This window comes from Ruditapes philippinarum, unplaced genomic scaffold (assembly GCF_026571515.1).
Source record: "Ruditapes philippinarum isolate M1 unplaced genomic scaffold, ASM2657151v2 ctg1650_1_1_1_1, whole genome shotgun sequence".
Lineage (NCBI taxonomy): Eukaryota > Metazoa > Mollusca > Bivalvia > Venerida > Veneridae > Ruditapes > Ruditapes philippinarum.
The window spans coordinates 34,523-95,470 of record NW_026852389.1 but is presented as its reverse complement, the minus strand read 5'-3'; the positions used below and the strand labels follow the sequence as shown (position 1 = coordinate 95,470).

The 60,948-nt window shown below is 32.3% G+C and overlaps 1 protein-coding gene across 1 annotated transcript; it reads right to left on the bottom strand.

Moving 5' to 3' along the window:
- Nucleotides 1–5,165: 5,165 nt before the first annotated feature.
- On the bottom strand, nucleotides 5,166–51,229 carry LOC132758703 (neuroglian-like). The gene is made up of 17 exons (XM_060750402.1): nucleotides 51,135–51,229; nucleotides 31,881–31,937; nucleotides 31,378–31,486; nucleotides 30,816–31,035; nucleotides 24,586–24,736; nucleotides 23,848–23,976; nucleotides 23,395–23,497; nucleotides 22,423–22,610; nucleotides 21,802–21,936; nucleotides 19,122–19,298; nucleotides 17,646–17,827; nucleotides 16,807–16,900; nucleotides 14,468–14,755; nucleotides 13,165–13,346; nucleotides 12,332–12,425; nucleotides 9,980–10,267; nucleotides 5,166–8,129 (listed from the first exon to the last, which is right to left on the bottom strand). Exons 2-17 carry the CDS (start codon nucleotides 31,930–31,932, stop codon nucleotides 8,032–8,034), a joined length of 2,490 nt encoding a protein of 829 aa, XP_060606385.1. The 5' UTR covers nucleotides 31,933–31,937; nucleotides 51,135–51,229; the 3' UTR covers nucleotides 5,166–8,031.
- Nucleotides 51,230–60,948: the final 9,719 nt, after the last annotated feature.

Genomic DNA, 60,948 nt, shown 5'->3' with positions numbered 1-60,948 from the left:
GCTATGTATGATGAACTGCTTAAGGAAAATCCTAACTGTCGAAATTGTAGTTCAGCAAAATTAGAAGCCGAAAGAGGTAACACAGACAGTGAAGATGGCGGAGGCTACGAATACCATGAATATTACTCAATCGGTGGTGACTTGGCAGACGGCAGTGACAGTGATTTTGGGGATTATTGAAACCGTCTTCTGTATTAATGACAAAATAATTACGATGACAAGTCATGACTGAGATTTACAAATAGAAACAGTTCATAAAATTTAAAGATAGTGAATATAGTAAACTATAATAACACTAAATGTCATATATGGACTTGTCAATGGACAAAACTATTCATCATTTTAGAGAAAAACATTATGCCTGCTTATTTTGGTGTCAGATGATTTTACATGTGGTATCTGATTGGAAAAAAATATATGATATCGAAAAGATTACTGCAGTAATAAAAAAATAAATTTGCATAAGATATAAATGCATTATATTATATTTTGACCATGGTAGTGCATAGTGTATTGTATTAGCAATGCCATTTTAACATATTTATATCTGTTATCTTCTATTTTCGTTGAAAAGAGCGTGGACTTAGTTACTTTCATGCGGAAATGCGTTTGAATACCAGGTTAAATACTTGTTTAACGTCATTTTTATATCTTTTGATGTTATACCTCTGTTCAGAAAGAATTGTCTTAAACCGCTATGTTAATTTTGTCCTTTACATCACACCTATGTTGTCAATTATTACTGTTCCTTATAGTGAATTTATAAAATAGGTCATATCATAATTCTCTTTGGACAATGGCTCACATTATAGTACCTAACAGCTACATGTATGTCTGAGAAGGATATTACACAATTAGACCTACAGACTTGTGTTTAAGTTAAACTAATGCAGATGCTAAAAATGTAACCTGATTCAGAATTTTCTGAATTTGATAAAGTAGTAAAATAAGACCATCATGGCAGAGCAATATACACCCAAATATATTTTTTTCAGTAATTAAAATAGGGAAGAGCACCAATGAAGAAACTTGTCAGAAAAATATTTTATCTTAAACATCAGTATAATATTATATGACCTACAAGGTAGGGACAATTATTTTTTAGGTGCATGATTCACAAACGTTTTATAGAGGTCTACTAAGCAATGCTAAAGGCCAAACTTAGAGGCATAATATCTAAGCTCTGGGCTTTGAAGTGTCCTACAAAAAGACTTAATGTGTTTGTATATATAAATTTAAAAGAATCAAGTGCCCCCGGGGCGGCCCATTGTTTTTTTTTACTCCAAAGGGAATAATTGATATTAGTTTTGCAGAGATCCATAAGGTAATGCTAATTGCTAGATATTTTAGCATGCAACACCCGAGATGGGCCATTAATCAACCCAGGGAGCATGATTAAAATTATTATCGGTTTAACGAAGGTCAATGAGGAAACGCTACATGTCAAAAATCTAAGCGCATGGCATAGTACTTACACGCGATAAGAATAACAAAAAAATATCCTATAAAAGCCTTTTTGATTATGTGACACCGAGGGTTGGATCAATATTGACCCACGGGGCATACTTTATTTAGTATATTAAATTTATAGAGGTCAACAAGACAATGCTTCATGAAAAATTTTCAAACTCTAGGCATTGTAGTTTTATAAGATAAGACTAAAATGTGTTTTCTCATACAAGGCAATATCAACAAAGTGATGGCCGGAACATAGATTATACCTGTTTTGTAGAGGCCAACAAGGCAATGCTACATGTCAAATACCTTAGCTCTATGCAATGTAGTTTCACAAATAAAGTCTTAAATGTATTATTTATTTACAAAATGAGAACAAATATTAAAAAGGCAAGGCGACAAACACAGCATGCAACCCATTTACAACACAGCTATCCAGCAGGGCACCCGGTAGGCACCGAACCAAAAACAGGAGGTGGCATAAGGGCAATGAAAGGAGGGGAGGGGCATGTATAAGAACTAACAGTTCCGACATGGAAATCAAACGGCAATGGAGAGTAAGGAAACGGTGGGGTTGGGGGCATAAAATGGGACATGTGGGGAGAGAAAAAGAAAAACTCTCCGTTAACGACAATTTAACAAGACAAGATATCATAAAACGTGTAAACATTCACAACACGCAACAAACAAAACATAAAACATACATATGAAGCAACATAGAGGGCTACCGCCTTGGGCGATCAGTACTTATAAAACCACTGAAGAGATTTAACTGGTATAAGGCACCCCAAACCTCACTTTAGCCCAAATATGTTCCCGTATGAAATTCAATTGCCATGGGTAGACGAAATAAATAAAGACAACTGATCATGAAAATATACAAAAAATGTACAGCCCAATGACCTTAACAAAAGTAATCGCATTTAAGAAAGGCAGAGCAACAACAAAATCACCTACAAGGCCCCGACGAAGTAAAACAGAAAACTAAAATTAGAACAATTCAGTCCAAAAGGCTTAACGAGCGGACAATTGTAGAGTCTTCCACTTGGTCTGTCAGATGCAATCGGAAAAGGAAAACGTAGCACCCAACTGTGACAGGATTGAACACCAAGCCTATGGTATGTCTTACAATAATTGGGTCATATCCTCTTTTAATAAAACGTTTGATAATTTTAGTGAAGACAGCAGAAAAATTACTATGACCAATAACCCTACGCAATTAATAAACAATATCTCCTTATTTATCAGGCTTGCCAATATCTTGTCGTAAAATTTGATTTACAATTAAAATTAAAATTTAGAATAAAATCTGAGTTACGATGGCAGAACTTTGTAAATATTTACGCAATTTGTGGTAGCGATAGCTTTGTTAAAGACGTTTTCCAGTAATAAATTGATTGCTTTCATTACAGTCACCAACACGTCTACTTATCTGATTATCTGAGAAATATGTACCCCATGTGATGTTGCATGAGGTTAATCTTCATCTAAATGCCATTAAAATCATCTCTTTTCTCATAGATTTTAATAACTATAGTGTTGAAAATGCTAGAACTGTTTAAAACAAAAAAAAAGTTGTGATGTCTGAAAAGATTATTTATCACTTTAAATTCACTTGGATATATTTTCGTAACCATTTGATCAAGTGAGTTATTTATGATAGTTCTTTGACAGGTTCCGGTTTTGCTGTCTGCATACAAATTACCAAATTGTTGGTTTACACAGAATTTATGTACCTGCTAATAGATATTTTATTCGACTTCCAACCTAACAATTGTCAGGAAATATTTTTTTCTAGTACAAATACTGCTTGATTGAATCTGATTAGTTTCACCAGTTCCGAAGCAAGTTTACCAGTTCCAGTGCACATATTTGTAATATTAAATACGAAGAAATTGACTGACTATTTTGTGAGGTATTATTAAACTAGTCAGTACCCTGCAAAATGTCAGTCATATTCATTATTTTAGTTTTCATTCGGGGTATTGTAAACTTTAATGCACCACACTACTTTGCGTGAGATGAAGCAGAATTTTAATTGCATTTGCATTAGACTTTTATCATTATTCTTAAAAACAGGAATCGTGTATCATAAATGTCCAAGATAAAAGTAAGTTCTTGTTTTGCATTAATACTTGAATAATATTCATTTTTGTTCAATAACTGATAAATACTTTTAATAGATAGATTCTAATCTGTTTTAGTTTTATCCATAAAATTGATATATTGACAAACATCTTTAGTTTAAATAATATCTGTCAGCACTGGCATAGACATAGATATATATTGTCATTTTTTTATCTATACTCTGGATTTTATTTTATCACTCAGTTTTCAGAAATTAAATGTATACTCATTACACTACACGTACATGTACTTGCTATAAAATAATAACATTATAGCGTATTTTAGCGACTTTTCCTCTATATATTATAGTGGCCTACAGTAACCGGATTTTATATGAATTATTATAATTAAACTTTAAAATATGTTTACCTCAAATATGTTTTTTACATATACTAGTTCGTACATTTAGATATCAAAGAACATTTTATTTCTGATGAGAAACACGGACACTTTTTCATTTGGGTACATTCTGATAGTAATCCCGTCATAAAAAAATACGTGCTTCGGAACTGGTCAAAACCTGGTTTAAACAGGTGTTAATATCTTTATGTTTATTATTTTTATCAAATATTTTTTGATTAAATTTTAGGGCAAATAACAACTTTTCCATCGATATATAAAATGTGTCTCTTTCTTTCAGTTCACATTTAACATGTACCGATATACCAATAAACAATAATACTGCCGATATGAATTCAGCATTTTTGCCTCATGTAGAGTCAATAATCGGACAAAAAATATTAGAAGCCGAAAATGAATAATGACTAATTATTTATTTTTTAGTGTCAATTAACAACAAAACAAGTGAATATTTTATTTTCTATATTTATTGTCGTTAACGTGAATAGCTCGCTTGATTGTTCGGAACTGGTCAATGCGACAGAACCGGTCAAACAACTGTATATCATCCAAGTAGCGGGAAATGTTATTAAAATTAAAACGACACTTTAAAACTATATAAACTATAATAAAATAACATCTTGCACAACAAACAAACACATTTTCTTTGTTATTTTATGCTTAAAAACCATTTTTAATGAAATTTCCTCAATACTAATTGGAATATCAAAATCTGTTTTCCCCACTGGAAGCCCTCAATTTCAGACCACTGTTTTAATTATTTAAAAAAGAATCCATTTCTTATAAGTTTTTTTTTATATAAATCACGTATAGTATAAAAGTAGTTTGGTATACTTGCGACAGATTTTAAGTTCATATAAAAAACAAGAAAATTCTTGCCGAATTAGTTTAAGTAATAGCTTTACATGACTTACACGGGAGAGGAACTGTTACATGAAGGATGGAGTCGGGAGTTCGTGTGATAACTGTCACTGAGTCCCGGTAAACGTTACGGATTTCATCGGAAAACTTTGGTATAATGTTGGTTTTGAGTGTATTTCATTCCAAGTGTTATTTTTTCTTACCTCCTTTTCTTATTTTGTTTTTCCTTCTTTTTTTCTTTTTATAACATTTTTTGCTAACGCAGATTTCGTAGAACATTGAGGTATTGGATAAAATACGCTTTGGATTCAATTCTCAAGCATGGCTCCTTCATGTATACATTATTCCTGACAATATAGAGAAGATTAAGTAACTATGCCAAAGGTCTGCAGTGCATGGTTTGCCGCAAAATATGAAGTAGTATGCACTACCTATATCTAACTTAAATAAGGTGGGGGTCATCTTCATGTATTCAACGGATATTTAAATTTCTAAAATGTGTAAATTTTTGCAATAGAGACGTAGAAAATTGCCTGACAATGATATCACAATACAAATTAAGTTTTTAATAAAATATTTGAGTCGTCTTAAGATTCATGCCGGTGATCGACTATGTTTCTTTCTTCATTAAATCCACTTTAACTTCACATGTCTTAAAGTGCTCTCCTGAGTGCGGAAAATTATTACATACATCTTTACTTATCAAACAGTTAAGTTAAACTTAAGATTGGATGTCATATGGTCAGTCTAACTTAAACTGAGTGAGCAGGATTTGCTTTTAAATACTTAACAAGATGTACGAAAGTAATACCGGAAAAATTTACGTTGTCATTTTTACAGTAAAACGAACATTTTTCTATCACTGTTTGATGGGCATCCCCCTAGTAATGCTTATTGGAGGAAATTCTGCTATTTATGTCCAAGAGTGATAATTTGGTTTTAACGGTACATGGGAAGGTCCATTAAAAGGGTAAGTCTGCATATTATCTGAGATTGGAAGTATCAACAACTATAATAATTCTAAGAAGTACCATTGGCGCAGGTGGTAAATCAACGTCATTGTTACTTTTAATGATTTGAACTCAAAGGTTCGAACCCTACGCTCTGCAATGTTATTATGTTGAAGTCGTTATTGTTATTTCCACTTTTTTATTTACTTTATCTTTGTTTGAATATAGTTTTGTTTTTCTAAATTTCTTTCTTTCCTTCCTTCTTTCATTTTAAAAATCAAGTTAGTTTGAAAACACTGCGATTACGAAATATTAATAATATTTATAATTTTAATATATATAAGTCAATATAAGCACACTTTATTTCATTATATTTATTTTACATTTCCAATAAGAAAAATATATTTAAAATCACTCAGATATAATTGTAAATAACATGATTCAAACATGTAAATGAATTAATACAACACTGACACGGACACTCTGCCTACTGAGCTTACCAGGCACATGAAAAATGACGTTTTAGATTGTCTTTTATGTATTAGGCTTCTGTCTGCCTTACCTATTTTTCACATTGTTATTAATCTTCGTTATGTAAACAAAGGCTTAAGTTATCAGTATTGCTGCAATTAATATCAAAAATATATAGTCGAACTTCATTCACTCGAACCCGGGCGTGTGCAAATTTTTTCGAGAGATCGTTAGTTAATTGGAGCCAATAAAGATATGCCCGTCTATTTATGCAAAAGATAACTATATATTCCTATCTTCACAAGAAACAAGTCATTGCAGCAAAATCAGCGTAAAATGTGAAGGGAAACGTAAGCCATAAAACTATAATTGACGAACAGCGATATACAAACGAACGAATGTCATTAAAATATCTCTTGAACTATATACATTCAAAACCAACATTATATATCAATATTGTTGTGCTAAGAATGAGCGTAATACATTTCATGATTTACACCCTTATTTAATAAAAAGGCTAAAACGTGTTATAAAAATTATCATAAGAACTCTAGGACATCGTCTGAGTTATCACAAGAACTCGAGGACATTTGAAGAATGGGGCATAAATTTGTTACCCAAGGCTTTATGTTTACAACTTTCTATTTTAATTAGATAATGATGTTTGGCAAGGAAGAAGATCACAAATGAACAGATCAATATGTACGAATGAACAAATAAGTTGGAATTTTTCTAAATATACTAGATTTTAAACAAGAGTCAATGACAAATAGACAATTATGTTTTTTTCTGACACATTATACACTATGCATGTTAGGCTTTATTACTAAAGATTATAGTAGCACCTCAATATATTTTTAAAGATGAATATTGCAATTTTTGAAAAGTGTTTCTGTGGTTTATACAAACGTTTTGCGACGGAATCCATAACGTTTTCCTGGAACTCTGTGATAGTTCTCACACGAACTCCTGACAAGTTCCTCTCCCGTGACTTTCCACTTTCATTTGATAGTAGAGACTTCACCCATTTATGTGGAGCTAAGTGACAAATCCTACAATGTCAATCATGTTAAAGCCACCTCTTTCAAAAGTGTGTATCAATAATATATCTTTTTCAATTTCCTTTTTGTTTTATTGTCCCAAAAGTACGTATTTAAAAATAATTGAGTTTTTTTTCTGTATTTCTTCTGGAAAGTACAATGATTGCATTAAATAGGTAAATTTTGGAATCAATATTGATTTTGTGACTCCGAGTTGTCCATAAACAGTCAGTTTCTTTTCGTCCCTGAATTAATTAAGCTTTTACCTTTTTGAATTTTCAATTTCCAATTTAATTGTTCTCAATGTTTTCTATTTGTGCCAAAGTAGATGCCTCAAACTTTTATTTTTCCATCCATTTTATGTCAGTTAAGTTTAAATTCCCATCCTAATTGAACGCCTTTGTCTTGTGCATATCTAATTCTAGACCAGAATGTTTTCCGAAAGTTTCAATAGTTTATAATTTATTTTGTACATCTTCTGTGCTTTTAAAGAGCATTGTGGTATCGTAGGCTAGTTGTGTCGTTAAAGCTTAAAAGTTTAATTGTTGGTTTTTATTGGGATTTTGTTTATGGTTTATGAACGTTTATGTCGTTATTCGTATCTCAAGCCTTTTAAAATCTAAAAACAGAATGTTTCCATGAATGTTATACATGTATATTTTCCACAATAGTCAATAACGTCCGATATTTGAGGTATATTATTACCAATAAAACAATTATTTATGAAACCTTGTTGATCGCTGACTATAATGTTCTAAAGTACAATATCACTGCAGTATGAACTGCAGTACCAGTACCAGTAATGCAGCTCTGGTTAAGGAGAGGTTAGCTGTAAAAGCTTCTGTATTAGATGTGTCAGTAGTACCTGAAATTACACAGATGCAAGACATTCAGTTCAGTGGAAGGTGTACAAATCGACAGTAAAGTAGATGAATTTCATGTCGAAAGTGAATCGCAACCAAAATACTAGTACAAAAGAATAATTACATGCAAATCCTTTCAACTAAACATGTCCATGAATAAATATATCAAATCAACACCAATGTTGAAGTATGCACAAACTTAAGTCTCATGGCCATCCAGAAACACAGTTGACCAAGAGACTCATCAGAATATCCAGTGCTTTATATTGGGATCTTTCAATTAAAATTGTATTTATACTATTGCAATTGTGAAAAAATGCTATGCCACCGCATTAATACAACACTAAATAGCAGGAACAAAAGTAGATTTTTTTTTATTTCTATACTACTGACATTTGCCATAATGTAGGAGTGTCTAGTGAATTGGGGGTCAAGGTCATATTCAAGCATTTCAAATGAAAGAAAATGTGCAGGTGTGTCTAATGGCCATAGTATATTAATTATTCCACAAGAGGGCCATAATTGCCCTTATATCGCTCACCCTATTAAATGGGCTGTGTGACCTAGTTTTTGACCACAGATGACCCATCTTGGAACTTTACAAAGAAATCAACAAACTAACCTTTCTACGACGACCAATATTCTGGATATCTGGATCACAACAGTAGCCTCTAAAGTGTAAACAAGGTTTTACCATATCAGGGCTGTGTGACCTAGTTTCTGAACACATTTGACCCATATTCAAATTTAACCTGGATTTCATCATAAAAACCTTTCTGATCAATTTTCAGTATATTTGGACTGGAACAGTAGCCCCTATAGTGCTTACAAGGTTTCCAATAACGCTATGTGGCCTAGTTTTTTACCCCAGGTAACCCATATTCGCACTTGACATAGAAATCATCGTAACAACTTTACTGACCGATTTCTAGGAAATTTGGTTCAAAATAGTAGCCTCTGGAAAGTTAGCAAGGGTTTTCCATATCTGGGCTGTATGATATAGGTTTTGACCCCAGTTTTATCAAAACAACCTTCATGACCAATTTACCGGATCACAATATTCAGATCACAGCAGTAGCCTTTAATATGTCAACAAGGTTTTTCTGTATTTTGGTTGTGACCTAGTTTTTGACCCCAGGTGACCAATATTCGAACTTTATCTCAAAACAACATTTCTGATTAATTTCAAGGATATTGAAACAAAAGCCACTAAAGTAACTCATCTATGCAATTACCTCGACAAGCATCCTGACAAATCCAAATTTAAAATCTGTATGTCACAACACAAGAAAGCAGGTCAAATGATATCAATTATATCAAAATAGGCCAATTAATACCAAAAATTCAATTCAGGATCAGAAATTACACCCCTTGACCAAATTTTAAGTATGTACATCAAAAAATTTGGGAGTAGGTCAAACGATATCATTAATATTAAAACTAGGTCAGTTGATATCAAGAAAGTAAGTCAAATGGTTTAAAAATATCAATAACAGCTCAACTGATATCAAAATTCAATTACGCACGTAAAACCGATACCAGGTTCAAAATAAATTAATTATGTCAATTAATATATAAAAGAAAAATTAAAATAAATCTCAACAAACGGTTTCATATCAGGACACTTGATACTGGTTATTCAGTTAAAAAGTGATTAAGATCTCTTGAAAAATGAAGGAGGTGTGCACGTCATAATTGTCCAGCCGCCTGCCTTCCAATATTCACCAATCAAACAACCAGAGATTTATCTTGGAAGTCTACATCAAACATTGTAAGTCATGGAGTAACTACTAAAATTATTGCAGAAGTTAACAGAATAAAGAGATCAACCAGAATTACATCAAGCACTAACCTTTAACAGTCAATATTGCATATGCCCTATCTTCATCCAAGCCATTTGTTATAATACATGTATATACTCCAGAATCTCGCACAATTGTTCCAGAAATTGTCAATGAATTATCCTGAAAGTTTTGTGTCATTCTTTGTTCGTTAGCTGACACACGTTTATCGTCCTTCTCCCAGTACACCTCCATGTGTGCAGCCTCGTCAAAATCTGTAGATCCTGAACACGTAAACTTAGCGTCGTATCCTGCTATAACTTCAAGATCTAGCGGATACTGCTCAATTCTCGTCTTTCCTTAAATAAACAATTCTACAAATGAAATATGTATATACTAGAATAAAACAAAATAATGCTAGACGTGCTTGCATATACCAGAACAAGGGTAATAAAACTGAAAACCTTAAAATAAACAAGAAAGGAATTGACAATAAACTTTCAGGAGCATCCCATGACTAAACAAAACATTCAACCATCAAATATTAAACTTTTTTGTCAAATAATAAAACAATATCTTAACTATAACTCTATTCCCTTTTCTTTTTGGCAAAAAAAGATAAATATCTTATGTCAGCTATCTTTTGCATAAATCCTGCTTATTAATCTAAGTACAATGAAACAACTGGTTACTAGAACTAATCAATTTCATAAAATAACAAGAGCACCGCTAGGCGGAGCATTATATTACCAAAAGTCTTGTTTTTTAGTAAGGATGAAGCACTTGTAAGACATTACATAAATTAAATAAAGTATGACCTCCTCCAAATAGCAATCCTCCTATAAAGTTTGAATATTGTGGGCCGAATAGAACTTAAGTTATGCTCTGGAAACTGTTTTCATTTTTGAGGTAATAGCGACCTTGAACTTTGAACTTATGACCCCAAAATCAATAGGGGTCTTCTACCGAATATGGATAATCATCATATGCTGTTTGAACATTAAGTTATGTTCTGGAAACTGTTTTCAGTTTTCAAGTAATAGTGACCTTGACCTTTGACCTTGTGACTCCAAAATCAATAGGGATCTTCCAACCAATATGGACAATCATCCTATGAAGTTTGAATAATGTAGGCCAAATGGAACTTAAATTATGCCCCAGAAATTGTTTTCAGTTTTAAAGTAATAGTGACCTTGACCTTTGACCTTGTGACCCCAAAATCAATAGTGGTCTTCTACCCAATATGGACAATAATCCTATGAAGTTTGAATATTGTGGGACAAATATACCTTAAGTTATGCACCGGAAATTGTTTTAGTTTTTAGGTAATAGTGACCTTGACCTTTGACCTTGTGACCGCAAAATCAATGGGGTCTTCTACCCAATATGGACAATCATTCTATGAAGTTTGAATATTATGAGCCACATAGAACTTAAGTTATGCTCCGGAAACTGTTTTCAGTTTTAAAGTAATAATGACCTTAACCTTTGATCTTGAGACCCCAAAATCAATAGAAGTCTTCTACCTAACATGGGCAATCATCTAATGAAGTTTAAACACTGTGGGCAAAACGGGACTTTAGTTATGCTCCGGAAACTGTTTTCAGTTTTAAGGTGATAGTGACCATGACCTTTGACCTTGTGACCCCAAAATCAATAGGGGTCTTCTACCTTAAATGGACAATCATCTTATGAAGTTTAAAAACTGTAGGCAAAATGGAACTTAAGTTATGCTCCGAGAACTGTTTCAGTTTTAAGGTGATAATCAACTTGACCTTTGACCCTGTGACCAAAAATCAATAGGGGTCTTCTACCTAATATTGACAATCATCCTATGAAGTTTGAACACTGTGGGTCAAACGGAACTTAAGTAATGCCCCGGAAACTGTTTTCAGTTTTAAGGTGATAGTGACCTTGACCTTTGACCTTGTGAACCCAAAATTAATAGGGGTCTTCTACCTAATATGGACAACCATCCTATGGTGTTTGAATATTGTGGGCCAAACGGAACTTAAGTTATGCTCCGTAAACCAAATTGCTAACAGACGGACGGACAGACGGACGTTCTCACAGGACAGTAATTATGTGGCTACTCTGTTGTTCTCTCTATTGTTCTTTTTAGCCACACAAAAGAAAATAGCCACATAAAAGCATTACGGAATGAATGACATCAAACAGAAAGAACAATTACCTATTGTCCCTCTAGCCACATAATTACTCTCCTGTGAGTGCGGACGGAAGGACGGATGGATAGACAGACGGACGGACGGATGGCAGGGAGTATAACATAATATGCCCGAAATTCTTTCGAGCATATAATAATTTTTTTTTCTAAATTTTATTATTTTCTCTGCATTCCATAAACTTCATATATTGCTGTAGGTATAGATATTAGGGGTATTAAGTTATTATTGTAAACTTACGTCTAATTTGAGTTTTACATGTTGATGATGTCACCTCACCGTAGATATTCTTTGCTCTACATCTATAGTCACCTGCATCAGCCATTACCACTTTCTGTAAAACATACAAAAATCTATTTTCAACAGAACAGATTTCAGTCATTGACACACTGTATGTTTGTTTGTTTGATTGGGATTTACATCACACTGACGCAGTAAAGGTCATGTGGCAATGTTCCAGCTTTACTGGTGGAGGATGACCTGAACGGAGCCACTGACGTTCTATAAGTTAAGCTGGATAGCTTCCTCACATGAAAGAATCCAAAGTACATGTCGGCATTTGAACCCACACTGTATGTTAATCTCTACTGAAGGAACATAAATCAAATCAACTTCCTTATAACGGACCATATATTGTCAGCATAACTATTTGAACATAGACAGTCATGCTGCAATCTTTAAATACAAGACAATGATTAAGGATCAGGTACAGTAAATTTAAATTTGAAACAGCATGTGATTTCACTTAGAAATATCTAACCCTTCCTCTGCTCAACCGATAAATGATTAAGCCTTTGCCAGCTGTATACAGCAAGGCCTACCTGCACAACCTTGCAGTATGACTGGTGACTGATCAACAACAAATATTCATCTTGATATCCCCAAAATTGTTAATAGACATTTCCAAAATTGAATCTGGACAGGTCCAAAAAAGTATCTTTCAGCTAATTAGATAAATAAAATTTGTATGATCATTGTAGACACAATAACTGGCATAAGAAACATTTAGAAAATACTATAATATATAATTGTTAAAGTAAAGCTACTAACTTATTTGGTATAACAATAAATACCTGAATATGTAGATTCCCGTTAGGCATAATTTGAAACCGTCCACCTGTAATAAGACTCTGATCTCTGTACCAGGTGACTGTAGGGTCAGGTTTACCTGTCACCAGGCAGTCTAGTGTAACAGATTTACTCTCAGCAACCTTGATCTGTGCAGGCGGAGGCTTGATTATAGTAGGCTTTTCAGCTGAAAATTTACATTTATATACATGTTACTAAAGCTATAAAATGTTACAAAAACATAGAGATGTTAATTAAGGTACTACGACCCTAATAGGCACTATAAGGAACTAAAAATTGACATCATAGGCCAGATATATACCTTAAAGTACGCCTGTATGCAAAATTTAAACAAAGTTTGCCGTACGGAAATCAAGTTATGGCCACTTTTCTGAACTCAAGCTAAGCTGTTATGTGGGACCTTTTTTTAGAAATGATGAATCTTTAAATAATCTGCAATAACATTCAAATGAAAAATGTTTTTCCATTAATTTTTGGTAAGAAACAAATAGTATCATTTAGCTAACAATTCACACACCAGTTTCCTACTTAGGGAGCCTTATTTAAAAAATCATTAAAATTTACCCAAATGAGTGCCTGTTTTCAAAGTTTCCCTAAATTTTTAAAGAAGTATATTGCTTGATCTTGTAAAATATGAAATACTTTTACCGTCTAGTTTTGATTTTATTACACTTTGAAAATATCAGCTACCATATTTATTACTAGATTTAGCATAATTTAGCCAATAAATACATATATAAACTAAAAAATCAAAATTAAACACTTTTTTCTTTCCAAATGGGACATGAGAGATACATAAATAATGTTTAAAGAAAAAAAGAAAGAAAAAAAAGTTGACCCTTCTTGGGATTGAACCCGCGGCCCTCATTTTCAATGTAGTTAACAGTAGTTCTAACCTATTTGAATACTCTTTAAAGCGGAGGTATAACAGCTCAACTGATATCAACATTCAATTACGCACGTAAAACCGATACCAGGTTCAAAATGAATTAATTATGACAATTAATATATAAAAGAAAAATTAAAATAAATCTCAACAAACGGTTTCATATCAGGACACTTGTTACTGGTTATTCAGTTAAAAAGTGATTAAGATCTCTTGAAAAATGAAGGAGGTGTGCACGTCATAATTGTCCAGCCGCCTGCCTTCCAATATTCACCAATCAAACAACCAGAGATTTATCTTGGAAGTCTACATCAAACATTGTAGGTCATGGAGTAACTACTAAAATTATTGCAGAAGTTAACAGAATAAAGAGATCAACCAGAATTACATCAAGCACTAACCTTTAACAGTCAATATTGCATATGCCCTATCTTCATCCAAGCCATTTGTTATAATACATGTATATACTCCAGAATCTCGCACAATTGTTCCAGAAATTGTCAATGAATTATCCTGAAAGTTTTGTGTCATTCTTTGTTCGTTAGCTGACACACGTTTATCGTCCTTCTCCCAGTACACCTCCATGTGTGCAGCCTCGTCAAAATCTGTAGATCCTGAACACGTAAACTTAGCGTCGTATCCTGCTATAACTTCAAGATCTAGCGGATACTGCTCAATTCTCGTCTTTCCTTAAATAAACAATTCTACAAATGAAATATGTATATACTAGAATAAAACAAAATAATGCTAGACGTGCTTGCATATACCAGAACAAGGGTAATAAAACTGAAAACCTTAAAATAAACAAGAAAGGAATTGACAATAAACTTTCAGGAGCATCCCATGACTAAACAAAACATTCAACCATCAAATATTAAACTTTTTTGTCAAATAATAAAACAATATCTTAACTATAACTCTATTCCCTTTTCTTTTTGGCAAAAAAGATAAATATCTTATGTCAGCTATCTTTTGCATAAATCCTGCTTATTATTCTAAGTACAATGAAACAACTGGTTACTAGAACTAATCAATTTCATAAAATAACAAGAGCACCGCTAGGCGGAGCATTATATGACCAAAAGTCTTGTTTTTTAGTAAGGATGAAGCACTTGTAAGACATTACATAAATTAAATAAAGTATAACCTCCTCCAAATAGCCATCCTCCTTTAAAGTTTGAATATTGTGGGCCGAATGGAACTAAAGTTATGCTCTGGAAACTGTTTTCATTTTTGAGGTAATAGCGACCTTGAACTTTGAACTTATGACCCCAAAATCAATAGGGGTCTTCTACCTAATATGGATAATCATCATATGCTGTTTGAACATTAAGTTATTTTTTGGAAACTGTTTTCAGTTTTCAAGTAATAGTGACCTTGACCTTTGACCTTGTGACTCCAAAATCAATAGGGATCTTCCAACCAATATGGACAATCATTCTATGAAGTTTGAATATTGTAGGCCAAATGGAACTTAAGTTATGCTCCAGAAACTGTTTTCAGTTTAAAAGTAATAGTGACCTTGACCTTTGACCTTGTGACCCCAAAATCAATAGTGGTCTTCTACCCAATATGGACAATACTCCTATGAAGTTTGAATATTGTGGGACAAATATACCTTAAGTTATGGACCGGAACTTGTTTTCAGTTTTTAGGTAATAGTGACCTTGACCTTTGACCTTGTGACCGCAAAATCAATGGGGGTCTTCTACCCAATATGGACAATCATTCTATGCAGTTTGAATATTATGGGCCACATAGAACTTAAGTTATGCTCCGGAAACTGTTTTCAGTTTTAAAGTAATAATGACCTTGACCTTCGACCTTGTGACCCCAAAATCAATAGGAGTCTTCTACCTAACATGGGCAATCATCTAATGAAGTTTAAACACTGTGGGCCAAACGGGACTTTAGTTATGCTCCGAAAACTATTTTCAGTTTTAAGGTGATAGTGACCATGACCTTTGACCTTGTGACCCCAAAATCAATAGGGGTCTTCTACCTAAAATGGACAATCATCTTATGAAGTTTAAAAACTGTGGGCAAAATGGAACTTAAGTTATGCTCCGAGAACTGTTTTCAGTTATAAGGTGATAGTCAACTTGACCTTTGACCCTGTGACCAAGAATCAATAGGGGTCTTCTACCTAATATTGACAATCATCCTATGAAGTTTGAACACTGTGGGTCAAACGGAACTTAAGTAATGCCCCGGAAACTGTTTTCAGTTTTCAGGTGATAGTGACCTTGACCTTTGACCTTGTGACCCCAAAATTAATAGGGGTCTTCTACCTAATATGGACAATCATCCTATGGTGTTTGAATATTGTGGGCCAAACGGAACTTAAGTTATGCTCCGTAAACCAAATTGCTAACAGACGGACGGACAGACGGACGTTCTCACAGGACAGTAATTATTTGGCTACTCTATTGTTCTCTCTATTGTTCTTTTTAGCCACATAAAAGCATTACGGAATGAATGACATCAAAGAGAAAGAACAGTTACCTATTGTCCCTCTAGCCACATAATTACTCTCCTGTGAGTGCGGACGGACGGACGGACGGATGGATAAACAGACGAACGGACGGATGGCAGGGAGTATAACATAATATGCCCAAAATTCTTTCGAGCATATAATAATTTTATTTCTAAATTTTATTATTTTCTCTGCATTCCATAAACTTCATATATTGCTGTAGGTATAGATATTAGGGGTATTAAGTTATTATTGTAAACTTACGTCTAATTTGAGTTTTACATGTTGATGATGTCACCTCACCGTAGATATTCTTTGCTCTACATCTATAGTCACCTGCATCAGCCATTACCACTTTCTGTAAAACATACAAAGATCTATTTTCAACAGAACATTTTTCAGTCATTGACACACTATATGTTTGTTTGTTTGATTGGGATTTACATCACACTGACGCAGTAAAGGTCATGTGGCAATGTTCCAGCTTTACTGGTGGAGGATGACCTGAACGGAGCCACTGACGTTCCATAAGCTAAGCTGGATAGCTTCCTCACATGAAAGAATCCAATGTACATGTCGGCATTCGAACCCACACTGTATGTTAATCTCTACTGAAGGAACATAAATCAAATCAACTTCCTTATAACGGACCATATATATGGTCAGCATAACTATTTGAACATAGATAGTCATGACACAATCTTTAAGTAAAAGACAATGATTAAGGATCAGGTACAGTAAATTTAAATTTGAAACAGCATGTGATTTCACTTAGAAATATCTAACCCTTCCTCTGCTCAACCCATAAATGATTAAGCCTTTGCCAGCAGTATACAGCAAGGCCTACCTGCACAACCTTGCAGTATGGCTCTATACTGTTGACTGATCGACTTCAAATGTTCATCTTGATATCCCCAAAATTGTTAATAGACATTTCCAAAATTGAATCTGGACAGGTCCAAAAAAGTATCTTTCAGCTAATTAGATAAATAAAATTTGTATGATTATTGTGGACACAAAAACTGATATAAGAAACATTTAGAAAATACTATACATAATTGTTATAGTAAAGCTTCTAACTTATTTGGTATAACAATAAATACCTGGATATGTAGAGTCCCGTTAGGCATAATTTGAAACCGTCCACCTGTAATTAGACTCTGATTTCTGTACCAGGTGACTGTAGGGTCAGGTTTACCTGTCACCAGGCAGTCTATTGTAACAGATTTACTCTCAGCAACCTTGATCTGTGCAGGAGGAGGCTTGATTATAGTAGGCTTTTCAGCTGAAAATTTACATTTATATATATCTTACTAAAGCTATAAAATGTTACAAAAACATAGACATGTTAATTAAGGTACTACGACCCTAATAGGCACTATAAGGAACTAAAAATTGACATCATAGGCCAGATATATACCTTAAAGTACGCCTGTATGCAAAATTTAAACAAAGTTTGCCGTACGGAAATCAAGTTATGGCCACTTTTCTGAACTCAAGCTAGGCTGTTATGTGGGACCTTTTTTTAGAAATGAGGAATCTTTAAATAATCTGCAATAACATTCAAATGAAAAATGTTTTTCCATTAATTTTTGGTAAGAAACAAATAGTATCATTTAGCTAACAATCCACACACCAGTTTCCTACTTAGGGAGCCTTATTTAAAAAATCATTAAAATTTACCCAAATGAGTGCCTGTTTTCAAAGTTTCCCTAAATTTTTAAAGAAGTATATTGCTTGATCTTGTAAAATATGAAATACTTTTACCGTCTAGTTTTGATTTTATTACACTTTGAAAATATCAGCTACCATATTTATTACTAGATTTAGCATAATTTAGCCAATAAATACATATATAAATTAAAAAATCAAAATTAAACACTTTTTTCTTTCCAAATGGGACATGAGAGATACATAAATAATGTTTAAAGAAAAAAAGAAAGAAAAAAAAGTTGACCCTTCTTGGGATTGAACCCGCGGCCCTCATTTTCAATGTAGTTAACAGTAGTTCTAACCTATTTGAATACTCTTTAAAGCGGAGGTAATGCATTAGGATGGTAATACCTTAAGATATAAATTTTCAATAGATTTTACAATAATTATGTTTCCATGACAAAGATAAAATGTGTATTGATAATTGGTGGTAACAACTCTACACTTCACATAAAAGAAATAAAGTACCATTAGTTTTTGTTTTGCTTAAAATTGTCATGTATATATAAAAGTACTGTGGAATCAGTTAAAATTATTTTAAAGAAAGGTTTTCTATAATCAATAGATTGGCCAAACAAGATGGATGAACCATTAGAAGCATCCTAAACATTCTAGAATATTTTATTTTATTTTAAACATTTATGGTGTGCTTCAAAACATAAGTTTAACCATTAAGTCAGTAAATATGACCAAGCCTTGTTTACAATAATAAGGCAACAAAATTTAGATTGAGCCCTTCCTTTAATACATGAGATATTCATTTTCATTTTTGATATTAACTTTATAAGCACATTCAGGTTGAATATAAACTTTGTCATATTAACATACCCTGTACATTGAGGTAATATATTGTGATATCAACTTACCCAGAACATTAAGGTAGACATCAGAAAAGATATATCCGTGTTTGTTACTGGCATTACATTGAATATTCATGTGATCTTCTAAAGTTAGATTTGTCAGGGTTATATTGTTAGCATCTTTCTTATAGAATCGGTTGTTGTTGTAGATACGTGGATCTCGTACACCCAGCTTGTTCTGTCCTGTTATCATGATAGAAATATTCCACAATTACATACTCTCTCTTTTAAACACTACAGCCATTTATTGTCTTGTGGGCAACTGTTATAACCTTATGTGTGAGTCAATTGTTTAGAGTCAACAACTTACGTCAGGTAAGAAAGTTTTATAGCAATCTTTTTCTGTAAGAATTCAGTCATTGCAAGAGTTCAGCATACAACATTGATCTTTAAATGCCAGAGATTTTTCATTTCTTAGCTTTTTTTGTATGATGCTATGCTATAGAGGACACATAAGTCATACAAAAATTTTAACAAAAAAGTATAAGAGCCCAAAGTCCAACATCTAATATATTGGGCAAACCAATTGTTTAAAAAAAAAGATAAAATGAATAAAAATTGTAAAATTTAAACATATAAAACTTTAGGTCAATTGCAAAACAAGTTTTTGCAGCTTATAATTATCGAGCTCTTGGCCAGAGTAGGTAGGGCTCGAACCCATGATCCCTGGGTTGAAAGGCACCTTAACCGCTAGGCCACTGCTCCAATTAAAAATGAGGGCCATGATGGCCCTGAAATCGCTCACCTGTATGTAGACACTCACCATGACAAGGCACAAGTAATATTGGAAACTATAAACAAGAGGGCCATGATGGCCCTGAGTCGCTCACCAGAAACAACTGGTTTCCAGAGTTGGAAATTATCCATTGTCAATATTTTCTGATATTTAATTTGAGTATAGAATATGTTTAAACAATAATTTAAAGAAATGCCATGACCTGGTGCATTAAAGCTTTAGCTTAAACGGCACCAATCCAATTAATATGAGCAAACTTGATAAAAGACTACCTAATAATGCTACAAAGTTTGGTGATCATCTATCAATTATTTCAGTAGGAAATGTTCAACAAAGGTTTTTCTATTTTTGGCTTTATAGGCATCTAAAACGGGCCAATCAATTAAATATAAGCAAACTTGATAAAAGCGTACCTAACAATGCTGCAGACAAAGTTTGGTGATCATACATCAATAGTTCTATAGATGTTTAAAGTTATTTCTATTTTTAGCTTTAGCGGCCCCTAAAAGGGGCCAATCAAATTAATATGATCAAAATTGATAAAAGACTACCCAAGAATGCTACAGACAAAATTTGGTGAACATTCATCAATTAGTTCTTTAGAAGAAGATGTTTAAAGGTTTTTTCTATTTTTAGCTCTAGAGACCCCTAAAAGGGGCCAATCAAATTAGTATGATCAATCTTGATAAAAGACTACGCAAGAATGCTACAGACAAAGTTTGGTGATCATCCATCAATTAGTTCTGTAAAAATAAACGTTTAAAGTTATTCCTATTTTTAGCTTTAGCGGCCCCTAAAAGGGGCCACTCACATTTATATGAGTACACTTGATATCAGACTACCCAAGAATGCGACAGACAAAGTTTGGTGATCATCCATCAATTAGTTCTGTAGAAGAAGACATTTAAAGGTTTTTTCTATTTTAGCCCTAGTGACCATAAAAGGGGCCAATCAAATTAATATGAGAAAATTTGATAAAAAAACTACCCAAGAATTTTAGAGACAAAGTTTGGTGATCGTCCATCAATTAGTTCTGTAAGAGAAGATGTCTAAAGGCTTTTCTATTTTTAGCCCTAGAGACCCCTTAAAGGGGCCAATCAAATATAATATGATCAATCTTGATAAAAGACTACCCAAGAATGCTACAGACAAAATTTGGTGATTATCCATCACTTAGTTCTGTAGTAGAAGATGTTTAAAGGTTTTTTCTATTTTTAGCTCTGTTGACCCCTAAAAGGGGCCAATTTATATGACATGAGCAAATTCAAGTGTGACTGTCACAAGGATGCTACAGGCCAAATTTGAAGTAAATCTGTCCAGCGGTTTCAGAGGAGAAGACGATTGTTGACGTATGACGACGGACGCCGGAGTATCCCCCTTTGATACTAATAGCTCACCCGGAGCCTTCGGCTCTGGTGAGCTAATAAAAGCGGATATAAAATCTAAACCTTAAACGTTCATTTCTGTATCTGAAATAGTGTATGTGTAAAAGCATTAGTTTTTAATATATACATATATAGAAAATCAATGATCCCCTGTGGCGGGACCAATTTTGGCCCAGGGCTTTTATTTTAACAAACTTGGTAGACACTGACACTAAAAGATATTTCATGCCTAGTATCTAAACTCTAGCTCTTTGTTTTTTTAAAAGAAGATTTGTTAAAGTTTTTTCTTTCAGTTGCCATGGCAACATGAGTTCAGCATGGAATAATATTCTTTGAACAATTTTTAAAGTCGATCACCAATTTAACATTCCTGTTAAATTTTGATAAAATTGGTATAGTGGTTTATGAGGAGATGTTTTAAAGTTAAAGTTTACAGAAGGATGGTCGGACGCCAGACGAAAAGCGATCAAAAAAGCACACCTTGTCACTTTGTGACAGGTGAGTTAATAAAATAGATTACTTGCATCAATGCATAAAAATTGAATAATTTTAATAATGCACATACTATCTTCAAGTGGTACACCATTAATGTACCAGGCATATTCAGGTTTAGGGTCACCATCAGCTTTACATATAAAGGTTGCCTTCTCATTAATACTGGCTTCAACATCGTGAGGTTCTTCCACCCAAAAAGGTGCCGCTGAAATAACATTACTAATAATGAGCTCTTTCATTCTTCTTAACCTCTATTTAACAACTTTCCATTATGCAATCAATGTAAATAACAACAAAACAAAAATGTTTTTTCACAATAGCATTAACTTCAATCGGTTCAATGTTTACAAGAAGACTGAAGCTGTCTTCACTCAACTAGAAAGTTAACTGTTAATTGCCCTTTGTACAAGAGCCACTGGCAAAGTTATAATATACTAAACGTTATCCCTGGATAAAATACTTTACTGAAATATGGACAGCCATAACATTTAAAGCATTAGTAGGCTGTCTATCTAGTGTATAATCAAAAGCTACAGTAGCCTCCTTATAATCCAATGAAATCCCATAACAGTCATAGTAATTTGAAGTCAACCTCCTCATTTTCTTCTGCATAGACCTAGGATGTTAAATCAATAAAGAAGTGGTGACTTATCTATCTTTACAAATTTAATAAAGACAAAAAGAAACTAACCTTCAATTCTGACATTAAAGGCTTTAGTTGCCATTTCTGTTGACGCGCTGTTTAGACCCATACATTCATACTGGCCAGCATCTGACTCACGTACGTCAGTGATGTGTAACTCTTGTCCAAAACTCTTAAACTTTGCTCTATCTGGAAATGTTCCCTCAAGTTTCTCCCAATATACTTCCGGTGTGGGACTATAAATGATTGAAAATTATCATTATCTTTTCCAGTAATTCTGAAATGCCATTACCACGTCTCTATAATTATATAACTATGATAAAAAATATCTTAATACAATTTATAAAAATGCCTGTGGAACAAGTTTATCTTATACAATTTATTGTATGGGATAAATAAATCTTTACATGCAAATTCTAGTGCTAGTGTTTGAGACAAGTTTAATGCATAAGTTTGAAGCGTCAAAAACATTCATGTACACAAAAAGCAAAAAAAAAAACAAAACAAAAAACAAACACAATCATATTTTCACACACAACATCTTTTCACTATTAAAAGGAAAGGAGGTGGTGTTTTGCAACGCTCCTTGGCAGGCTGCCACTAACATCTCATATAACTTCAGGAAAAAAGAAGAGGTGTCCATGACAATGCACACAGAAAGTAAGAAAATGGGCATAACTTGATAAACAGGTAACTCAGAGTTATAGGAACGTTACCCATGATGTTAGATAATCACAGATAACTAGTGTGTGAAGTTTCAATCCATTCCCAACTACTGACTTGCGCACAAAACTCAACCAGTGTGACAGCAACAGGGACACAGACATTGATGCCCTAAGGTGAGTAGAATAGCTCTACTATTTCTTTCAATAGTCGAGCTAAGAGACCGCTTCAGAAGATGTTATCATATTTGATCATTGTGTTATAGAGAAGAAAGTATCTTAAGTCATTCAAGATTTTATTTCAATCATTTATGTAGAATACTAATATAAATCACTGTGAATTTGATGTAATACATACTTCCCAGCAAAAATACATTTGAGCCTTAGAGTTCCACCTTTAAGAAAAAGCTGATCACTAGGTGATGTCCACAACTCTTTAGCAGGCAGCTTCTGTTCAGTAGCTGAAATTAAATCAATTTTATTTGATAAGTGAAACTTAACTTTTATTGTACCGATAAGCCGTATTTTGACAAAATAATCCCTTAACCTTTAAACTGCTTGTCACAAATTCAAAGCTGGACAAAAAGTTATTACACAAATTCAGCAGGTAAATTACTAAAATGTTACACATCAGTAAATAACCTTTTATAAAATATTCACCCCCTTGTGGGTATATAAAAAATGATTATCAATCAATTATTCATATCTAATTATCTAATTATATTGTACATTATATATAACAAATTAAAGCTGGTATACTCAAACAGTCGAATAATTTATTTATAGAAAATATCTATACATAATAACATACATTCAAATACTGTGACAACGTGTTCTGGACCAATGGCGTTGTCTCTCATGAAGAAGTTGATGGCAAAACAGGAGTAAGCTCTTCCCCCGATCATATCTGATCTCAACACATTTGTAAATCGGAGCCTGCCTGAAAAACAAAGTGTGGTTGTATATAGAATAATTGTCCTGCAAGTGCTGGCTGCAACAAGACTGGCATGTCATGCGTATTTGACCAGGTCAAATAACTCAGCCAAGCAGTATTATTCAAATGTGCAGTTGTATGTTGGCTCTTAATATTTTTACAATAAACATTCAAAAATAAAACAACACATTCATGTGTATATGACTTTTAAGTTAATTTCAACCATGACATTTCTTCCTTATAAGTTAAAATTTTCATTCATTTCATTACATCCCACACCATTCTATTACATCCAAAACCACTCCATAACACCTGACATCACTCAATTACACCCCACATCAACCCTCATCTACATTCACCATCACAATCTTCTACACCCCACATCACTCTACTACACCACTTTACTGTTCTCCCATCACCCCACATGACTTTAATATGTTCCTCTTTACTAAATACCAGTCAATAACACTCCATTCGACTCAACATCACTTTGTTTTACTTCACTTTACCCCCACCTTACATTAAATCACTCCACTAGAATCTACTCACTTAGATCATTCATAAACATTCATTTGTAATCTATTTTTATTCTGTAAACAAATTCAGCAGACTTACCTTCAATATCCATGCTAACTCGTTTATCAAAGTTGATAGCTTGCCATCTACCATCTGGTATTTTTGTCACCCAGTATAGAACTGCAGGTGGATAACTCTGAGGCGGTGTACATGGTAAAGTTAGATCATTCCCAGCATAAACTGTATGTGTCTGAAAAAATAAATTGAAATTAGTCGCATACTTACTTTACAATATTGACTTAATCAGGGGACATTTTGTAACATTTTAACTAAAATATGACAAATGCTGTGTCCCTATGTCATACTATACACACTATACCATTATGTTTACATAAATGGCAAATAATGGCATAAAGTACATGTAAGATCTGAAAGTGTAAATATGTTTCATTCTGACTCTCTAGGTGTTTCCAGTAAAATATTAAAACAATATTTTAAGAAAAACTTAAAGTATAAATCATACAGATGACGGCAAAAAAATGAACTGGAAGTCATATTTAACCATCGCTTGTGCAATTAATGCTTCACAGCCACTTTTACGGACCTATTATTAATTTGAAATTTATACGCATGCGTGACAAGATGGACGCAGTTTTTCGAATGTGAAGATTTTCATACTTTTAAATGGTTTTACTGGTGTTTTATTTGGTCGAATCTTGGATTAAAGTCTTGAAAAGTGTACCTTGGATGTTTTACAACGATGTCGGACTCACAAAATAACGCAAGTACCCCTATTTACGGTGTTGCAACTGAGAAGAGATATAATATGTTACGTTTCGAGGGACAGTTTGTCGCCTGTAATCAAACGCCCATTCGACATTCGAACAATGTTAAGAATGTAAAACGTAGTTATATGGATTCTTCAACAAGCCAAAACAGTACAGTTTCATTTTCTTCACTATCTATAGATGACAAATTATCTATAATGTGTTCTTAACTTGATAAGCTAGAGAAGGATGATGAAAAATTAATACAAATGTCTTCAAATTTGAACCAGACAATTATCAAGGTAGACAAAATTGGTCATGATATTGGCTGACATAAACTGTATATGAAGCAATTAGCATACCATACAATAGACCAGAGTGCGCGTTCGAGGCGAAATAACCTGATTTTCTACTGATTAGCGGATTCAACAAACGAGAATATATATACCGTTATGGCGGATTTCATGTCAGACCAATTAGACATTAATTTAACGGAAATGTGTGTCCAGAAAATTCATCATCTTGGTTCAATTAGTAGAGCAAGTGCACGTACACAGACACCAAGACGACCAGTCATCATTGCTTTCCGCGAATATCGAGACACTGAGTATATTTTGGAAAATGTCTAAAATTTATACGGCACGAGATTCGGAAATGACCGAGACTATCCGAAAAAAATTGCAGTTGCACGCAAAAAACTATTTGACTTTCAGCACATGAATTTCTCAAAAATAAAGACAAGTGTAATATACAATACCCGGCTAAATTAATTGTAAACGGAAAACTTTTGAGAGATGAATTTCCCGAGAGAAATGTTCAACGAAACAGCTGAGCACAGCGTATATATCCGTTCAACTGTGATAGATTCTCAATCGCACACTTTAGCAACGCAACCTGTTAACCTGGACATAACCAATAACTCTCTTAATTTAGTGAAACAGACATATCTCCCCCTATCGTGCATTATCCGTTACAATGACATGGCGGTCCAGTACAAACGACGGTAAATGTAGGCGCCGGGAACCACAATCATAATTTACATGTTAACAAGTCCACGCTGTTTACAAACACCACGTACATACAGTCAGGTGACAAAAACGAATATTCAGTCCAATGAGCAATCAAATCGAGTTTTAACGAGCATTGATGGTTCTTCGCCGACCAATAGCAATACTCGGCAATTTTCGGGAATGTCCGGAGACAACCGTAACAGTGATCATCAGCAGAGCATGAAAAGTGACCATTCCACTAATTCAAACTATCAATAGGATGACGGGGAGAAACAGACTTTTAACTTAAACTGTGTCTTATTTAATATTCAAGGTTTGATAACGCGAAATGTAAATAAACTCGATCATAATGAGATTATGGAATATTTTAGAAAAAAAGATTTACTATTTTTCACAGAAACATGTCGAACGAGTTAGTAAATATGGAAGTCGAGGGTTTTTATATTCATGCACTCCACAGAACTAATTAACATTATAATGCTAAAAGGGACTCGGGTGGAATCTGTTGTTATATAAGAGATAATTTAAAAACAAACGTTTGTCTTTATCACAGTGACAGCGATGATATTTTTTGGTTGAAATTATCTTATGTATTTTTTGAGTGCAAGTTTGATTTATATCCATGCTTATGTTATATCATTCCTCAAGGCAGTAGCCGCGAGCATTTAACTCAAATCCCGGTTTATGATAGAATATTGGATGATATGGTTAAGATATCTGCAGAAACAAATGATAATTGTAGATATTGGTGCTGGGAGACATGATGGTAGGGTAGGCCGTTTAGATCATTTTATACAGTATGATGATTTAGATAAGCATGTTTATTTTTTGCCTGATGATTATGATACATATGTTATATTACCAAGATTAACTGAGGATAGTATTGTCAATAGAAATGGCCATGATCTGATTGATTTTTGTAAGCAAAGCGGTTTAAGGATTATGAATGGTCGAGCATGTAATGACCCGGGTAATTATACATATATAAGTCATACGGGTAAAAGTCTAGTAGATTATGTGCTCGCTAGTCCATCTATTTTGAATACCTTTTGTTATTTCAATGTCGGAATGCCTAACATATTGTCCGATCATTGTATAGTTAGTTTTAGTTTAAAATGAAATGATGTTCAAAATGTACCGCAAACGGATGATAAATGTGATAGTAAAAATCGTTTTACTTACAAATGGGACCCAAATAAAATTGATATGTATTGATTCAAATGTTGTTAAATTTTCTGAAATTATTGGAAACATTTGTACACCTTTGTTTGGAAAGCGTATTTTTGATAAGAGGGATATTAAACAAAATTCCGATAAACCATGGTTTGATGGCGAATGTTCAAGAAAACTGAAACATTTTTATAACAATGCTAACAATTACAATAAAAATAAAACGGTTTACAATCGTAACTTGATGGCTGATTCAAGAAAGAAAGGAATATAAAAACATGATTAGAGGCAAAAAATATTTACATAGAAAAGAAAATACTGATAAGTTTATACAGTCAGGATTTGAAAATGCAAAGCTTTATTGAAAGTTATTTAAGGCATCTTTATGTAATAATAGCTCTCCCAAAATAGGTGTAGATACATTTGCGAATTTTTTAGCGCAATTAATAACCCAGATAGCCATTTTATCAAGCTGATGATGATATTTTATATTTTAACGATATAATTCTCAATAACGAAATACAAGTTATGTTTGAAGAATTAGATGTAGAAATAACAATCTCAGAAATTATCAAGGCTATAAAGCAGTTAAAGTGAAGCACGGCAAGTGGACCGGATATGTTTTTCAAATAAATTTTATAAATGGTGCTGATCAATTAAAAAGTAACTTTCATGTGTTATTCAATAGTTGTTTAAGCAGGGGTTATTTTCCTGAGCAATGGTGTCAGGGTTTTGTTGTTCCAATCCATACGTCTGGTGATATAAATGAACCAGGAAATTACGGTGGAATCACATTACTGAGTACATTTGGCAAATTGTTTAGTCGAATTTTGAACAGCAGACTCGATAGTTAGGCTGAAAACTATTCTATATATGTTGAAGTTCAGGCAGGTTTTAGAAAAGGTATGGGTACAACTGATAATGTTTTTGTTCTTAATGGGTTGCTTAACCATTGTTTAAATAATAAGAAATATTAGTACTGTGCATTTATAGATTTTCAAAAAGCTTTCGATTTTGTTGTTAGGGATATATTGTGGTACAAACTTTTGCAATGTAGTGTAAGTGGAAATACATTAAATGTTATGAAGTCAATGTATAGTTATGTTAAGTCACAAATGAAATGTAACAATGAGTTAAGTGTTGCGTTTTACTGTAATTTAGGCGTTCGTCAAGGTGGAAGTCTCTCACCTTTTCTTTTTAGCATGTATTTAAATGATCTAGAGCAAACTTTAAATGATAGAGGTATAGAAGGTATTGATGTTGGAAGGATAAAGATAGGTCTTTTGATATACGCCGATGATATTATTCTTTTGTTTTATTAGAATATTCTAATAGATGGACATTAACAGTAAATACGAGAAAAACTAAAGTCATGGTGTCCAGAAAAGCACGAAGTTTACCTCATAATTTACGTTACTTGTATAATGATCAGGAATTAAAAAATGTATTACGTTTTAAATATTAAGGTGTTTTATTTACGTCAGGTGGTTCATATATTCAACATGATAAGTTCTTGGCTGAACAGGCTTTAAAAGCTATTTTCAAAATGAATTAATATTTATATAAATTTACAGATTTATTACCCAAACATACACTTGATTTATTTGATAAGTTAATTATGCCAATTTTAATGTATTCCTCAGAGGTATGGGGTTTTTATAAAGCCCCACATGTAGAAAGAACATTTTTAAGTTTTTGTAAAAGATTGTTAAGTCTTGTAGCATCTACCCGAAATGATTTTGTATATGGCGAGCTTTGTAGACAAAGTTTGATATCATAAAGAATGTTTAGTGTTATAAAATATTGGTGAAAATTATGTACATGTCCAGAATCAAAGTGTATTAGAAATATTTATTTGATGTTAAAGAATGACGCAGTTAACGAACCAAATGTATGGTTAAACCAAGGTGTTGAAAATAAAGAACTATGTTTATTGATATTAAAACAAAGGATAAAAGATATATGGCTGATTGATTTTAATAACAGATTAGAAGACTCGACAAGAGCACTGATTTTTAGAACAATAGTTAGTTTTAATTTTAGCAAATATCTAGATGTTATAAATATCTGTAAGTACAGAATAGCTTTAGCACGTTTACGCATGTCATCTCATACATTATCGGTAGAATCTGGAAGGTGGAGAAAACTAGAATGTGTTCCTTTTAATGAACGAATTTGTCATATATGTAATACATTAGAAGATGAATACCACTTTGTACTTGTATGTAAAATGTTTAAAGAACTTCGTACAAAATATATCAAGAGATACTATTGGAATCACCCTAGTAATTTTAAATTTATTACTCTTATGAATACAGAAAATGTAACAGATATTCGTAATTTAAGTATTTACACGTACGTATCCATGCTTTTATTAAACGTCAGCAAAGATCGATTCACTGTAGATTTGTCAATTTTACATGTACATATATCTATAACATAATGCTAGGTTAATGCTTACTAAGACAAAATTTTTGGTAAAAATAAATTGCTTTACATTATAAATATTATAACCCGCTTTTGATATTTAACCTTTCTGTCAAGGGTTAACTCATCAAAAATGAAAACGGTGACTCGATAAAATATATATAGATATATCTTTTTCATTTTATAAGACTACTTTAATCTTTTTGGTCAAACAAAATGCTTTATGTTTCATGCATAATATTGAGTACTTTGGTGATAACCTAGTCATAGATACCTTTAAAAATGGTTCCGTTGATGGAGACTCCTAATCTTTCTGTTTATAATGACGTTGTTATGTACAAATCACCATCATGTGCTCTATATGTTCGTTTTCGTTTTTCTATGGGCCATTTATGTGTTGGTGAATGTATCATATTTAGCGCTATGTATCATTTGTGGATAGCGCCCTTTCCAAGAAAGAGCAAAATCCTTAAATGATATCAACATATTATCTAGGAGCATCCAACCTCGTTAACCATATAAATATTATTTAGAAATTACATTATTCTGCCTCTCCCAAGCGAGATGTCATGTGAAACTACTCTTCGTTTAATATTGTTCCCTGAAGGTCTTTGGTTTGGTAATTTTATATGACAGTAATACAATGTCTTCATATGTTCATAACATACAATTGTACACATTGAATCAGCTTAAAGTGTATGAGCTACTTTCCCATTTACCAAAGAATTATTTCCCGTGAATACATATGCCATCTCGACTTCTTGTCACGTATTGCCATGTTTCTATTTTTTGTATGTATGTATATTGATGCTTTGTCAATGGCTCTTTTTAGGGCTTTAGTGCAAATAAAAGTTCTTCTTCTGCGAATATGACATATGAAGGGAAGAACAACTGTTATGTTTCTAGTGAAATAAATTTGAGGTTTGCAAATAATTTTTAAGCTTCATACACATACCTGTCTTGGTTCATATGCAAATTTTTTGAGTTTAGCTTTTCTCAGGTTGATCTTCACTGAAGCAGATATTCCATACCCATTGTCAGCAAAACACTGGAAGATACCTTCATCTTTATCTCCTGGCTTGTTAAACACGATTGTACCTTGATTTGGTAGTTGGACCACACGGTCTTCTTGACCACTGGGATTATAAACCACCCCGTTACGTCTCCATATATACCTGCAGGTATCAATATAATACTATTCATTATACTCATGCTCCCTGAGATATCATACTTTTTTTATGAAGAACAACTTAATGTAATAGTCATTTTTTTTGGCATCTTTCTAGATGCATCGGTACAAGAACACTAATGTATATTTCAAGTAACCCTTTTACAAAATTATTTCAACTACAATTATTTTATAATAGTATACTGTTTTATTAATAAAATTCCAGAAAAACAACAACACTATTTTGTTAATAAATCCTAGTTTTAATGTTCTGTTCATGTAGAAATTAAACTTAAATATGGACATAAAAGAACAAATTCGCGTGTTTGTAGAAATAATTTTGACTTACTTTGGTTTTGGTATACCATCAGCTATACACAATATCTCAACTGATTCTCCAGGTATATAATATATATCACGGTCTGTTGGCTGCACGTATATATTTGGTGGACGATTAACTGAAACAACAGAAGGTTACACATGAATACTATACAAAAAATAGACAAATATATTCAATGTGCTTAACAATATTTTGTTAATTATTATATTTCATAGGCTTTGATGACAGAAAAATGATGTACAGAGTCATACAGAAGACATTCATAAACAATACATACAATAAATTTCTGCATACAGTTAATTTTATTTAAAAAGCATGAAAACAAGTAAATGAAATAGATAACTTAATCTAGAAAATCTCAGTATCATCAATATTAAATTATTTGTCATTCATTTATAAGTACAGTATAATATTGTCAATACCCTTTGGAGAGAATCAATGACAGCTTTAATTTCACTTTTCACTTTAAATTTAAAAAAAAACTGGAAATAAATAAAAAAAGATAAAACTACCTGCAAATACTGTTGACAGGAACAGCAGATATATGGCGGTTCTTTGTAACATCTTTGCTATATATTCAAAAGAAAGTAAAAGTTGCTATGATAATGTAAGAAGTTTCAAAGAACAAAAATTTTGTTGGATAACAAGTGGAAATTGTTTATAAAAATGACATCCATGACAGCTATACCTTGCATATAAAATAGAGTTTATATTGAGAGCTGTGCCCAAGTATGTCTATAACAGCTATGATTTCACAACTAAGTGTCATCAATATGAAGTTTTCAGCAGTTTGCAGTTACTGAAATCATAAATTTCACAAGCATATATGCCACTGAGTTTTTCGTCTGGACACAAGAAAAATATGTTTTAGTTGAAGAATCAAATCAATATACAAGAGTGTACAGCAACTTAAGGCTTTCGTAAAATACCTTTGCAGGTTAGTAATTTCAAAACAATCATGTTCTGGTTAAATTCTATTAAACTGCAAAAGTATTACAACCTACAAGAATATTTAAACCATTTATGAAGTCCCTTTCTTAAAATCGGATATTCAAAACTCAGTCAGGAAATGACCGGTTTTACTTATAAGCGTCCTGAAGAAATTTAGTGTCCCGATGCATTTTTATTCAAATTTAAGCTATCAAAAGGGTTATATATGTACACCAGGATATCTACATGTATAACATCAATTATTATACCGGAGAAAGATTGTTTTATGCTTCGTTTACTTTTTGTTATATTTTCAAAATGAATAATGTTGTGTTAAATTTTCATCGAAGAATGATTTCAACACAGCTGAGTTAATGTGTACAATTGTATGGTATGAACATATGAAGACATTGTATTACTGTATAATGTAAATAATATATGATTTATTTTACTTTTTATAATTCATTATGAAGATGACAGATGTATGAATTAATACTTATACACAAATATTAGATTCTCCGTCTGTAATTATGTTAACTCTTAAAGGTGAACACCTCCACATAAACTATTTCAAGAAAATCAAACATGAGAAAATGTAATAACACTCTGAGGAAAGTTAAAAAGATTCAAGATGTATTTGCTTGTTGTTTGCAATTAATGACTAATTTTGAAGTATTTTTCACCATTCTGCGTGACAAAGGCAGTAAAGACTATATTTTGTATATTTGACCTTCTTCAGGTAATTTATGTTGCTTGTAAGTTCCATTTGTAAATAACTTTCTTTGTTCACTTCATAAAATCATACAATTACAAAATTTTCATGAAAATTAGCTTGAATCTGAATAAAGATATTTGTTGATACTGATATCTGCATCACTTAATGAATGATCGGAACCTATCACTGGCTAATATTATACTATTCCAACAGTTTCGATCACTGAAGTTGGACATCAATGGTTTTAATATATGTACATAATGTCATAAATAGTTTATGGCTGTTACTATGAACAATAAGTTCAATATACCATTGATAAGTACATCATACTCTATTATCTGGTTAAAATGGTTTGTATATCAAATATCATTCATGAGGATGTGATGTTACAAAACATTTTACCATTGACCATTAATGTGGAAAATTTAAAGTCAGTAGACAGAAAGTGGATGGGCGACAGACCTGAAATCGAATCCCACTGTATAGGACCACATGTCAATGATGTATGTCAAATATAAATAGGCTGTGATAAATAGTTGCTGAGAAAAAACTGTTAGGAAATTTTCTACCATTGACCATTAATGTCGATAATTTAACTAAGTCGGGAAACAGGAAGTGGATGAGTGACAGACCTGAAATAAAATCCCACGATATGGGACCACATGTCAATGCTGTATGCCAAATATCAAGCATACGGTGAAAGCGCGATGACACGATGGTCAAAACGCAATGGCACGATGATGAAAACGCAATGGTACGATTGTGAAAATGCAATGGCACGATGGTGAAAACGCGATGGCACGATGATAAAAACACGATGGCGCGATGGGACGATGGTGAAAACACGATGATACGATGGTGAAAACGCGATGTAACATAGTACTATCGCGCCATCGCGATATCACCATCGTACGTACCATTGTGTTTTCATCATCGTACCATCGCGTTTTCACCATCGTTCCATCGTACATCGCGGTAACAGACTAAAGAAAAAACGGAACACAGTATTAAGCTGTAACTTCTTTTGTTTTGCGCAGTAGTGTGCGTAGCCGTTGAACGCTTAACGTCATTTACAAACGAACTTGGTAGACACAACGAGACACAACGAGAAGGTGTTTCATGCTAAATATCTAAGCTCTAGCTCTTTTTTGTCTTTGGATTTGTTTCAAGAGTTTTTAAGTTTTTACTATATACATATAAAAAATCAGTGACAACCCACGGCGGGGCGAATGTTGAACCTAGGGCTTTTATTTAAACAAAATTGGAAGACATAACTATGCTTAATATCTAAGCAGTAGCTCTTTGGGGTTTTTAAAAGAAGAGAATTTTTACATTTTTAATGTAAACATATAAGGAAAATTAATGACACCAAGTGGCGGGGCCCATTTTGATCCTAGTGATTTTATTTAAACACTTTGAAATATTAAGCCCTAACGAATTTTCTGATCACTCGGGAATATCTTTAAGTTTCAATAAACAAGAAAAATATTACATACATTCCTATGTTAAATAGGTTCGATTGCATACTAACTTTTATGAAGTTTTATGCTTGATACATGAAAGGTGTGATGTAAAATGAACAAACATGTCATCAGATATTTTATAGTTTAAACATTTACATGGAATGTAATAAATGTAATCATAATAGATCTATTAAAATTGCCTGCCTTCAGATGAGAAAAATGATTTCAAAGATATCAAAATTAAAAAAAAACATTCACGACCAATTTACAGCTCTAAAACAAACAAACAAAATTACACATCTTCCACTGAACAGAAAATTTAAAATTGTTCACAGATTTGAGACATGATTATTTATTTACAAAAAACATAATTTGTTATCAATTGATCCAATAAAATACCGAAGATACGGTTTTTGTAAATATTAATTACAAATAAATATAAAAGGTATTTCCTATCCTATACTACGCGCCCAGGGGTCAGTATCTCGAAGCTACCATTGGCTTAACGACTGTCGTTAGCCTCTCGTTAAGGTTTTCACTGGTATCAATAAACGAATAATCGTTAAAATCCCATTATTAACGGATGCGTAGAAGGTGTCGTATAGCTCTCGTTAATATCACTTTTGTACAAATGGAAGAATTTTTATTTCTTTTTCTCACATATCAAACATATGTAAGAGCTGTTATTGTTTACATAAAGATGTATATTTAAATGCAGATTAAAAATCATATAATAACTGAAGCACTTTGTATTACAATATAAATAAATATTTGCATGTACATAATGTTAAAAATGTAACAAAATTCGGTACTTTTTACAGAATTATATTTCGAAAAGTTATCTGTGATGTAATGATTTAATGACATTAACAAAAATGCATTACGTTACGCTGCAAAAATCAGTACAACAGATAGGCATGAAATATATGGAAATTTTGTTTGTTTAACGTAACAGATTGAAATATTTTGCTCTTGCAAACACCAGCTGTTATATTTTTACTTGCTATATTTTAATTTGTAATACATAATTCTTTCTTAATCCGTTTTCTAAGTGTTTATTGACAATATTTGTGTTTTTTTGTGAGTGAAAAGGGAATATAAATAATGGAGGATAAATATATTAAAGTGTTATTGGAATATTTTGTCAATCTAAGGTAAACTTTGCGAAAATAACTTTTCTTCATTGAGAACAAAGGATTTTTAAAGCACGAACAAATAAGTGAATGTTAGTTCAAGGATTAATCTTTATATCGATAACTGAACAATTTATAGTAATCTACATATTAACTGACATCTATGGGTAAACGTAAACACAGTGGTAACAGTGGCAAAAAACCAAAAGCTAAATCAAAATTTCCGGCTCAACGCTCGACCTGAAGCAGCAGTCAGCGGTTCAAGCATAAATGACAGCGTTAGTGACGTAATAAGAGGTGCAAACTCTGTTTTGTTTAATGATTCCATTGCAGAAATGAATAATCTTGATAATTCCGTTTTTGAGCATAAAAGTACAACAACCGAAACGAACAAAAATGACACATGCCCTTCAAATTCAGACATCATGGACTTCCTCAGAAATATGAATAAAAAAATAAACAAATGGACCAAAGGTTGAGTAAACTTGATGTTCTGGAAGAAAAGGTCGGTAATGTTGAGACTGAATAGTGAGTCTGGAATTGTGCAAGATAGCAATGTTCAATATTGAGAAAAAAACAAAATTAGGTAGTGGACTAGTTGTACTGGCACTCACGGTCTAAAAGTTCATTGTTATTGCACTCGTCAATTGCTATAGATGAGTTGAAGATTGTATATTATGTGTCGGCAGAATTTGAGGAACATGTAGTTGTGTTCTGGTGTGTATTAAGAAGCATGTGATTATGCAAAACCTGTACTGGATAGCCAATTCTAGTCGTTTAGTTCTTAACGGAAGTGAATGAAAGGAGATGAGCGTGTTTTACTTAGTAGCGATCCTGGAGAATTTCGTGCTCGATGGCCATTTTAGTCATTTAAGCTATCAAAAGGTTATATTGACCAGGTGATCTATGTACAGCAATCTGCTTATGATAATTCAGGAGTAGAGAGATTGTTTATGCTTCGTTTACTTTTTGTTATATTTTCAAAATGAATAATGTTGTGTGTTAAATTTTCATCGAAGAATGATTTCAACACAGCTGAGTTAATGTGTACAATTGTATGGTATGAACATATGAAGACATTGTATTACTGTATAATGTAAATAATATATGATTTTATTTTACTTTTTATAATTCATTATGAAGATGACAGATGTATGAATTAATACTTATACACAAATATTAGATTCTCCGTCTGTAATTATGTTAACTCTTAAAGGTGAACACCTCCACATAAACTATTTCAAGAAAATCAAACATGAGAAAATGTAATAACACTTCTGAGGAAAGTTAAAAAGATTCAAGATGTATTTGCTTGTTGTTTGCAATTAATGACTAATTTTGAAGTATTTTTCACCATTCTGCGTGACAAAGGCAGTAAAGACTATATTTTGTATATTTTGACCTTCTTCAGGTAATTTATGTTGCTTGTAAGTTCCATTTGTAAATAACTTTCTTTGTTCACTTCATAAAATCATACAATTTACAAAATTTTCATGAAAATTAGCTTGAATCTGAATAAAGATATTTGTTGATACTGATATCTGCATCACTTAATGAATGATCGGAACTATCACTGGCTAATATTATACTATTCCAACAGTTTCGATCACTGAAGTTGGACATCAATGGTTTTAATATATGTACATAATGTAATAAATAGTTTATGGCTGTTACTATGAACAATAAGTTCAATATACCATTGATAAGTACATCATACTCTATTATCTGGTTAAAATGGTTTGTATATCAAATATCATTCATGAGGATGTGATGTTACAAAACATTTTACCATTGACCATTAATGTGGAAAATTTTTAAAGTCAGTAGACAGAAAGTGGATGGGCGACAGACCTGAAATCGAATCCCACTGTATAGGACCACATGTCAATGATGTATGTCAAATATAAATAGGCTGTGATAAATAGTTGCTGAGAAAAAAACTGTTAGGAAATTTTCTACCATTGACCATTAATGTCGATAATTTAACTAAGTCGGGAAACAGGAAGTGGATGAGTGACAGACCTGAAATAAAAAATCCCACGATATGGACCACATGTCAATGCTGTATGCCAAATATCAAGCATACGGTGAAAGCGCGATGACACGATGGTCAAAACGCAATGGCACGATGATGAAAACGCAATGGTACGATTGTTGAAAATGCAATGGCACGATGGTGAAAACGCGATGGCACGATGATAAAAACACGATGGCGCGATGGGACGATGGTGAAAACACGATGATACGATGGTGAAAAACGCGATGTAACATAGTACTATCGCGCCATCGCGATATCACCATCGTACGTACCATTGTGTTTTCATCATCGTACCATCGCGTTTTCACCATCGTTCCATCGTACATCGCGGTAACAAGACTAAAGAAAAAACGGAACACAGTATTAAGTTGTAAACTTCTTTTGTTTTGCGCAGTAGTGTGCGTAGCCGTTGAACGCCTAACGTCATTTACAAACGAACTTGGTAGACACAACGAGACACAACGAGAAGGTGTTTCATGCTAAATATCTAAGCTCTAGCTCTTTTTTGTCTTTGGATTTGTTTCAAGAGTTTTTAAGTTTTTACTATATACATATAAAAAATCAGTGACAACCCACGGCGGGGCGAATGTTTGAACCTAGGGCTTTTATTTAACAAAATTGGAAGACATAACTATGCTTAATATCTAAGCAGTAGCTCTTTGGGGTTTTTAAAAGAAGAGAATTTTTACATTTTTAATGTAAACATATAAGGAAAATTAATGACACCAAGTGGCGGGGCCCATTTTGATCCTAGTGATTTTATTTAAACACTTTGAAATATTAAGCCCTAACGAATTTTCTGATCACTCGGGAATATCTTTAAGTTTCAATAAACAAGAAAAATATTACATACATTCCTATGTTAAATAGGTTCGATTGCATACTAACTTTTATGAAGAAGTTTTATGCTTGATACATGAAAGGTGTGATGTAAAATGAACAAACATGTCATCAGATATTTTATAGTTTAAACATTTACATGGAATGTAATAAATGTAATCATAATAGATCTATTAAAATTGCCTGCCTTCAGATGAGAAAAATGATTTCAAAGATATCAAAATTAAAAAAAAACATTCACGACCAATTTACAGCTCTAAAACAAACAAACAAAATTACACATCTTCCACTGAACAGAAAATTTAAAATTGTTCACAGATTTGAGACATGATTATTTATTTACAAAAACATAATTTGTTATCAATTGATCCAATTAAAATACCGAAGATACGGTTTGTAAATATAATTACAAATTAATATTAAAAAAGGATTTCCTATCCTATTACTACGCGCCCAGGGTCAGTATCTCGAAGCTACCATTGGCTTAACGACTGTTGTTAGCCTCTCGTTAAGGTTTTCACTGGTATCAATAAACGAATAATCGTTAAAAAATGCCCAATTATTAACGGATGCGTAGAAGGTGTCGTATAGCTCTCGTTAATATCACTTTTGTACAAATGGAAGAATTTTATTTCTTTTTCTCACATATCAAACATATGTAAAGCTGTTATTGTTTACAATAAAGATGTATATTTTAAATGCAGATTAAAAATCATATAATAACTGAAGCACTTTGTATTACAATATAAATAAATATTTGCATGTACATAATGTTAAAAATGTAACAAAATTCGGTACTTTTTACAGAATTATATTTCGAAAAGTTATCTGTGATGTAATGATTTAATGACATTAACAAAAATGCATTACGTTACGCTGCAAAAATCAGTACAACAGATAGGCATGAAATATAATGGAAATTTTGTTTGTTTAACGTAACAGATTGAAATATTTTGCTCTTGCAAACACCAGCTGTTATATTTTTACTTGCTATATTTTAATTTGTAATACATAATTCTTTCTTAATCCGTTTTCTAAGTGTTTATTGACAATATTTGTGTTTTTTTGTGAGTGAAAAGGGAATATAAATAATGGAGGATAAATATATTAAAGTGTTATTGGAATATTTTGTCAATCTAAGGTAAACTTTGCGAAAATAACTTTTCTTCATTGAGAACAAAGGATTTTTAAAGCACGAACAAATAAGTGAATGTTAGTTCAAGGATTAATCTTTATATCGATAACTGAACAATTTATATAGTAATCTACATATTAACTGACATCTATGGGTAAACGTAAACACAGTGGTAACAGTGGCAAAAAAACCAAAAGCTAAATCAAAATTTCCGGCTCAACGCTCGACCTGAAGCAGCAGTCAGCGGTTCAAGCATAAATGACAGCGTTAGTGACGTAATAAGAGGTGCAAACTCTGTTTTGTTTAATGATTCCATTGCAGAAATGAATAATCTTGATAATTCCGTTTTTGAGCATAAAAGTACAACAACCGAAACGAACAAAAATGACACATGCCCTTCAAATTCAGACATCATGGACTTCCTCAGAAATATGAATAAAAAAATAAACCAAATGGACCAAAGGTTGAGTAAACTTGATGTTCTGGAAGAAAAGGTCGGTAATGTTGAGACTGAACTAGTGAAAGTCTGGAATTATGTGCAAGATAGCAATGTTTCAAATATTGAGAAAACAAACAAAATTACGGATAAGATGGATAACCTTGAGATGGCACTAGCACAGGCTAAAAGTCAAATTTCACAATTACAAAATGATAAAATGAGCTTGCAAAGTACTGTTAATTATGTTCAGGCACAAAACTATGAGGAACAATCTGGTTTTTTCTGGATATAAGAAGATGCTGATGAAAAACCCGAGCAAACGGAAGCAATTCTACGTACGTTCTTAACGAAAGAAATGAAATTGGCACAAGACTTGGTCGATTCATTAAAATTTGAGCGAGTGCATCGCATGGGAGAAAAGGTCTTTTAATCATCCTGGTGTAAGAGTTCAAAGATTTCGGAATGTAGTGGCAAAATTTACCTACTTTAAAGATCGCGAAATGATTAGACGCGCAAGCCCAGCATTGAAAAAAAACTCGATATTACATTAACGAGCAATTTCCTAAGGAGGTAGCAGACCGACGAAAGGCACTATTACCAAAGCTTCGCGAAGCATGTGCTGCCGATAAAAAGGCCTGGTTCAGCTACGATAAGCTATTTATAGATGGGAAGCAGGTCCGCTTAACCGAGTCTGTCCAAAGCGGAACCGGAAGTACTTGCACAGATAATTCGTCTGCATACTAGGAAATATCGGAGGCTGAAGTCAAGGTGCTCTCATGGAACAATAATGGTCTGTCAACACATAAAATCGGGGACATTGACTTTGTAAAATATATTTGTAACTATGGCATAATTTTCTTGTATGAGTCTTGGGCAAACGAGCACACAAAAATCAATATAAATGGTTATACTTGTTTTAACTGTTTTAGAAAATTTCAACACAAAAAATCAAAGCGCTGCAGCGGTGGAATTGTTGTCTATATAAAAGAGAGTTTACAAAGGGGCATTTCTGTTGTTAAAACATACCATGATGCTATTATTTGGGTAAAACTTGATAAAAACTTTTTCGGCCTAGACATGGATATTTTTTCTTGCAGGTGGTTTATATATGGGTTAAAAATTCACTCGCTTATAACATTATAAATACTGATTTGTTTGAATTGCTGCAGCAAGATATGTTAATAGTTATCTCAAAGGGAAGGCTATTCTTGATAGTTGACTGGAAAGCGTTGTAGGGTTAAAAGGAAGGGTTATCGTGTCGTGATATTTATTGATTTTTGAACGTGACATTATATGCCTGTAAACCCCCCTTGAGGAAAAATCAAAGGATAGAGTTACCATAAACACGGGGTCAAAACCTTATTGATTGTTGCAATCTTTCGTTTAAGAATAGCGAAGGCAGATTAGGGCTTAAAACAGATATTGACAAACAATAAAAGGGGGAATAACTCCTCCTTGTTTATAGCCCGACGATATGATTAACTCAAAAATATTATAGATGATATGAAATGAACGCTTCTTAAATATGTTATAAAGAGTTCGGAATCTTGGTGTGTTAAAAAGTTTAAAGATAAAAAAGGAAAACAAATTTTAGAAATAACAAACAACCTTGGTTTAATGCCAAGTGTTATGATGCAAGATCTATTTTCCAAAAGAAAAAGAAATATATTCTTACGTAACAAACACTGTGCTAATTCACGGACAGAATATATTCAGGCCAAAAACAGCATATAATAAAGCATATGATAAAACCAAATGTTTCAATTAAATGAAATATAATAACGGTGAAAAACAAAGGCTGGCAAAACTAAGTAAAGCCAACCCAAAAGAATTCTGGAAAAAAAATGAAAATCAATATACAAATAGTAAAAAAACTGTCGACAATCTTGATATTCAGGACATACATGAAGATTTTAAATCATTTTACAGTACCGAAAGCATAAAAGAAAATGAAAGTCTAAATGAGTCTGTAAATGATGAATATCTAGACCAAATGATTTCCTATCTTGAACCTAAAAATGCTGTTTTCTCACAAAAAAATAATAAAAGCAGCGGCTTTGATAATCTGCCTGCGGAGCTTTTTAAACAACCATTTACTCAATTTATGCTCCTGCTATTCAACCATATATTTATATAATTTATCCCCCCCCCGCAAAATTAAAATATCTGTTATAAAAAAAATGAAAATTGGCAGCCTAAATGTGTGCGGCCTAAAAACAGCTGTAATTATCCTGATTTTATTTAACTGATAAGTGAATATGATATTTTATGTATATTAGAAAGTAAATTAGACAAGTATGACATAATTGATATCCCAGGTAATACATTATACTTTAAACCCAGGAGTGAAAATTATGTAAGAAAGTCCGGTGGCATCAATGGTTTTGTTAAAACTTTATTTGCTGACAAAATCGAAATTGTTTCAAATGATTGTGAAATGTATTCTGGATAAACTTAAAAAATGTGTCGCTAGAAAACTGTAATATTTAGATAGATGTTGTTTACATACCACCAATACAATCAAGATTTCTTTAATGAAGACGAATATTCTGTTTTTGAGTTGTCAACTAAATGTTGAGAATCTAAACATTGTCTTTTGATTGGTGATGCCAATGCACACACAGCAAACTTGCCCGATTACAAGCAAATGGATGAATTTTTGGCAAGGTACTTTTGCTTTGATGATGACTTTCTATATACTTATAACTCGCTTGATATACTGTTAGCTCACGGATACCCCGCTTCAAGATGTTCTAAAGATTCTAAAGTAAATTCAACCGGTCTTAAACTTCTTGATTTATGTAAAAATAATAATTATAATTATGTTCATATTAAACGGTAGAGTCGGAAATGATATAAACGTAGGAAATTTTAGAAAACATTATGTCATTCGATGTTTCTGAAGTTGACTCTGGTTCTTGTTACTGGGTCGGGTGAGGGCTGCGTTCATTGAATGCCGCCTTTCCTTGATCTTGTTTTTCATATTTCATTATTTTCTGAAGGTCATAGCATTATTTCACTTACGCTAAAAATATCAGAATATCCGACTAAAATAATAAACAAGAGCTGTCGGTAGGACAGCAACGCTCGACTATTCTAATTGCTTGATAGTAAAAGAGCCTTGATAATGTAAAATGTTCTATGTAAACAAAAGGGCAAAATTTTTCTTTAAATCCATGTTACAGTTATAGGCCTTGGAGAGAGTCCTAGCATGCTCTCAAAGAAGAGTATAAAATTTCAAGTTGTTTCAAAGCCAGATGTCAACAGAATATGAAAATATCTGAGGTTGTATGCAAACGTAAACGTAAATTGTAAGTTGAAAAGGGGGCATTATTCTGTCAAATGCTTTATAGAGTTTCCTGCTCCTGGCGAACAAGTGTACAAAGTTTCAAAGCCATATGTCAATGAACTTTGAAAATATTTGAAGTATTAAAAAACTTTAACGAAAATTCCAAGTCGAAAATGGGGCATTATTCTGTCAAATGCTTTATATAGTTATCTCCTCTTGTCTACAAGTTGGGGTCATGATGGTGAACAAGTGTGCAAAGTTTCAAAGTCATATGTCAATGGACTTTGAAAATATTTGAGGTATTACAAAACCTTTAATAATAAAAATTCTAAGTCGATAAAGGGGCATTATTCTGTCAAATGCTTTATACAGGTTCCTCCTCCTGTCTACAAGTTGGGGTCAGTTACCTGCTCCTGTCTACAAGTTGGGGTCATGATAGTAGACAAGTGTGCAAAGTTTCAAAGCCATATGTCAATGAACTTTGAAAATATTTAAGTAATTACAAAAACTTTAACATAAGTGGTTACGCCGACACCGACACCGACGCAGACGCCGACGCTTGATTGACTACAATAGCTCTACTTATTTATCGAATAGTTGAGCAAAAAATAAAGCAACTAGCGAGTGTTCAATTACTACGAAACCTCCCAAAAGGCAGTAAATTTGTTGAAAATATCAACAAAACTGCATTGTCTAGTATAGAAAAACTCTCTTCAAAATGTGACAAAATTTGAAATTAATGAAAATGCAACAAAAACATTTCTGATTTATTTATGGATTCTGCTTTTGCTACTTTCAAAAATAAAACTAATAAAAATACTCATTCAAAACAACCAAATGATAAACCCTGGTACGGGCCTTCATGTAGTAAAGCTCGTCGATTACTAGTATATTATATTACACGAAAAAAGTATAACCGTAGCAAATGTGACCTTAATAAACATTTACATAAACAAAGCAAGTAAACATTATAAGTGCACTATAAACTCATTCAAATCAAGACCAAAGTTCCGATATGATACCGAATGTTTAAATTGACGAATCACTTTCGTAGAAAAAATAAGGTTATAAATAAATGTAAGAACTCAAAGGCATCATCCCCCAAGATAATATTATCAATGATAATATATCAAATGTACAAAACACTTAATGCTTCCAATATATTGTTTACTTTTAACACGATCTTGAACTCGGGAATTATACCCGATACCTGGCTTATTTGGACCATTAAACCTATCTATAAAAAGAAAGGACCCCCTTTAAACCCAGAAAATTTTAGGCTCATATTTATTTTAAGCTGTTTAGGTAAAATCCTCACTGCTATAGTTAATGAGGGAATGTCTACATTTTTAGAGAGAAATAATATATTAAAAAGAACCAAGCTGGCTTCAGGTCAAATTACTCAACAACAGATCATATTATTACCCTTAAATTTTTTAAAGATGTTTTAAAATCTCATAAAAAGAAATTGCTTACGCATTCATAAACTTTTCTTTAGCCTTTGGTAAAATATGAAGGACTGGCCTCTGGTGCAAATTAATTAAAAATGGTACTGATGGAAAATTTCATAACATTATTTTAAATTAAATCAGGTATTTCTGTAAACGATATTACATCTCCATTATTAATAGTAACTGTGGGGTACGCCAAGGGGAAAATTTTTCACCATCGTTATTTCCTAGTTATCTTAACGACCTAGAATCGCAACTTGGTTTAACCAATGATGGCATTATAATAGAACAACATAATATTCAAGCTGACCTTTATCTTAAACTTTTTTGTGTTACTATATGCTGGTGATACTATATTTGTAAGTGATACTCCTGAATCATTACAAAAATTATCGAACGACTTTTACGAATATTGTACTAAATGGAAACTGGAAACTTACAATAAATAAAAGTAAAAGTAAAATAATTATATTTTGATCGAATAAACCGGGTAATTTCCGTTTCCTTCTTAACAACGAACCACTTGAAATAATAACTCATCAACTTTATTTAAGTAAATAAAGGCATCCAGCCCAAAATACACATCAGTATAAATATAATATTGTATACATGTATTGAATGTAATTGAATAAAATATAAAATTAAAATAAGATAAGTGAAGAGCTGCTCCTTTTCAATAAGTGAAATATAAAAAGAGATAGTTTATGAATTGTTTCTTCATTTCGTGTATTTATCAGCGAATAAAAATCATTGATTGTAGTACCATTTGAATACCAATTAAGGAGACAATAAGTTCGGATTTCATTACACTTAGAATATTGAACAAGATTGCATTTGAGAAAAATGCTATGCCACCGCATTAATACAACACTAAATAGTAGTGTAGGAACAGATTTTTTTTGTTTCTACACAATTGAAGATTGTCATAATGCATAGATCTCTGACCTATCTAATTCTTATTACCAGATTAGTGGTTAAATTTATTGTTAATCCAATAAAAGATCAGAGTAGGAATATATCAATGCACTTGAGTCTAGTGAATTTGGTGGTGAACATCATATTTCACACAGCCTAAATTTCATGACTACATCAAAGGACAACACAGTAAGACACTTGTCAGCTTATATCAAAGTTCACTTTACATCTTAATCCGTGCACATGGTTTAAATTCCATAGCTGTACATCAAAGGACAAGAAAGTAGGTCACATTCTCAAAATCTAGGTCACCTGATATCAAAGTTCAATTTTAAAACTAAAACTGTGCACCTGGTCAAAATTTCATTGCTGTACATCAAAGGACAAGAAAGTAGGTCACTGTACCCTTGGGCAAGGCAAACATTTGACCCAAGGGTTTAATTCAAAACAATCTTGATACAGGTCCACCAAACAACATTTCAAGTCAAATATCTAAGCTGTAGCTTTCTCCCATTCAGAAAACATTTGTTATAGATTCTGTTTTTATTATGTGTACATTATGAGAATCACTGCCCCCAGGCAGGACCATTTTTGACACCAGGGGAAAAATTTGAACAACTTTGGTAGAGGACCTATAGATGATATTATATAGCAAACATCAAAGCTCTATGCCTTGTACCTTCAGACAAAAATATGTTTTTTACTATATGTACATAATGAAAATTAATGACCCCGGGGCGGAACCAGTTTTGACCCCAGGGCTATAATTTGAACAATCTTGGTAGAGGTTCACTTCGCAAAGTCTCATGCCATATATTTAACCTCTAGCCTTTGTCAATTCAGAGAGGAAGATTTTTCAAGTTTTTACTTTATACATATAAGGAAAACTATCGCCTCTGGGGCAGGTCAATTTTAACACTAGGGGCATTATAAAAACAATTTAAGTAGAGGGCCCCATAGATGATATTATATACCAAATATCAAAGCTCTTAACCTTGTACCTTCAGACAAGAAGATTTTTATTTTTTTACTATATGTACATAGTGAAAGTCAATGACCCCTGGGGGTGGGGCCAATTTTGACCCCAGGGCTGTAATTTGTAAATCTTGCTAGAGGTTCACTACACATGTTTCATGCAAAATATCTTAACTTTAGCCTTTGTAAATTTAGAGAAGATGATTTTTTACTATATACATATAAGGAAAACCTATGGCCCCCGAGGCGGGGCTAATTTTGCCACTAGAGGCAAAATTTGAACAACTTTGGTAGAGTACCTATAGATGATATCATTTAACAATATTAAAGCTCTAAGCCTTGTACCTTCAGACAATAAGATTTTTGATTTTTTATTATATGTATGTATTGAAAATCAATGACCCCCGGGGCGGGGGCAATTTTGACCCCAGGGCTTAAATTTTAACAATCTTGCTAGAGGTTCACTAAACAATGTTTCATGCAAAATATCTAACCTTGAGCATTTGTCAATTGCTAGCAGAATTTTTTACTATAAGTTTTTACTAAATACATATAAGGAAAACCAATGACCCCGAGGGCGGGGCCGATTTTGACCCCAGGGCTATAATTTGAACAATTTGGGTAGAGGTCTACAAGACAATGCCTTATGCAAAATATCTAAGCTCTAGGCCTTTTGGGTCTTAACAGGAAGGTATTTTAAGTTTTTACTATATGTACATAAAGTGAAAATCAATGACCCCCGGGGCGGTGCCAATTTTGATCCCAGGGCTATAGTTTGAACAATTTGGGTAAATGGTCTACAAAACAATGCCTTATGCAAAATATCTCAGCTCTAGGCCTTTTGGGTCTTAACAGGAAGGTATTTTAAGTTTTTACTATATGTACATATCGTGAAAATCAATGACCCCGGGGCGGGGACAATTTTGATCCCAGGGCTATAATTTGAACAATCTTGGTAAGGGTCTACCAGACAATGCCTTATGCAAAATATCTAAGCTTTAGGCTTTTTGGGTCTGTACAAGAAGGTATTTTAAGTTTTTACTTTATGTACATATAGTGAAAACCAATGACCCCCGGGGCGGGGCCTATTTTGACTCCAGGGCTATAATTTGAACAATCTTGGTAGAGGTATACCAGATAATGCCTTATGCAAAATATCTAAGCTCTAGGCCTTTTGGGTCTTTACAAGAAGATTTTTTGAATTTATTCTTATAATTACTTTTGGTTGCCATGGCAACCAGATTTCAGCATGGAATGAAATTCTTTGAACAACTTTGGTAGCCCTTTACCCAAGGATCAATCCTGCCAAATTTGGTTGAAATTGGACAAGTGGTTTTTCACAAGAAGATTTTTTAAGTTCACTATACAATCTATATAACACACAAACACACACACAGGTGAATCGTTATATGTCACTGCATCGCAGATGCTGCGGTGGCATAAAAAAGCATGAAATTCACAATCAATAGCAATTAAATTATTTTGGTTAAAACAAAGTAAACATATTCTTTTCATGAAGTGGTATATTATTTTGTCTTCCCATTTCAACCGTTAATTTGTGACAGGAACATCGAAACCTTGCAAGAGCAACCATATATTTACTTGGAATATCACAGTAAAGAAAACGTTCAGGGTTAAATTGACTCTTTAAAAATTTATAATGGTAACAACGGGACGCAGTATTTATATCATTATGCCATTTTTGTTCAAAACAATCTTTCAGTCGTTGATGAAAAGTTAAGATAAATATGTCTACATTTCCAATGTCTTATGCAAGCTATACATATCCAAAACCATAAGTATAAAGTAGTGAGCCAAACAATTTCGACTGATCTCATCTAGGGACTTCAACATATTATAACATTGTGATCTGGCATATTCAACAATTTACACCAGTACTTTATACAATTAACAATATAAGTTATACACAATGGCAAACGTTCATGTTCTCCTAAAACTATGCATATATTTGTTGTTCTTCTTACACTTTTGTTAAAATCAACAAATTCGTTTCCCCATATCTGTGACCCATAGCATAAGATAGGTTTAACAAAATCAAAATTTCATTTTTTGGAAAAGAACAATATGGTTTCTTATAACAATAAATAAAAAGTATTGCACGTTGTGCTTGTGCATATAATTTTTCTGTGCTACACTCCACGATAGCCCTGGTGTAAATAAAAGTCCCATATATTTGTAAACGGAAATAACATTGATAGTACATGTATTACCTCGAAAATGCCAATTTTCATATTGTATGAGCGGTCCTCCATTTCTAAAAACCATAATTTCAGTTTTTTTTTTAAATTTACTTCCATCCCTGTATTTTTACAAAATTCATCGACAACATTTAATTGTTGTTGTAATTTAACTGCCGTTTCAGCGCAACTTGCAACATCATCAGCAAACATGAGGCAAACAATATCGTGAATTTCTTGTGTAATTAAAATCCCAGAGTTACATTTATCGCGAAGCATATGTGCTAATTCATCAATAAAGAGAGCAAAAATTGTCGAACTGGATTTGTCTCCCTGTCGGGTTGCTATGTTACATTTGAAAAATTCAGTTATCATAGGCCTATTTTTAGAACTATTTCGTGTATTTAAATCACAACAGAAAGTACTTCGAACCTTTACACATGAATAGAGCGAATAATACATTTTCTTTAATAAAAACAAAAATCTTCCATTTATTCCTTTTCTTTGTAAAGCTTGAAAAAGGATCTCATGGTAAATCTTATCAAAAGCCTTACGGAAATCAATATACAAGCAGTAAAATCTACCCCCTTTTTTGGAAAGATATTTTTGCACCATAGCTTGAAGACAGAAAACATTATCAAAATAATTAAGGAATATAAATACTTAGGAGTACTTTTCTCATGTTCTGGAAGTTAACTTAAGGCTAGAAAAAAATTAGTAAATCAAGCAAATAAAGCAATGCATATATTTTATTCGAAAATATTTAATCTTGATTTCCCAATTGATTTAGAGTTGAAATTATTTGACCAAACTATTGTTCCTATACTTTAGTTTAACTGCGAAGTTTGGGGATTCGAAAATCTAGAATTAATTGAAACGGTACAAAATAACTTCTTAAGAACTATTACTAAAAGCAAAAAAGTACACCATTACATAGCTTGGGTGCTATCCAATGGACATAGTCGTTAAATCAAGGATGGTAAATTATTGGTGTAAATTAGTTATGGATAACAGAAATTAAATTTCTAAAGTATGTTATGATATAATGCTCAATTCTAATACAAGTTTTAAATGATTACAGTGAATAAAACAAATTTAAAATAATACCGGTAACACATACATATAGGAAAACCAAATGAATATCAATCTTAAAAATTTCAGTATGACAATAAAACGTGCATTAATTGACCAATTCTTGCAAAACTGGAAAAGTTCACTTACAGGTTCTTCGAAAGGTCTGACATACTAATCATTCAAATCCAACAATAATTTCGAACAGTACCTCTATGATGATACAGCGTAAAATAAATTTAATAAGATTTTGGAAACAGATGATAATACATTAATTAAAATGACATACAATATGCTTAAAGATGATTTTATAAATGGTAATAACTGTAATGGTATTAATTGAGTCGGACATGTTCAACAAGTTTTCGACAAACATTTGGTTATACCAAAATGCTGATCTCGTATCTTTACAAACTATAAAACGAAGAATAATTAATATATATAAACACTCATGGGCTGCTGAAATGAGAACTTCAAATAGATTACAGTCATATAGCTGGTATAGGAAAGAATTAAATGTAGAACGATAGCTAGATGTAATACCAAATAGTAAATTTAGAAAAAGCACTAACAAGATTCCGACTATCATCTCATGATCTAATGATTGAAAAAGGAAGACAATTAAATATTCCCAAAAATGAAAGAATGTGTTCAAATTGTAATATGAATGTTATAGAAAAGGAGTACCCCTTTCTTTTAGTATGCCCAAAAATTACTAACTTAAGAAAAACCTACTTCAATCCATATTTTTGCCATTGGCCTACAAAGCAAAGATTTATCTCACTTATGAATTTAGACTCTGTTAAAAGTATTATTAATGTCAGCAAATTTATATACAAAGCTTTTCATATGCAATAATTCTTCTTTTTTCCAAAACGAATTTCATTATCATAACCCGATTTTCACTGTTTTGTTTTCTTTTTATCTTTTGTAAGTATTTTAAGCTAATATAAACACAATGAAATGGATCTCCAACCGATCCATATTTGAATTGTTTTACAAAAATGTATTCAATGAACACAAATATTGCTCGCATATATGTAACAAGAGAAAAATATTCTTGGTACGTTGTGAACGCTAAACATTTTCATTCGTACGGACAGACAGACGGCAAAAGCAAAGGCAATATTATATATAATTATTGTATAAAAGCAATAGAAAAATGTAATTTTACCTAATACCCCGCTTTCTTTAGTAAGTTGAAGTATCCTAATGCAGGACTTTAACCTGCTTTAACAAATACTTTATTTTACGACTTCCTCTATGATTTAGGTTATTTCATAAATATTTTTTATTGCAATACCTCCGCATATTTTACGACTTATTTACATATCAGTATAAGCACCATTGCCACTTTAAAAGCTCCTGACTGCTGACGGGTAGTAAATCTTTAATTCTTTCACCAACCAATGAGGTTCTGGAGATAACACGAAAACTACTTTTCGAATGATTATCGGTTTAACCATTTACAAGATTTTAAGTATGTTTTAACAGGGCTTTTATTTGGACAAACTTGGTACACACCCATTAAAAGATGTGTTATGCTAAATATCTAAGCTCTAGCTCTTTGAGTTTTCTAAAAGAAGATTTTAAGATTATACTACACACATATAGCGAGAAACAATGACCCCCACCCCGTGGCTCCAATTTTTAACCCCAGGGTTTTTATTTGAACAAACTTGGTAGACACTCACTCGATGGTGTTTCTAGCTTAATATCTAAACTCTAACTCTTTGGGTTTTTTAAAAGAAGATTTCTTAAGTTTTTACTATACACATATAGTTAAAAACAATGCACCCCTGGGGCGGGGCCAATTTCGACCCCAGGGCTTTTATTTGAACAAACTTGGTAGACAACCATAAGAAGATGTTTCATGCAAAATATATTAGCTCTAGCTCTTTGGGTTCTTTAAAAGAAGATTTTTTAAGTTTTTACTATATGCATATAGGGAAAATCAATGACCCCTTGGGGGAAATTTTGACTCCGGGGCTTTTATTTAAAACACTTGGTAGACACCTACTAGAAGATGACTCATGCCAAATATCTAAGCTCTAGCTCTTTGTGTCTTTTAAAAGAAGGTATCTATTTTTTTTCTTTAGGTCGTCATAGCAACCAGAAATCTGCATGGAATTGTGCGTAAACAAGTAAAAACAAATGTCACGGACCAAATATTTTTCTGCCATTTGAAGTAGGGTATTATCGTTTAACAATGATTTCTTTCATGTACCATTCGATTTTAAGGCATTTTATTATACTATTTATTTCATAAAAATATTTGGCAGTATTATTTTGTAAACATTTTACAGGAGATATATAACTTTAAGTGTAGTCAACACATTTTTCAAAACCATGTACTGTCGGTTTTTGCTTCTACGAGAATCATAAAGCTCCCGGGCTTAGTAATAAAACTTAAATGTTGTACATGTCTTTGAGCGTTTATGGAAACATAATGCTAAAACATATGTTACAGCTCAACAGTGAAATTTCTTAAAATGACCAGTGTCTAAGTCTATGATATGACAAATTCAATCTTTAACATTAAGAGGCTAATGTCTGAGATAGTTTAAAAGTATTGTTACGTCTGATTATATGGATAATAGTTGTTTGTTAGTTTCGGTGTATCATGCATTGTTATTTCATTAGTGAGAATACTATTTTAGTAGCTTACTCGATGAAATGAAATTACCAACTCAAACCCCTACCCCATCCCCCACACACAACAGACAACAACACATTTTTTTAAAAGTGTATGAAGTAATTATTTTATAGATGCTTTTCATATAATAAATCTCATGATTGCCATTTTAAGTCTATGTGTTTGATTTAACGGAAATACAAATACTGTAACAAACAATAAAATATTGTTTGCTGCTATTTAAACATTCAAACAGCACTAGAATTTCGACAATAAATTAAAAACTGCCTTTTCAGTCGTTGTTTTTTTTTCACATATCATTCTGGCTGATGACTGGTAAAGGTTTTGAAAACATGCATAACTACCATTATTTCCCATAGGTTACATTAATACATGTATGCCCAAATTATTCTTCAACAGCGTTCATACATATAACAGTCAGACTGTCATTACTCTTACCAAACAATGAGATTGAGATGGTATTTGGTGATCAAGTGAATTGAATAGACTTTAACTATGTAAATTTTATCATTGTATTGCGATTGTAATTTTAGTTATCAGTCTATTTCAGCTTTGATTTTCTACCGACATGTCAAATAATACCTGAAACTTACCGGGAATAAATTTGGGCAAACTTGAAAAGTAGAGTTTCTTTTAGATCAAACATCATTCATAAATCAGTTTGATGTAATTTTGTCATTGCCTAGCCGAGTGTAATATTCAAAATGGCTCAAATTATGGCAGAGACATATACTTTACAATAATAATGTTTTGACACTTTCTGACAAAAAAGAACAACATTTAAAATATAATAAGTTTCTAATATTAATCGTCTGCAAACTGCAATTTTATTGTAAAATTATATTAAAACGCTATAATCCATATTTTTAAAGTCACTTTCGCTCACTTTCGTCAGAAAAAGTCACTTTCGTATTTTAGGCATACCTCGATGCGTGTGTAAATCACGTGGTGTAAATAACGCATTTTCATTGGATGTCGTTTTTCTTAAGCGAGAACTTTAGTCACGTGTCTAAATAAAAGCATTTCTTTTTCATTTTTTTTTCAACATAATTATATACTTATATTTTTTCATGTTTAAAAACCATTAAATGAGAATTCTCGCGAGATTAGGCCAAAACAAAATGATGTTGTGGTTCAAGTTATATGACCGACCCTGTATTTCCATACCTTACCTAGAACATTTTATTGCAAAAATGGAGTATCCTTTAGTGTATATATCTGATATACAGTTAAATTTTAATAAAATTCTAATTAAAAAAAAAACAATTTTCCGACCTACCTACCCTATTATTGTTAAGCATGTTACCAGAACCTCAAGATCATTTTGTTTTGGCCTTATGACGTTAAACACGCAGGCCAATGTTCCCCATGGAATTTTTATCTTATGTATACCATATCAAAGCAAGTGAGTAACTGTCTTAAACAGGACATCATAAATTAAATAATTTTCAAAATAAAATCAAATTAAAGTAATTTTTCGGGCTTTGGTGCATTTTAATGTGCTGTGTTTAGAACTTATCTAAACAGGCATCAGCTAGATTAAAAATAGTTACACACATAAGTATGAAAATGTAAAACCATTAATACAAAAGCTATCTTATCCTAGAAGGTAACTTTAATAACAGCATACTACATGTCTTATTTCGAATACATCCATTTAAGGAATTTAAGGTTAAAGTCGGTTATTTACTTTCATTGTACAATTTTTTTTTTTAATTTTATAAGGACTAAAACTAGAAAGCACGGATGAAAATCATATCAATATCATATTTTATTAGGGTTTCAAGAGGGTTAAATGGTGATCATTGATAAAACTGAAGTGTAACAAAGCCTTACGAATCTGATAAAATTGTTTGTAACATCAATGTATTAACGCTCATATAAGACTTATAGGAAGTAAAAGAAACACGATAACGATATATGTGTTGCGAATTCCTTGAAAATTTGACATTTAACGCCGAGCATACGGTACATAAAAACGTGTTAACATAAAGTATATTAAAGACGTCTTTGACCACTACTCTGTTGTTAGGTTGGTAAAATGACGAGTTTTTACGTAAGCAGCATAGTATTACTCACACCCCAGACCTGTATTAATGCTTCAATATTTAATGTATGCCTACTTTCTTGAAATAATGTTTCTTATTATACTTCAAATTGATGGAGATACACAACTGCAAAATTAGTTTAGGCTCAGGCGTAATATTTTGTTTTACAGACATTGTTCTCGACTTTATTGCAAGCTATAAAAGATTTATGCCTCAGCAGTGAAACAGCAGCAATAACGTTGTAATATTTATTATGGTACAAATATAGAATTTTAGAATTATAGAATGTACTATTTCAACCAAGACTATAACACGAGATAGTAGCAATTTAAATTCTTTACAGAATTATAAACTTTACAAATAGCAAGTATGATGGTTATGAGCAAAAACTTGTCAATAACGGTGATAAGTGATGAATCTTTCATCTAACTGCAACATTTTTGTATCTTTATCTTGAAAATTTCATTTACTGGAGAGGACTTGAAGGTGTCAACTGAGATCTGCTTAAATACTGAGTACTGACTTATTTTCGATTTGCGACATTGAAATATTTTAATGTGAAGTTCAAGATGACGGTCGATACTTTGTTTGATGTTTAAGTGATAAAAGTTTCGTAAATTTTACCACTTGAAATATCTGAAAAAAAGTGTCCATATAACAAAGACTAGTACATAAACTGTAAATGTATTTTTAAAATTAATAGATGCTGCGAAAAATATCATGTTCTGTCAGTCAATTACTTCATAACTTTTGGTGCCATATTGAGCCCCATTTTAAATATGAAAGTTCTTCACTAACTGATCAAGATCATTTAAAATCCCCATTTACTATACTATCATTCAGGGCACATTTTTGCGTCTACTTAATACCTTGATATTATTCAAATATAATGCATTTAGATAAATTGCAGTTAATATTTTTTTCCAAAGAACCATAAATATACTCTGTTGCAATGTTTTGGTGAAATATCAAGTTTGTCGATCGGACTATAGATAGTGATTTTTACAAATACATTATTAAGCTTATCAACAAACTTAAGTTTTTTTTTTTTTGTAAGCTCCGTAACAACCGTTCGCGAGAGGCTTTTTTAATGGGAAATCTTTCATACTTCTTTAGAAAAGGCAAACATGAATTTAATAATGTTTAAATAATGGTATCAGAGAAATGTAAGATGTTTGTTTCCTGAATAATGTGAAATAATTTGTCATAAGAGTAGCAAAATGTAAACAATGTAGTATTGTACTTCCATATAAAATACTAATTCACTATAACTGTACTTATTGCAAAAAAGCAACAGATGAAAAAGATGGTTCAGGTGGCAAATGATAAACTTTTTGGATAAGCAAAATAAATGACCCTTTCAACATTTTATCAGGCACATTTTTTACTGAAATGTGTTATATAGATTTCCCAGGATTTATATCTTTGTCTTTGCTAAGAATATCATACTGCTGTAAATTTGTAAATAAAGAAACCCCGGGGAAATGATGCAATTAGCTAAAAACAATAAGGTTAATGAATGGTGTACATTCATTTAAAATAAACGGAAAATGTGAGAAAAAATATTTTGAGCTTATTAATTGATACAAATTCTTTACTTGATGAAAGTTCTTCACTAACTGATCAAGATCACTTAAATTCCATATTGATTCTACTATAATTCAGGGCACATATGTTTCGTCTATTTAATATTATGTTTTATTGTAATGCTTCCGATCCTTAAAAATCGTTCAGCACGACATTATTGTTATGCTTGTGGTAACTTGTGGTAATTTAATTCTTTCTTTCTATTTGAATTATTTAAAGTATGATACTATTTTCTCCGAAATCAATTTTGTGTCTACATGTGTCTTCAGCTGAAAGTGTATGCAAACTTTTAAAATGCTTTGATGTTAAACAATATCTCGGGGAAAATGTATAAACCGCCTGCGACAGTAAAGCCGTGATAATCGCACGCAGGGTTTTATATTTAACCAAACTTACTAGAATTAATAATATTGTTTTCCAAAATGAATTGTGTCAAATAATTGTATTTCTTTTTTATACATATACTTTTGTTATTCAACACACAGGAGCATCTTGGAAAAAAAATAATTGCAGTGAATTGAGAAAAAAAACAAGCGTCTATTCATTCTTTCTTACATCAGTTATATACTTGTTCATGTGGAAAAATATTATTTTAAGAATGTTTTTAACTAAAGATAGAAATTATCGGCGTCATATCCGGTTGGTTGTATGCATAATACAATACATGTATATTGATGCATGGAGGTGTCAATTCTCTTAAAATAGCACGGCGTGAAGGTTAACATTATGCACTAAAACACGAAACATACCTTTTGAAGTGTTCACCATTCCTTATTTTAATTTATTGAGAAATAGGGGTGTCGATAATTCTTATATAAAAGCACATTATCTATCGCCTAAATCTTTTACCACCTGATCAATCTCTTGCGTAGTGCTCTGTGGGTGTAGATTCAAGATTTAATAAGATTCAAAGTGTAGGGACCCGCTTCGAATACTGGAAAAGGCATTTTTTTAAATTTCTTTATTGTTGTTTTTTTTTCGACAACCCGTGAATTCCATTCACAAAATGCAATTGAAAACATTTTATACACACATTGCATCCAACAGATTAAGTATAAGACAACACAGTTGTGATTTGGGTGATAAATGAGGAACGGAAAAAAAATATATGTACAAAGCCAAAATTGTTAAATATATGGCAAATAGAATAGAGTTTCAAACTGAATAAAATTGATAATTAACAAAGTATCGTCCCATTTTTAAAACTACCTCATTAAATAACTGTTCACGAGTGTATTTTTTATTTAGACTGAATACACATATAAGGTTATATTTATTTGTATCATAGTTTGGAGACCTTTCTGTTGAAAATGTGTCAGGGTTAAATCGTTTACATATACATGAACAGTGCGTTAACTGGAGTGCGGGTATTAGTTACCCGCACTCCAGAGCATGCCCATTGATTGGCTCATTTTTGCTGGGGTTTACATATTGTGACGGCAGTGAAAGTGAAATGGACAGAAATGTCATATTTAGATGCTCGTTCATTGGTTCATTTTTGCCGGGGTTTCATATTGTAACAATAGGGAACGTGTTTTTATGTTTGACTATGATACAAAAGAGAAAGAACACCAAAACACTCGGTAATCTGATTAATACTCGGGGGGCTACGCCCCCTCGTACAAATCAGATAACCTCGTGTTTCGGTGCTCTTTCTATTACATATTGGCGTCCGCGCCGAAGTGCGGCGCCCAATCAGATTTTGTGAAAGGGCGACAGCAACTTCTCGAGCCTTTTAGTCGGTCATAATAAAAGCCGATTATTCCGATCGGTATGAGGGTGCTTGATTGGCGTCCGCGCCGAAGCGCGGCGCTCTTATGGAATGAGATCAGATTTTGTGAAAGGGCGACAGCAACTTCTCGAGCCTTTTAGTCGGTCATAATAAAAGCCGAAAATTCCGATCGGTATGAGGGTGTTTGATTATTAAATAAGAATGAAATGTCGCGATATGTTACAATGAATTTTCGCAATGCAAACATTTACAAATGAAATAACCTTTTCCGTCAATAAATCGCGCTCTTCGGGGTTTTTTATTTATCATTTTGTAGTACACAGTCGGTTATCATGTCATGGTATGTTATTGTTGTACATGTATCCTAGAATGATCAGTTGATGACCTAAATATTCCAAAAACCTATTTATAGATATATCTTTTTATCACTCCTATCGGTAAATGCCGGTCTCTCCCGGTCTATTTTGACCAGGATTTACTAGTGACCGGCGAATAGTACCACACGTTTATTGTCCGGTCTCTCCCGGTTTGGAGTAGATGTTTGATATCGTTACAATTAGAAAAAACAACAATAGCATGTTTCATTTTATCTATATATGAGATAAAAACAATAAATATGTACACGGATTTATATGTAATATAAATTCGTGATATGTACAATAATTGAGAAAAAAGGTACATTTTTTATGGTATTAAAATGACATTATCAACTTTGAAACATTTTATTTAATTATTCAATTTGTTATCCGTGTTTAGTAAAGATGCCGAGGAATTATTCAAAGTTACAAATTAGATTTTATGAATTATTCAATTGATCGATAATTTAAAAAATGATAAAGAAAAATACAATGTACATGTACATGGTTTAAGAATAAACAATATTATATATTGAAAGATAAACCATAATTTACTGACTTTTTCCAGTTAAGCTTTGACTTATAATCGTCGGTCAATATGACAATTGAATTCTTAAAATTTATTTTACAATTTTAATAAAAAAGAGTAGTAAAAACTCAGTATTAAAATAGCACATAAAACACAAAAAAGAATAAAAGAAAACAATATTCATAAAATTTGTATTTTTTTTTAATTAAAATTAATAGATATTACAATTATTGTATAATAAACAATTATGCTCAACATGATCAACATGGTAATATAACCAGTGTCATATTTTTACTAACTTAAAGTGTGAACAGATACCTTAAGGGGGTCTTCGCTAATAGCGATAACATGTACATAATAAGGGACAAATGTGTGGTACGTGTTGATCATGCGTTACACATATGGATTATAAATGATTGCATACATGTATATCCGTTGCTATTAATAACCACGATCATAAAGAAATAACAATCGCCTCGGTCAATATTAATTTTTTCAGTACATATCACATCATATTCAACAGCTAAAAAGTCCATATTTGTATAATATTCTAATCTCTAGCATGCTAATCAAAGTTCATAATGAACAATGTCTTTCGTCCGCTCATTCATAAGTGGTATACATTTCTGGTAGTTTATAAGAATATCTTGTCATCATATGTGCACTAGTTCATCTTCACTTGCTGCATTTCTTGCTTGGACGCCCTTTGATGCTTTGCATCAATGCTTTTCTTGTTATTAATTAAGAATGAAATGTCGCGATATGTTACAATGAATAGCGAACTGGAGAATTTCGCAATGCAAACATTTTCAAATGAAATAACCTTTTCCGTCAATAAATCGCGCTCTTTGGGGTTTTTTATTTATCATTTTGTAGTACACAGTGGGTTATCATGGTATGTTATTGTTGTACATGTATCCTAGAATGATCAGTTGATGACCTAAATATTCCAAAAATCTATTTATAGATATATCTATTTATCGGTAATTACCGGTCTCTCCCGGTCTATTTTGACCGGGATTTACTAGCGACCGCACGTTTATTGTCCGGTCTCTCCCGGTTTTGGAGTAGATGTTTGATATCGTTACAATTAGAAAAAAAAACAATAGCATGTTTCATTTTATCTATATGAGATAAAAACAATAAATATGTACAACAATAACATACCATGATAACCCACTGTGTACTACAAAATGATAAATAAAAAACCCCAAAGAGCGCGATTTATTGACGGAAAAGGTTATTTCATTTGAAAATGTTTGCATTGCGAAATTCTCCAGTTCGCTTTCTCAATTATTGTACATATCACGGATTTATATTACATATAAATCCGTGATATGTACAATAATTGAGAAAAAGGTACATTTTTATGGTATTAAAATGACATTATCAACTTTGAAACATTTTATTTAATTTGTTATCCGTGTTTAGTAAAGATGCCGAGGAAGTTACAAATTAGATTTTATGAATTATTCAATTGATTGATAATTTAAAAAATGATTAAGAAAAATACAAATGTACATGTACATGGTTTAAGAATAAACAATATTATATATTGAAAGATAAACCATAATTTACTGACTTTTTCCAGTTAAGCTTTGACTTATAATCGTCGATCAATATGACAATTGAATTCTTAAAATTTATTTTACAATTTTAATAAAAAAAGAGTAGTAAAAACTCAGTATCAAAATAGCACATAAAACACAAAAAAGAAAAAAAAACAATATTCATAAAATTTGTATTTTTTTATTAAAATTAATAGATATTACAATTATTGTATAATAAACAATTATGCTCAACATGATCAACATGGTAATATAACCAGTGTCATATTTTTACTAACTTGTGTGAACAGATACCTTAAGGGGGTCTTCGCTAATAGCGATAACATAATAAGGGACAATTACAAAGGTGTGGTGCGTGTTGATCATGCGTTACACATATGGATTATAAATGATTGCATACATGTATATCCGTTGCTATTAATAACCACGATCATAAAGAAATAACAAGTAATATTCTAATCTCTAGCATGCCAATCAATTAAAGTTCATAATGAACAATGTCTTTCGTCCGC

Bases quoted from the DNA above. Each gene is read 5' to 3' on its own strand.
- LOC132758703 (XM_060750402.1), bottom strand. From the start codon at position 31,932: ATGTTACAAAGAACCGCCATATATCTGCTGTTCCTGTCAACAGTATTT. The intron at 23,977-24,585 runs GTAAGTCTGCTG...TTTGTTTTTCAG, and splicing joins AGTTAGCATGGATATTGAAG to GCAGGCTCCGATTTACAAAT. The intron at 12,426-13,164 runs GTATTTATTGTT...TATGTTTTACAG, and splicing joins ACGGGAATCTACATATTCAG to AAAGTGGTAATGGCTGATGC.